General features: G+C 35.4%; 3 protein-coding genes across 3 annotated transcripts in view; 2 read left to right on the top strand and 1 right to left on the bottom strand.

Moving 5' to 3' along the window:
• Positions 1-679, bottom strand: part of LOC149528943 (ricin B-like lectin EULS3) — a 1,254-nt gene extending 575 nt beyond the window's left edge. The window contains exons 1-2 of the mRNA XM_089810803.1: positions 332-679; positions 1-77 (exon numbers count right to left, since the gene is read on the bottom strand). The exon at positions 1-77 is cut by the window's left edge and continues 46 nt beyond it. Of these exons, the coding sequence (XP_089666929.1) occupies positions 1-77; positions 332-589 (335 nt within the window). The 5' untranslated portion in view covers positions 590-679. The remainder of the gene's footprint in view (positions 78-331) is intronic.
• Positions 680-4,600: 3,921 nt separating this feature from the next.
• LOC149528942 (ricin B-like lectin R40G3) lies at positions 4,601-5,874 on the top strand. Its single transcript, XM_089810730.1, has 3 exons — positions 4,601-4,970; positions 5,208-5,330; positions 5,471-5,874. Exons 1-3 carry the CDS (start codon positions 4,680-4,682, stop codon positions 5,702-5,704), a joined length of 648 nt encoding a protein of 215 aa, XP_089666856.1. The 5' UTR covers positions 4,601-4,679; the 3' UTR covers positions 5,705-5,874.
• A 9,327-nt stretch (positions 5,875-15,201) lies between these two features.
• Positions 15,202-54,721, top strand: LOC149528941 (Tetratricopeptide repeat (TPR)-like superfamily protein). Its single transcript, XM_089809165.1, has 3 exons — positions 15,202-15,637; positions 53,617-53,805; positions 53,899-54,721. Exons 1-3 carry the CDS (start codon positions 15,473-15,475, stop codon positions 54,235-54,237), a joined length of 693 nt encoding a protein of 230 aa, XP_089665291.1. The 5' UTR covers positions 15,202-15,472; the 3' UTR covers positions 54,238-54,721.
• The last annotated feature ends 17,368 nt before the right edge of the window (positions 54,722-72,089 follow it).

Here is a 72,089-nt window from a genome sequence, read left to right as displayed (position 1 = left end):
TTGTTCACAAGTCCAAAGGCTGGGTGACCCACTGGATCCCTCACACGGTTGCTCCATGTCTCATCCTTCACCCATTGCTGCATACATATAAATATTAGAGGTAGCCCAAATACCATTAATACAATCACAATCTAGAGATCACCCAACTATCGGATATCACAGAATTAGGTTCTGAAACTTTAGAATACAGATCAATTATAGATTTGTTTTCCATGTGGATGAGACGAGGGTTTATCCTATAGAAAAGTAGAACTACAACAGATCGCTGGACTAAACTATTTTTCTCAATTAAAAAAGCAAACATGTTATAATTTTTGAGTTGTATGTGTACCTGAGTTGGGTCACTTGGATTATAGTAAACAAGCATTGCCCTTCCATCTCTAATTCCCAGAGCATAATCAGGGTTAGCCTTAGAGCAGACCTTCACAATCTGTCCCTGTGGAAGGCTGTGATGCCTCTGTTGCTCAGGCTGATTATAACCATAGTTTTGCTCCATATTTCTGTATGGAGGAGGGTACTGCTGCTGGCCGTACCCACCTTCAAGGTCATTTGGGTACCTTGGGCTCTCATTCTGCTGGTAGTATGCCATACTTGGCTTAAGAAATGTGATGATAGAAAGAGTAAATAGAAATGAGGGAAGAACAATAAGAGTTTATGTTGGCTTTGTGGTTTGGAGGCATGGGCTAATGGTTTCTATATAGGGCGAAGACGAGGAATATTAGGTCGTGGAGAACATACTGGAAAGTGAAGGAATAGAATATATAACTTTTCTGCAACTTCATATTGGAATCCATACCTCGGAAAGGATAAGAGAAGCATCCATGTCGGTGATGTATTATTGTATGCAGCCAATTGTTATGGTGTCCCCAAAAATCATTTCCGGCCGTTCTTTTTCTTCATTTTGGATGTGGAGAAACTGAAAAGATTCTTGTGAAACTTTAATGGGTTTGAGCTGATGCTTTGAGATGAAAAGTGATTATTGAGATTTTGTTTTCCATTAATTTAGTTTGTATTATATATAGATCTAGTTATTTAGATAATTTGTTTAACCATATTTAGTTTTTCAATGGTAGGCTTCGTGAGCTTTCTTAATGAGCTATGTATGATTGGGTGGGACAATCTTATATAAGGTGAAGCTCATAGTTATATATAGATTTAGTTAAATAGGTTATATAAGATGAAGCTCATCATTATTATTGAAATGGTATTGAAATAGTAGTTAAGGGTCTATTTGGCAATGGGAATACAAGCGGAATAGGCAAATGTATATTCTTAAAATTTTGAATTGTTTGTTTGGATGCACCAAATCGGAATTGGAATATGAAGTAAAATAGGAATACGTATTCCAATTTTGGCTCAAAAATGGAGTTTTGCAATTCCACCCAAATAGGTGTTATTGGAATATGTATTCCTATTCCACTTTTATTTATTTTAGAAAACATAAATTTTGGGGTCCATGAATTCCCCATCAAATATTGGCTGAACCAAATAGAGAATAGGAATACGTAGCCCCATTTTCTATTCCAGAATAGCTATTCCTATTCCCGCAGCCAAACGGGCCCTAATAGGTTATATTGAGGTTTATTATTCAAATAGTATTTAATAGGTTATATTGAAGTTTGATATATGCAATTTATAAATGTTAGATATTTGACAAGTTATAATAAATCATTTTCTAAAAGTATATTTCTAGTTAGTTAAGTAATTAAATATACTGATATTTGTATTTTCTATAATTAATAATTTAAAATATTGTTTGTCAAATAAAATTTTAATGAAGAGTAGACAAATAAAGTAATAGTATACCTGTGATAGAAGATGAAGGTACAAAAGCTATGAGTGTAGAAAAAGACAATCATTGAATAAATTAGAGAATGCCTACAATATGATGCTTTAATCAATATTTTGGATCTACTAGGATTGAAGTTAGAGGAGATTTTAGCATGAAGAGATGGCACCATACTAGCAATAAGAGGTATATTTATCCAACTAGCTTGAACGGGAAAAGACCACAAAAACACTATTGAAAGGGATAAGAAAATTATCAAAATTGATTCTAGAAAAAGAAGAAATAATCTATGTTCCTTCTTGAAAAGGAATTTTCATTATTTCTATGACAAAATATTTCTTTTATTTTTATATCTAAAAATGCTATATGTTAGGCTTAGAAATATTAATCCTTATTTTTGAAGTACTCCAACATGCATTGAGTTGTCATCCTCCTATCAAAACATCACCCTTCATGTTTATGCCAAATTTTAGTACAAATGTGATCAAATAAAATTGGTTTACTTAAGAAACTATCACTATCCTAAGAAAATTAAATATATATAAATACAAATTCAATATGTATTTATTAATGATTTTCTACATACAATATGTTTGAAGTCTTAGTTTGGTAGACTAGTTTAAAAAAACATCCATGACTTCCAACAATTTCAACTTTGGTAAATCTAAAAAAAATGTTAGTCTATATTTCATTGGTTGGGTTAAAAGAAATTGCATTTGTACTTTTTTTTTAATAACTTGGATTGGCAATTAAATTACCTTATAATATTTTTAAAAAATTCTTACTAAAAATTTATAATTAATGGTAGAATGAATAAAATTATTTGTATTAGATTTCCTAAAATCTTTCTCTTGCTGGTAATTTCTATATTATTTTAAAATGTAGCTTCCATGTGTATGTTACTATTCATAGTAAGTTCCTTCTCTGTCTTCATGTTGAAAAGATCCTCAAGTATTTTCTTTAGGCTAATAATATATGATTTTCATTGTGTGGCTTATTAGGACTTTGGTTGCCTACCTCGTGACTTTGGAGGCTTAGTCTTGTTCTCAATCAACAAACTAGGACTTATCGAGTTTGCTTAATAGATAATTAGATCCTTAAAAGGTAATAAGATTAACAAAAAAATGAATGAAACTTTTTTGTTAGAGTTCTATCTAATCATTTGATTGGAAAGAGTTATCACCATATGTAATAATATGAAGATTCACGTTTCTTTTCTTATCAAGAGTATTTGGAAAGCAATAAAAACTATCAAATCATGGTTTTTTTGGGTAGGAAATAACATTCAACCAAAAATCTAATAAGGGTTTGTATCCCTCTCTTTTCAAGTCTTTCCATTGGCTAATATTTCTTAGGTATGCATATTTGAAAATTTGAGTAATGTATTTTATACACAAGACCACCAAAAACCTTCTTTCATGTCCTAACTCAGATTGAATTTTGAATTAATTATCCAAGAGCATGAATTATTTTCATTTATTATTGATGCATAGATGCCTCCCCAAATTCTTGATAAAAAAGCCCTAGTGAGAAGATTGAAAATTATGCCCAAATACACTCTATCACAACTACCTACCTCATAAACTTTTGTCTTAGTTGTCTTACCATATTCCTTAGATGAATAGGCCAATCTTTTACTACTTTATTGGTAATTGGAACAACATATTTTAGTGCATTTAAATGCTAATTGTGACACCAAAATTAGCCACCCTTGCTTGGTACATTTTGTATTAGGGACAACTAGTCATAATCACCATTATATATTATAGAGTTATATGTATACATTCAAAGGTCTACTCTAATTTTGTCACAAATCTTAAGAATCTTAGAATAATCCACAACTTATTTAATTTTTTCATGTTTGCCCTTTTTTATATCATATATTTTTTTATCGAATTATCCTTATCTATCACCTAGATATATCCAAATTTGGCATGCATTTATAGTAAGAAATCTCTTCAACATCTAGAAATATAGAAATAGCACGCTCTTTTTTGAGCTTCATGGCAATTATTCTTTGCATACTAAAGCCATCATTTTTTTATGTGAGTTTAGGTGCAAACCTATAAAATCATACTTTCTTCTATTTAAGAGCTATTAAATAACTAGGTTAATGTCATTTGCAACATTGTTATACTTTCATCAGGTGCCCCTCCCTTCCATGAGGGTGCTAGGGTGGGTATAACTCATCTATGAGGCATGATAATGCACCTTACTTATATGGTCACTATGACTCTTATCTTTTACATTCCAAGAATATTGTTTCTCATTGGGGATAGAATTGACCCTCCTAGTTGCCCTCTACATCTTTTTGTAGGTGAGGAGTACTCATTCTTAGACTTATATATGCAAATTTTCTCACCTAGAGTTAGTCATCTCTAGAATCTATCAACAATAGCTTCTAAACAACCTTCTTAACATTAAAAAAGACTCATTAATTAGAAGTTCATTGCTAATGCAATAATAAAAAATATTTAAGACGATCTAAATTGAAATCATCTACCATTTAATTTTACTTTGGTCTAGTAGACTTTTTTAATATCGATTTTTTTTAGTTAATAAGAATATTTATCTACCAATTATTTTCTTATAATCCCTTTACAATAAAATTAAATAAATATGAATAACTAAGCTGGTAGCCCTTTTCCCACTAAGTTTTGAGTTGTCACAACATAAGCATCAATTCGAAATGAAGCTGCATAAAGTTTTATTCCATTCCCTTCTGTTCCAATCGTACACGTGTATGTCTGCCACGTCATATATTCCTTTGCCCTACCCTATATAAACATATCAACCCGTCTTCCACAAACCATAAAAACAAACGTATCTTTTTTCTCGTTGCCTTAGTTTCTCTATATTTATATTCCTGCATCATTTTCATTAGGCAAAAATGGCATACTACAGCCAATACGAGAGCCCAAGATACCCAAATGACTGTGATAGTGGTTATGGCCTGCAGCAGTACCCTCCTCCATGCAGAAATACAGAGCAAAGCTATGGTTATAATCAGTCTGGCAATTGTTTCCAATCTGAATACAATTGCAGTGAGAAACAGAGCTACCACAGCCTTCCAAGGGGACAGATTGTGAGGCTTTGCCCTAAATCTAACCCTGATTATGCTCTGGGTATTAGAGATGGTAGAGTTATGCTTGTTTACGATAATCCCAGTGACCCAACTCAGGTATATAGATAGAATACATCTGTGCTAGTATTGGAACATATTTCCATAAGATGATATGTCTTTGAATGTTCTAAATTTTGAGTATCCTTATATGTGTGATAGTTGGTTTCTAGGCTCAGCTTGGCTCGTATTGTTTCAGTCATAGTTTGTTGAGGGGTTTTTCTTTGGCTCTTGTTGTTTTAGTGATAGTTGTTTTCTGTCACTCTTGACATATATGTATTGTGTATACGTTCGCAGCAATGGGTGAAAGATGAGACATGGAGCAACCGCGTGAGGGACGATGTGGGTCATCCAGCCTTTGGGCTTGTGAATAAAGCCACTGGACAGGCCCTTCGCCATGCCCCTGCAGCATGTCAGGAGGTATATACACATTTTGTTTTTGAGTTATTCTTTTCTACTTGGGTATATGTAGACATTCTTCGTCTCAAGGTGTTCTTAAATTGACGTGCTGATTGTACATAAGGGTTTTGATGATAAAGTGTTGAGTTGTTTCGTGGCAGGTGTTATTAACCAAATATGAGGCTGATTCATTTGATGAGAGTGTGTTGTGGAGTGAGAGTGAGGACATGGGATATGGGTACAGGACCATAAGGATGGCAAATGACATTGGCCTCAATTTGGATGCATTCCAAGGTGACAGGAGGCATGGAGGCATTCAAGAGGGCACCAAAGCTGTGCTGTGGAAATGGAACAAACAGGAAAACCAGCTTTGGAAGATCTCTCCCTGCTACTAGATGGATCATTATGATAAATGCATTATATATGCTATCAGTATAATGATCTTAGTGTATTGGGTATGCATAGTCTCTTAGCTTATAAGTGGAGAGACAAGATTATATCTACTATTTGGCCAGTATGTTGGCTAGTTATCTTATAAATAAATTTGCTATCCAGTTTATTGTTATTGTTTGTCATGTTAGAATATGTGATTGAAATACTATATTAGGTTTAGTATCATGTTTTTGTGTGATATACTTAATTAGTTGTAAATATATGATTTTGGGGGATCAAGAGAAATATTTTGACATGGAATTCCACATCTAAGCAGAGAAGTTATATGTGTTTTAGAAAAAAAAATCACAAATTAGACAAGATTTGAACGGATGACTTAAACATCACACACTAAGGCTTGATTTCTAAACAAAAAGTATTAAATAGTCAAAGTTGACTTATTTTTTCAAGCTTAATTTCTTCCTTAGTGTGTGATGTTTAAGGGTGACTGGATTTGAAGGAGAAAATCCTTGAATATATATGTTCTAAATCTAGATTATCATGTACATCCTAAGTCACTGCAACTTATGATGTAAATATATGCATTCTAAATCTAGACTTGATGCAAACTTAGGAAGATGTAAATATATGCATTCTAAACCCAAACTCAATACAATCTTATGAAAATGCTTTTAATTAAAAGATCAAATAAAAAATTTGTTTCACGAAAGTGTTTGTGGCAACTACAAGGATTCAACACATTTGATTATCTTTAAAAAAAATTAAGAGGGTGGAAGTAATTTCATTGATCTATATGTTGGAATATATGAAGAAATTGTATAGATTAAATATGATTTTATATTTAAAATATGTTATACTAAAATTAATAAAGTTCATAAAAAATTTAGGATATCAATTATAATTATTAGGATTTTTTCAAAAAATAAATAATACAGTTAGAATTAAAGAAAAGAAATTGAGTATCATTAAATAGTAAAATGAAAACATGTGTTTAAGGAAGAGTGAACAAATTGTGTCATAAGTTAATCATTTAGAAATATATATTTTGGCACTCAAAGAGAACAATGTAATTTGAATATTTGAACAATATATTGAACACAAGTTCACAATCTTCCTAATTGATTACATAACTTATGTTTAAGCATTTATGGGAAAATAATAAATACTAAAAATTGCATTTCTTTCCTTGTTGTTGAGGGCAACTAAAACATTCCAATTCCTTATAATTTCTTACCTAACATAGAGATATGAAACGGAAATAAATATAAAGTAGTCATATATAACTAGTGTCATCAAAAGAAAAAATGCATGAACCATAATTATGCATATTACTATACATAAAAATGGATAAAGAAAGCACCAAAAACAAAAAACAAAAAATATGTCAAGCATTGGTTGGTTTGGATGAATGTAAAAAAACAAGGAATCGATGCAAAAAATATTTGATAATGACAGGGAACTAAGTGAAGAAATCCAAATGTTGTGTTGAATACAAAAACTAATAACCAAAATGGATGATTTAAAAACTATTTACTTAGTTCAAGTTGGTGAAAGATCATTGGCAATCCATAATCTAAGTGGTAAAATAAAAATTATTCTAATGTGAATACAATACTAGGATTATAAAACAAGATAAAATGCACCACATGTACATGTAGAGGGGACTTTGTGCTAAAACTTTCAAGGAAAAAAATTAGTAGCAAACTAGGAAAAGGTAATAAGAAATTGAGGTATTAGAACAACACAGGAGAAAAAAGCATGAAAAATAAACATGATGAAGCCAAGAGAAAAATTGTTTGAATGAAATAGTTCTAACAAAAATAAGTTTAAAACCTAGAATAAACTATATCTAGGCCACTGAAAATGGATATTTGAGAGTTTAAAATAATAAAACCTTAGGTACATATAATCTAAAAAGAATTCAATAAAGTAGATGAACCTATATATTGGTGTCTAAAGGAACCTTGATGTGATGAAATAGGCATTATTAAAGGTTTCAAACCAATCCACTTAGCTTTCTAGTGAAATGAAAGATTTTGAACCTTTAAATCTCACACAGGTATCTTAGATGGTCATTTAGAAATAAGGTATTTCTCAAAGTGGGTATCCTTATAGAAGAAGAATCTTTAATTATAAAGGGTCCTTGCAATTAAAAAGGCGTGAGGCCTTTTTGCAAAATAAAATAATAAAGATGATTCTCTAAATTGTGTGTAAAGGTTCCAAGGTATTCAAACTATAAGGGTAGCATAACTACCTTGTTGGACATCTATCAAAATACCAACTTATGTAGTATGGAGAAAATTCTTAGTTTGAGGAGACGATGACCTAAGATGTTAATAATAAAAAAGAGAGGTTTCTTGGTGAAGATCCTTACTAGATCTATTTTGAAGGTCCTTGTTGAGTGAACACTATAGTCTCTAGAGTATGTCTAGTATTGTTAACTAAAGAAGGAACATGGATTTCATATTGAAGAAAGCATTGCATGGATTGAAGCAAGCACCTAGAGCTTGGTATGCAAGTTTGGATAAACATTTACATAATTTTGGATCATAGAAAGGTAATGTAGATAGTAACATGTATTTGAGAAAGAGTGAATATGGCTTATTGATTATTATTGTATTTTTTGATGACATTTTTTTTGGAGGAAGTGATGATGCTAGTAAGAAATTTTTAGAAGAAATGAAAAATGAATTTGAGATGAGCATGATTGGTGAGATAAAATATTTCTTGGGATTTCAAATAAGTCAAAATGAGGATGACATTTTCATATCACAAACTAAATATATTAAGGATTTGTTGACAAATTTTGGTTTGGAGAATTATAAACTAGTTGGGGCACCTATGGTTGCATAATGCAAATTATCAAGCAAGGATGAATCCCCTAGTGTAGAACAAAAGATACCGATCTATGATTGGAGGATTGTAGTATTTTGAATCATACAAGACTTGATATATCTAATGTAGTTGGAATTGTGGCAAGATTTCAAGTAGATCCTAAAGAGACACATTTGGTAGTAGTAAAAAGAATTTTTAGATACTTGAAAGCTACACCTGATTATGGTTTATGGTATGAAAAATCACTTGAATTTACCTTATGTGCATATACAAATGCAAATTGGGTAGGAAATGTTGATGAAAAAAAAATCACTAGTGGTGGAGCATTCTTTTTGGTAGGAAGATTGGTTTCATGGCTGAGTATGAAATAGAATTGTATATCACAATGTATAACAAAATCAGAGTATGTAGCACTAGAAAATAATTATAATCAAATTATTTGGATGAAGCAGATGTTATAGGACATTGGTATTGAATTTTCAGAACCTATTATTATTCACTATCATAATACATGCACAATTAATATGTCGAAGAATCTAGTATTATATTCAAAGACTAACATTGCAATAACGTATCATTTCTTGAGAGAAAAGGTAGCAAAGAAAGAGATCATATTGGAGTATGTTAGTACAAGGATCATATATCAACCATTTTCAAAAATCATTTGGCTAAGGATACTTTTGACTGCTTGCAAGGTATACTTGGGGTTATGCTCGAACCTTCTTTAGAGTATTTGATGCAGGAATGCAATAGTCTAGTATATTCAGAGCCTATTCTTACATCTGGACTAAATAATGGTGATGCTTCCTTGGGGGAGTAGTTACTTTTGGGAAGAGTTATAGAGAACTTTTGAACATTTTTTGATAGTGTCTTTTGACACTTGGTGAGCTTTTTCAGATTGTATTAGAGATGATTGAACTTCAATAATTGGCATAATGACACCTTTTTCATTGATGTAAATGGGGGAGAGGTATACATGAAAGACATTGAAAAAATATATAGGGAAAGATATACATTGTTAATCAATGGGGGATATTAGAACATAATAAAATATTTACAACCTATCTATATCTATGAGAGAGAATTGTGTTTATACATTCATGGGGCAACATGCATGGGGGAGCAAAGGCAAATGAGGAAGAAATATATTTTGGCATTTTTGGAACTTTGATATTTTTCATCATATGTTTCCATCAATGCCAAAGGGGGAGATTGTTGGTGTGAATGCCTTGTGGAGATTCTCAGTATTCTTTGGGAGATTATTGAGTGCTTATATGTTGCATTCATGACATGGTTTGTCATTGATCTCAGTTCATATCACCTTTTTGGACAATTATAGCAGAGATAGTTTTGTTCAATGAAGCTTCTGGTTATTAAGTTACTTTTAGTGGGGTTATAAGTATGTTTGTGGATGCTTATAAATGTTATGGTTAAGAGAGTGGAAGGAATTATGAAGGTTTGTGTGAGTTACAATTTTTTTGCTGAAAGTTGGTTGTAGGAAATTGTATCTTATTATTTGTGTTGTATATTTTTGGTAAGGTTGAAGCTTGTTCAACAAGATTGAATTATGATAGAGACATGTTTATGATTTTATTTTTGAGATGGAGAAATTTGGTTTTCATTTTATGAAGACTTGTGAAGGATAACATGTAGGTTATTCCTTGGAGGTTGACTATGTTGTAATATTGATGTAACTTGTAATGTAATGTGTGGAACCTAAATGTATATTATGATGGTCCTATACTATTCATTGTACATTGGTAAAGCCTCAAGGTTGAATCAATTAGTTATTAACACTTGGTATATTTAAGGAAAGATGTTTCCTTGGTTGAGAGTATCATTTTTGGTCAGTAAGATCATATGCAGTCATAGGTTATTGATGTAATGTTATGCGAGCTTTGGATGCAAATTTGTGAAGGTCAAAGAAGTGATTGATGTCGAGGATATGTTGTGGACTTCAAAGGAACTATATTGGCGAAGATAAGTTGTTGTTTTATTAAATTAATTTCTCTTGGATAAGTTATCTTGAATTTTTTAGCAAAATTTTTTTTGAAGCAATTTGGACAATGGGTTCAGTTGTCTTCCTTCCAAATCTTAACAGGATTGGCACAACTCCTAATAGGGTTGGAATCTTTTAACAAAGATTCAAAGTCTCCTAACATGGACTCATATAACTGATTGTACTTATTTGGCTCCTAATAGGGTCACATCCTTTCACAAGAGACATTTATATTAGTACACCATCTTGTGGGTGTCATTCCCACTTGGGTTTTCCCTTTGATCAAGGGTTTCCCTAGTTAACATATCTTGTGTTGCATTGCATGGTTGTTATCTTGTGGTTGCTATATATATTTATTACATGTTTTAAATTTGTTAAAGTTGATAAAAGTTGTTTAAGACACATAACTGATTCACCCACTTCCGCATCTCAGTTATGTTGGTGGACATTACTTTGTAACAAAAAATATGTAATAATATGTTCTAATGTCTCATGGGCCAAATTATTTGTAATAATGACCCATCTTGCGAGGCTAGTGACCTGAGTAGAAAATGATAAGCCCTCATAATAAACTTGGTCAAAGGATCAAATTTAGCATAGGGTTTTATTTTTTAATGTTTCTAAGTCATTTTGAGTCAAATGGAACCAACTTGGAAGGTTTCCAAAACATTTGAACTCCATCGCAAAAACATTGCAAAATGTTGTCAAAATTTATAAAAAGTTGCTTGACAACTTTTTGTCATTTTTGCAACTTTTGGCCAAATTGATCAACTACCCACTAGGGATAGTTAGAAATTCCAAAAATTAGTTGGATGGAATGGGAGTGGTCTGTATAAAATGTTTTCAATCAAATAACATGATAGATTAGTGTGTGAACAAATGTTTTGGGCATTGAAATCAATAAAACTTCATTATTTTCCTATAATTTTTTGTCTTGCTTGTGTTGTAGCAATCATGTAATGGATTTAACAAATTTTGAAGCATTTGGCATTTGGTGAAACTGGTTTGAAACTCTTGACATAATTAGGCTTTGGTAAACAAATGTCTTTTTCTTGAAATTCCATCATTGGAATTTAATGACCCCTTGGAAATTTCAAGTAGATACCATGCATATTAAGAACCTAAATCCTTTTTTCAAGAAAACATTATTTTCTAATTTTTCCATCAAGCCCTAGCCAACCATGCCTATGTGACTGACTTGACTTGCATAATAAATTGTTGTGTAGAATGGAGGTTGGAGTGGATCAAGACTTGTAACCAAGGATTTGGAGTTTTGGCAATGAGACAACACTTTTCCAAGTGGCAGTTTTGAATAATCAATCCATTTAAAGGTACTTGTAGTTCAAAGGATCCCAATTAGGCATAATAGCCCTACTTTAGCCCAATTGTGGTTTGGGGGTCAAATAGAAGGTCCTAAACCTAAAACTTTAGAATCTTGTAAAAATCCCAAAAGGGTATTAGGATTCCTCATTTGTTTACTAGGTCTTTTGTAAGTTTGGAGAGATAAGGGACAAAAACCCATTAGGTCGACCTAATTGCAATTAGGTCTTCTATTAGGCAATTTTCAACAACTTTGATTAGAATTACCCAAAATTCTTTCCAAGGTTTGGATTATGCCCTTTGAATCTAAGAAGGATGTTTTGGTCCACTCCCATACAAAGACCAAAACTTTGAAGTCTTTTCCAAAAAGTGCAAGCCTAGATCTAAGAGTTGGGTGCTAGGAGTTTGTTCTGAATCTTGTCTCATAAATTTGTGAATTTGAAAAGGACCAAGGAATGTTGTGTGACTTAGAAAGTTAGTTGTTGAGATTAGGAACCTATTGAGTGAGTGTTTCCTCACACACCTTGCAAACTACTATGTTAAAGGCCTAGTGTTCACCATCCCTATTTTACTTTGACTTAGACATCTCTCAACCATGAAACACTCTATTCATTTTATATTTACCATCTTACGCAACCGCATGGATAGTGTGGAAGTGCCTTCTACATTTGAATAGAACACCTTCATTGTAAATTGGTTAAATTTAACATCCTTTTGAAGTTTTTATTGAGACTTCAACGACAAGCCCCTTAAAAACATCCATTTCTACCAAGATGTAAATATAAGTAGAGTGGCAGAGATTTGAAGATCCTTCATTCACCACTAACCTCTAAAAAGGAAACAAACTTGATATGTAAAAGTGTAGGTTAGGGAGCCTTACCCAAAGTAAGATCTTGTCAAAAACTTTAGTAGATAGGAAAAATTTAGGGTGTTGTGGTTTCCACATTAGAGGAAACTTCTCTTCCGAATTCCAAAAATACTTAGCTAGAAGCTTCTTTATGTCTTGACTAGTTTCAAAGACAATAATAAAGAACCCTTTTTCCATAGGGTAAATTTTCATACAAATGCCAGTAATGGGTTCCCAATTTTCAGAGATCCACTTATGCAGTCCATTCAGGCTTGGCCATAAACCTCTAAAGTGACCTATCAAAACCAAATTAGAGAAAAATACAACATTATGCTCAATCTCTTCCTCATCCTCTGTATTTGGGTCCATCATTACAATTATAGATGTAGGGATAACTTTAAGAAACCCCTCTTGAGAAAAATATGTAAAATGCTGGTGAATTCAACATTAAATATGCAAGAAAAATTTCTAATCGAGGGCAATTTTTTCATTCGAGCCAAGGGAGAAATCTATTTTCTATTGGCGAAAATTTCCTTTCCATATAAAAATTTAATAATAACTATGGTGAATTAATTTTTTTTTTGGTATGAAAATAAATGTAGGCAATTTTTTTGGTTGGTCAAACATTTTCGTAATGTAAGAGGAAAATTAATTATTTCATATAACTCAAAATATTAATATAGTTGGCTAATATGTCAATATCTAAAGAGATATTATTTTATTTTTTGGTAAATTTATAGAGTCACAAGTGGTCTATGGCCCACATGCCAAGTGTACACTATATAGTGTACTTGTAGTATGCCAATCCACTAAGATTCAATTAATAATGTGTCCTTTTTTATTGCCAACTTGGTCGTCATCACTTTTAATGTTATCATTTTCATGGTGAAAGGAATTACTTTGGATCGTCAATGTAATATAGATCAATGGCTTCAAATCTATTTTGGGCCTAATTTTAAACGTCATACCATAAAGTCTAAATGTTCCCGAAATTAGGACACCTATCCCAAAGACCAAAATAGTTGGCTAAATGAAGGTAGTTGGAGACACATGTCAGTAAAATCATAGGCGATGCTCAACCCAAGGGAAAATATTATTTTATTTTAAGGGCGAAATAACATTGTCCAATAAGAAAACATTAGGGAAAGGCTGGCAAAATTTTAAAAATAATTGTAGGCTAAATGTAGATTACATTGGTGATTGAATCGGGATTTGGGACCAATTATGTGCAAACTAATGAGCGATTAGCTTGGGATTTGGACCCAAATTATTTAATATCTTGGCGACGTGGTTGACCCCATATGTAGGTTTTATTAGCCAAATTACGATTTCCCAAAGATACAGAATAGCCAATTGGTGAAGATTTGCCACTAAAAAATCACCGTATAGATGGGGAATTTAAGGGAATCCCATTAGTGTTTTCCCGTTATTGGTACTTTCCAGTAAGTTGTAAGTTTGGCCAACCGCAACCCTTGCCTTTTTAGCATTCACATCCAACATTGATGCAACTCCTTGGGAAATAATGACATTCCTCTTCACCTTGTGCAATACCCTACCATTTGCGCCCAAAACCTCCCCAATGATTGCCACATTATTTCTTGCCTCACCCATCTTGTGTAGTGATGAATAGATTTTCTTTTTCCCACACTGGGTTTTTCTTGTTTTATGGGAGGAATAACCAGTTCAAAATCCTCAAATGCCCTATTGTTGCATGTAGAGTAGAGATTATCTTTGCCTCCACCATTGTGTCTAGAATATCAAATTTCTAACAAAACTGACAATGTTGGAGAGAAGGCTCAACATTCACCCTAGCACTAGAAGTGGGAACCAAAACCCTAATGCCATAGCTCAAAGATTTTAAAATGATTCTCAGTGCCATTCTTCTCTTGGAAAATACAAAGGGTTTGTCATAAGACACCAAAGGGTTTGTGAGGATGAGGTGAGAATTGAACCAAAGTTGATACAAAGCACCAAGATCATTAACCTAACACTACACCTAACTACTTGCCTTCACACCAACTTGACTGTTCATGAACCCTTTTCTAAGTTCATATATTAATAATATACAAACACTTAGAATTTTTTATTAAGAATATATAATTAAAAATTTATAAATGAGTAATATATGCAAAAATCTAGGCAAAAATATAGAACACAAAGGTAAATTGTGAGCCTCTCATCTAAAAAGCCTTAGGTTAGTATCCATCTAAACTTAATAAACAATAATAACTAATTTCAACAAATAATTATTGATCAGTCTTTGCCCATTCCCATAAAAATAATATACATACATAAATAATTAAATTTTTTTAAAACTTCACAAAATTATTTTTAAAAGAGTTCTAAATCAATACAAATATATAATAAATAAATAATATAAAAATACATATACATATACATAATAATTGCCAATTAGTAAAATAAATTTTCAGAATTCATTATTCAAACAAAAAATTTGTTAAAGATTTATTAATAAATTTATTCACAATGTTCTAAACGGCCTATACAACCGTGTTTGATCTTCCCTCCGGAGTAAAAGGGTTGTCCTCGTCCGCGATTTAATTCAAGTGGTCATTAACTACCGGCCGTGCAACCGCGGTTCGCGAAAGAGCGGGTTAAGAGATAAACATTGCATGGGCCGATCTCCGCTGCTAGCTAATGTGAAGGCAAACGGATTGCCAACAATGGATTGAAATCGTCGCTAATAAATGTATCCTCTATTTCAATCATTGGATTTTTGTTGGGTCCGTTTGATAGTGCAAATCCAGAATGAGCAAAATAGAGAGAGCCCATCAGAAATATAGGGAGGGAAATCACGAGGAAGCACTGCAGCTCTATTCAGAGGCCCTTGAGCTCGCCAAACTCAATGCTCACAAAATTGCATTGCACAGCAACAGAGCTGCCTGCCATTTGAAGCTTCGGAATTTTAAAAAGGTTAGTACTGTAGCGAATAAAGTTCTCAATCCCGCTTTCATAGCAATTAAAAATTGATCCATATGAATAACTTGGCATTGTTTCTGTGTCACAAAATGACCGTTGTTGATTCTTGGGGACAAGGATTTGGGTACCATGCCAAACAACGCGATTCTGATAGACTACGCCAATCCAAAGAAGTCCGTAATTAAAACTATGCAGTGTCTTTTTGCTATGTAATGTCTTTTGTTTTTACTTGTGAATAGGATTTTGGTTTTTTGTGACGTCTACTTCGTATTTTAGGGCAATTGGGACACAATTTCTTCAGCTGCTGGTATTTAGGTTAAAATAAGCAATGACCCATATGATTTGAATTGATCGTAAAGGTCTTGGAATTGTTTTTTAATGAAAGCCATATTTAGAAGCCAATCTGGAAATGGGCTTTGGAGTGCAAGCCTCTAGTCAATATGCTATCACCCTCCTCCTCTCTCTCCCCCCTAGTTAATGGACTGTGGATAATTCATAATTGATGTTAACTATTTCGGCCCTTCATGGGAGGGAACTGGTTTTCAAATCACAACGTTTTATGAAACTGAGGAGCAAGCTATCAAAGTGGACTCTTCCCGATGATGGACCACTGAGTGTGTTCTGAACGTCTAAAAAAGTTCTTCCACTGTTAAAACCAGAATTTTATGCATTCCATCTAATGGGCTGGTGAAAATTAATGTCAACTATTGCCGCCCTTCATGGGAGGGAAATGGTTTTCAAAGTAAATCTTTTTATGAAACTAAGGGTCAAGCTATCACAGTGGATCGTCTTCCTGATGATAGACGATTGAGTGTGTTTAAAAATTGTGAGCAAAAATTCGTACACAGTTTAAACCAGAAGCCCATGCCTGCTATAAGAGTCTGGAACATTATGCCTATTATGAGTATTTCGGTGTCATCAATGGGAGCTCTTTCTAGCCTCTGGATATATAATTACCAATTCAATGTAATGTCACCTGTTGGGACCGACCTTAATTTATCCTAAATTTCTGAATTGGGGTTTGGATTGTAATGTCCCGTGATAGGATAGACATAATTTTTACATATTTAATTCAAACTCTACATTGCATGAAATAAGTACAATAATTTAAGCTGGGGTACTTATAAATAATAATTATTAATTCATTTAATCATGTCAGTTTATCTATATGTAACATCAACACGTCTATATCCAATCTTATTACTATAATAGGTCTTTGCGTGTATATATATTATTATATATACTTGTATAATATAATTGATCTGTAACTCTCATATATATATATATATATATGCCTATTAATTCCTAACAGTATACTAATATAATATTTATCAATATCAATTTGAATTTATTGATTGCTGCTAGCAAATAGTATGATGCATCTCCTTTTATGAACACATTTATTAATAAGAACTCACAACCTTTCTTTCATGAGCATTATCCATCTGATTAGCACCAAGATCTTTTAATAATTTTTTATTTCCTCATGTCCTATTCCATGATTCTTGAATGAATGACTTCAATGTTCTTATACATGCAATCTTGATTGAAAAGCCATGTTGTAGAGGATGTGCCCTTATGTCCTTTGGTAATCCTTAATACTAATCACCGGTCTCTTAAACATCCTTTTTATCATAATCAAACACAGACTTCAATTAATGATCTCTCCCAAAATCCTTAGTTACTGATTTACGCTTCCTGTTTTGGATTCGGATCTAAATGTGTGCTGGAGCAGATCCGGAGGTGGGTGTCCTATGGGTGCTTGCCAGATGCGCCTCCTAGGTACCCAGATGCGCAGAGATGCCTCCACATGCCCAGGCCCAGAAAAACATATTTTTTATGACTTTTATATATGTGTGTGTGTGTGTATGTGCGCGCGCGCGTGTGTGAATGCATCCAAATGCTTCCGCATGCCCCCTAATTGTTATTGTACATCTGCGCATCTCGATTCTTGCATCCGCATCCGCACCTGAATCAGTAACTAAGCGTTAATCGAATACTTGGTAACTGATGATTATAATTCTGTTGCTGATTTATGTTTGTTGTCATTACTTATCGTAGATATGTAGTCTTCTTGTCACATTCAGCAGTTTGACTATTGTGCCGGCTATCACTTTTCTGATACTTGGTTCTCTATTAGATTGTGATATTCTTGAATACTTTGACCCTTTGTTGGTGATGGAGGACAACTGTTTTTACTGAAGACAGCAGAGGAATTGGTCTTAATTTGTCCGTGCTCATCCTAAGTTATGTCGTCATAGATTCAGTAGCTTCCCATTAAGTTAAATCCTTCATGCTGAGGGATAATCAACAATCCTCTTTTTGGTCTGTTAAGTCAGGCTCATTGATAATACTTTCCTGATTTGCCAGAAATTGAATTAACTGTTGGGTAATGTTTGACTATAGTTAGACATTAATAAATATTGGCATTGAACATATAAAGTTATAGAAAATAGATTCTGTCAATTTTGTCTCTAATCTAGAGTTCACAAAATTTTAATTATATTGTATTATTATTTATTTATTTTTATATTTTAATTTTATTATTATTTATTAGTAAATTTATGTCAGAATGGGTATAACACATTTTATGTTTTGAATGCTGTTTCTGTGCATAATATGAGCTTCGTCATGCACAAAACTTGAATAATTTATTTAGCAAGCATCTTTGTTCTCATTAGGAGGTTTTTTAGTTCAGGAGAAATTCTGCCAAGGCCAGGAACTAATAAAAAAAGTGTTTCTTATAAGGATGTATTCCGTTATCTGGATATATTTGCGAATTTCCAATGGTATTCTTAATCTCCCAAAGAAGTACCGGAGCACTTCATTGCTGTCTGAAAAGCTGAATTGCATTGTTTCGTGGAGCATTACATTATGACACCCAACGCACATCTGGACCTAACAAAGTTTGATTTTTTCAGCTTTTTGTATGAAGCTAAGCTTGAAAATCAGTAAATCTTTTTGAAAACCAATTTACATGTATCATTTTTTTTTGATCGGTAACATTGGGTATTTTTATTGATTGCATGTAATTGGGGTCACATTGGGGGGACCCCATCCTCATGGTGAAATTCACATACAACACATGATGCGTATCAATCCAGAGACTAAACCAACCAGCCAAACACAACGTGCAATACCTCCTTATCCCTCCAAGTGCAAAACCACCATATCTCTCCAGCGCAATACCTCCTTATCCCTCCAAGCACGAAACCTCCTTATCTCTCCTAGTGGACCAAGTGTTGGCAGAATTGAGCGGTAGCTGAGCAGACACATGGAAGAAGCTGTATGGAACTCTAGGTAAATAATCGATAGTGAGGACAGATGAACCAAGCACGAACATGGGGGTAGCGTAAGCAAAACAACTGGTGAGAGCAGAACACCACCAAACCAATAGTCAACGAGTGAAGGACCACTGTGAAAGATCCATGAACAACCAAGGTAGGGCGGAGATTTGAAGACAGGACCAAACCACATTAACGCGGCTTGCAATGCCATGTTATGCCGTTGCACTACGGGGTGACCCCCAATTTACATGTATCATTGATCTCTAAGATAATTGACTTTATAATTTACATAACCAGAAATATTGGGATTGGAGCTATCTAAGATACACTTCATAGTTTGAGCTAATTCCGATCTTAAGCTGGTAAGTGGTAAGGCTTAGGTTGAAATGCTAGCCTACACTTACTGAAGTGCTGAAGCTCAAAGTTCACTTGCAAAGATAGATACAAGAAAACTATATGTAGTGGGAATTACGCCTAATTGCAGAATTAATTATGTTACTCATGCAAATGGTAAAATCTTAATAATGTCTCATCTGTGTACTTGGGTAGAATGTTTGCGTTACCAAATCAGGTGTAGGATAGTGTTAGTTCATGTTTTTCAAAGTTGCCATTTTTACTCTATTTTTGGTTCACTCTTGTTTTCACGTTTTTAGTTTGAACCATTGGTTCTGTGAATTGTTATACTCGAAAATGAAGTTGTACTAAAATTTCCATATTTATTCAACTTTGTTTTTGACCCACCTTCTCCTCAAGCTAAATTGTTGACCAAGTCCTCCTTTGTAGCCAGCTCTAACCAAAAGCAAATTTATTTGAAAACATCATCTTGTTGCGGTTCGGAAGGTGTCTTGGTATAATAGATAAGTTTTCTTGTACTCCTTGAACCTTTTGTACCCCTTGTACCAACTTCAAAGAACACTAAGCTGTGTTGAACCTTTTGTACCAAAGGAACTAGTTCACGAGTTCAATGTTTCTTTCATTCCTCAAAACAACTTTCCTTGGAGGGCCTACTTGACATGCCGCACGTGCACGTGGCACATGAGACACGCAACAACTGGTTGCCTCATCATGATTAACATGGCTGTAGGTGACATCATGATCTGAAGAGTGAGTACAGGCAATTAATGGTCTAAGTAAAATTGTCATTAATGATTGTGCCAAAATTTTGATTTAAGGGTGCGAAAACAAAGATTTGGCCCGTGTACAGAAGGGTAATCATTTAAAGTACTGGCCTCCTAATTTAATGCCAATACCTATTCTGCCCTGTCATCTTTCCTTCACGACATGCCAAAAAATTACTTCCGTCCTCTACGCAATTAATGATCATGTCCTCCTTTTCAAAATGCATTTAAAGGAAAGTTTTCTAGTTTAAAAAGAAAGACTTTAAGTTTCTTTTTTTGCTCAAAACAAGCAGTCGCAGGAGAAAAACGAAGAAAACTAGCCTTCTTTTATAGTTGATACGGTTGTCGCCCTACAGGTAATCCTTCCATCTTTTGGCTATTTTTTCCTCTCGCTTGTGGGGTGAATCATATTTGTGGGTGTTTCCTTGCTTTTGCATTCAAAATAGAGCTCCTAAAATCATGAAGTCTACATTACATACCTTTGGAAACACTTGTAGTCTGCAATGTAGGCCCCCCATAATTGCTGATACAAACTTGTTAGGGGTTGATTTGGGAGGGGTTTCAGAAAGATTGTGTGAAAGGCTGGCCCAACCTTTTTCCAATAAAGTGTTAGACACAAACTTGCTCATGGCTTCCACTTTTCCTCCAGCTTATCCTTGCCCAGAGTTAATTCAGGAATGCATACATATGTACAATGTGTCTAAAGGAAATATATTGAAGAAAGATGGAAGTGTATTGTTAAATGTGAATAGAGAGACCATGTCTAGCTTGTTTCACTTGGAAGAGCAACAATTTGCTAATCTTACCTCGACTTTATTTGCAGCTAGATTTTCTAAGAAGGCAAGTGATTATAAGAATGTCATAACAAGAAGTTGGATAGAATCTTCTATAAGGGTGGTTCGATGTTGCCTAAAATTTTGAAGAAAAGCCTAATGACTGCTCAGGTCCAAGACATAAAGGTTCTTTTACACAGAATTTGTGGTTCCCCTGATGTCTCTATTTTTGAAAATTGGATGTACTTCTACATTCAAATTGTGTTAACAGGTTTGCAATTTCTAGATTGGGCAGAATTAATTGCTAGTTCTCTTAGAGATTAGTTGAAAGGTGCTTTAAATTTGAAGAAGGATTTCTTCATGTCCTCTTATTTAATGTACATGTTAGCTGCCACTTAGGATTTACAACATTTGCCACGTGAACCTTGGACTGAGGATATCACCATATACAGTTATTGCCCTTTGTTACATAAAGATAAAGTCTTAGATGATTTTAGAAAGGTTAATGATGTTCTTTGGGAAATTGTGTTTTGAGATGAAAAGTTCTTTGCAACATAGATTTTCACTTAAGTCTCAAAGACTCATCCAATCTTTCGGTAGCTTATATATCCAATTCCCAAGTTTCACTTATTTGAGAGTAGGAGGTTCTGATGAAGAACCTATGTGTCTTCCTAGATTTGCCTTTGATTGTTTCATCTTGGCGGAAGTAGCGCAACAATTAGTCCCTATCATAAATAAATTCTTAGCCGAAGAAGCCTGCGATATCATTTTCCCACTTAAGCTAGGCAAATTAACATGTGGAAGCATGGAAGATGCAAAATGTATAAGTTTTGACTTGGTTAAATTTGGTTTTGGTGCTTATCAAGCTAGGCCAAACTTTGACAACAAAGGGATCATTCATAGCTTGTTTGATACTTAGGTGAAAACTACACATGTACCCATTGTGGAAGATTTCCGGGAAGATTGTACAGACGAATTAGAAGTGAAAAGAAGAGGGCTATTCAGGTTTACCATTCCCCAAATTATTCTTTTTCAATTGAAGTTGGGTATAGATATTACAGACATAGAAGAAGATGGGACCGACATTTCAGCTTCCCAAGAAATTGAACTTGTAAACCTTGTTGTAGATTGGGATTCTAAGGAGGAAGATGATATCCTTGAAAAAACAACAAATGTGATTAAAAAGACGAAGTCTTGGTTGAAATTGAAAAAGGGCACCCATGCTAATGTCAAGGTTGATTTTGTTTCTAATGTTGGGCTCCTCATTGTAGGTAGTAGAAGGTCATCAAGAATTTCTGAGAAAAAGGTTCACAACCCTCCCCTTGTGCAGAAAACTCGTTCCAATAGGAAGGCTAAAATGTTGACGCCAGCAAGCCCTCACCAAGTTGTCCAAGTTGACAACGAACAAGACAAAGATCAAGGCAGAGAACTCATCAATAATAGCCAAAGAGTTCAAATGACCATGGGTTCATCTCCTCCAAGAATGCAGACAGTAGCCACTTCGGAAAGGGTTGCTGAATCACAATGGGATGCTGTCACTCCTAATTAGCTTGTGGCCTCGGTGAATAGAAAAAGGAGTCTGGTTCCAATTTCTTTCCTTGTTGATGATATTGTGCGTAAATACACTAATAAGACTCCCAAACCCAAAAGAACCAAAAGCACAGCTAGAATAACCTTTGTCAGTGCGACTGGGAGGAGCATAGCCAAAGTAGCCACCTATAACCAAAAAGGGGGAGTTGACAAACCGGACTTGAGTAACTTTGAAGTTACATGTACAGACTTAGGGGTAATCAACCGTGAGACAAAAGAGCACTAGGTAGAGGCATCCACAAAAAAAATTGTGCTGCAATCACAAAAAGATGGAATTGAGAAGAAAAGGCTAAAATCTGAAAATAATGCAATGGCTGAATACATAAATTCATTGAAGGGACAAAGCTTGGTTCTCGGGGATCGGTCACAAACTGCCTTTGATTCCAGTGCCCTTGAAAATCAGCAGCTGTTAGAAGATTTGAAAAAAGGAAAAATGATGTCGTTTGCAATATCCCATTATATTAGCCTAGTAACAAGTCAAGTTGCCAAACTCATGCGAAATTTGCATGAGATTGTTTCCTTGGCCAAGATTGCTCTTGACGAATCCCGTGTTCAATTCGGGACATGGAAAACAGAAGTTGAAAAACTATAAGCCATGGTGTCTTAGTTAGTGGAAGTAGAAGAGTTCGGACCAAAAAAATTTCTCCAGGAAGACCCGTTGCAACATGTAGACGCAGGTCTAATTCAGGTTCTGATGAAAAACATAGTCTGGAGGGTGTCCAAGTATACTTTCGCCATTTCAAGAATACAATCATGTGAAAGGGATTTCAAGGCATTATTGGAGTAGGTAGGCAGGGACTTCCAATCTATTGGTTCACCTTTGCCTAATCCCCTTAAAGAAGGAGGCTTTGATATAGAGACAATGGTCAAGCAACATGAAGAATGTATGAAGTCTGTAAAAGACAAAATTGATCTCACATCATTCGACTTCTCCAAAGTGGCCAAAAGTGAAGTGATGTCTGGAACATGCACCCTGTGACTACCGAGTTACCTAAACACTGTAAGCAAAATGAATCTGGATAGGGACATCTGGGAAAACCGTCTTCAAAGCATCAAGAATCGAAACACGACCGCCATGACTGAATTCATGAATGTGTTTAGGACGTGGAAGCTGGTGCATGGGCAAGGAGATGCTGAAGATGCTGAGGATGAGGAAGAGGAAGAAACCGCTTGACAAATCAGCTGATGTTTAATGCTTTCTGTTTAATTTCTAAAAAGACTTTATAGTTATGGTTTTTAAAAGTTAAACTCTGGGTCTGTGTACCCTATTTTAATGCTGGTTTTCATAACTACTTCTAAATATTTGAGAATCGGGTTCTTAGGGAGATTCTCCGATAGCTTGCTATTTAAGTTTGAAACTTAGTAGTCCCAAGGGTGGGCAGTTTTTGATGGATATCATGTTGTGACCATTTTATCTGAAATTTTACGATTATGCAAATTTTTCTAACTTTTTCCAGTATCATATCTGAACAGTATTGTTCTTTTAAAGGAAATGGTTGAATGTTCAAAGATGTATGCTTTCAATTCGCTCATTATTGATTTAGTATTGAATTGTGGAGATTCCTTGTGTGCTGGATATTTCTTTTCTTGTGGCGACTATCTATCAAGTTCATTTATTTTCTGGAATGTGATTGACAGAGAAACTGTGTGTTCTCTCTTTTGTATGCCTCTGTTTTTATTATATAGTTATTAATTAGATTGTTCCCCCTATCCAAGAATAGATGGGAAACCTAATTACTTTTGGGTTAAAAGTAATCTTCTTTTGAAAGGTGGTTTTGATTGAAAATCTAATAAGGAAGCTGAACCTTACCAAAATTCAAAGGGGAATTGTGAATGTGAAAATTCCTCAATTGTTGGAAAATTGTATTTGTCTTATGAGCTTGGGCATAGAATCTTTCATTCTTTTTCTTTAATTTAAAAGACAAATCCGTTCACCAACAGATAGTAATGGTTGTATCCTGAGTTGTTTAGTGAAGTAGAATTTGGCTATTGGTGTGTACTGATTGAAGATAGAATTTTTAAATTGTACATTTTAATAATCTATTTAGATTGCTTGTTGTATGCATCCCTCACAGATTATCTCATGTGGTTATACTAAGTAAAACTTCAATATAAGCATCCCTGCTCTTGATTTGGATGGTGATGCAAACTTTGAATATTTGGGTTGGTTTTTATATAAGACTTTCTTAAATTTTGGTGCAACCATTTGGGTTTCTTCATAATTTGCATTGGGTTTTTGCAACTGGCTTTTTCAAGTAAATTTTGGATATTATTGCATCCTTGTTCGTAGAAGAACAGTCTCCACCATTTGCAAAAAAGTCACTTCCATTTTTACCCAAATGTTGCTATCAGTTATAAAATCTTTATCATCTTGGCACAGCAGGGTTGGATACCCGTGCCTAGTTATATGAAATCATCTTTATTGACTTATAATTGTACATTCTCTCAGACTCATTTTGTTAAATTTCTCATATCTGTCACAGAGAATTGATTTTGTTAAAATTCTGCTCATCTGTGCCAGAGTCTCATATAGAGAAATCAATTAGGACAACGTATAATCTAATGCTCAGACTCCTTCGGGTAATTGAATCCAAGTTCTTAATTGCTCTATATACCTGATGACAATAAATTTATTTATGATTAATAATTCTGTGTCAGATATAGTTTTTTTGTCTGTGTGATATCATGGCATACCTTTGTTGCAGGAATGCCCATTTATTCATTTTCATAAAAACTAAACATGAAGTCAAAGGTACTTGAGAATTAAGCAATCCCATTATTGCATGCATTCACAAGCTTGAAATTTGGTTTTGCTTGTATTTCTCTGCAAACCCTATCAATGACTTTTTGGCTCTGTAATTGGTAACTTGCACTATTTGATTTTTCTGTAGATGTCTTTCCCTTTTTGGCTAACACTCGTCATTTCACATCTTGTGTTATTGCTGCTTCTGTCATGTGTGCATTTCATGTGCTATCTATTCTGCAGTTCAATATTTGACTACTGTTTTTCATTGTCAACTACTAACTGATCAATATACTTATTGTTCTCAAATATGATTGAGATATATAGATTCTTATTGTAAAGCATTGGAAAACATTTATGGTATGTTAAGTGAAACATGGAAGCTTTAGGATTTTCTAACACGTTTCTCAGAATCACTGGTTTTGTAAATAAGATAAGAATAGAAAACAATGAAATTCCAGTCAGAGCATAGGATCGCGAGATAAAAGTTGTTATAATTCCAGTCAGAGGGTAGGATGGATTATCACGTTGAATTAAACATAAGGGATTAACACCTCAAAAGTCAAAACTTTATTCAAGTAGAGATGAGTAATGTCAGCCAATGAATTGATTAGAGCGTTAGAAATATATATGTACAATTCAAAACATTCTTAAATATTGGGTAATCAGGTCTAGCTTAAAATTTTTGCCATCATATGTTTCAATACTAAGAAGAGCAGCAGGAGCTACAATGCAAAACTTTTTTTTACCTCTCTTTATTTCTAGAGTTTGTGATGATTGAGCTTTTGAATTAAACTTTCTTTTGTTCTTTTGGTAGCTAGCCCTGCAAAACGAGGGCTGCAAAACGAGAAATCCCAGTGGAAATGTTTGTTGAAGTATCCAGTGCATTTCTACGAAATTTCTATTTCTGAATTATTTCTGGGCAGAAAATGAAGGGGAGCTGGAGTTTTTCAGTGGCACATCATCTGTAGATACAAAATTTAGTTTTTGAATGTGCAAATTTAGATACTGTGACATGGGCAAACACCAAAAGCTGTCTATTCAATAAGGTTCCAAAATGGTGGTGTGGTATTCATATGTGATGATGGTCAAACCGTCAAAGTATATCCCTGTTAATGCACATTGTTAAAGCACTCAATGTTGAACTGAAGATGGACTTTCAACTCATTGTTAATCTAGAGTTGAAGATGTCACAATTTCATGTCCCTCAAACTGATTTACAGCTTCTGAAGTATTTTTAATACCAACACTCGAGTGAAACTAATAACAGGTTAAACACAGCTGACTCATGAAAAGACAAAAATATCCCAGTCAACATTCCTTTAGGGCTGACAAATTATTTGGGAAACTTAAATCAAATTTATTACATTTATATGCTGGGTGACATGTTCAAGAATATACTATATATACTTGGCTGACCAGCATAGAAATGATCAAAGGCAGTGGTCACTGGATATGACATCAATTCGAATGTGATTAGTAGGAAAACAAAGAAAAGATTATTATGGAGATTATGAAGGTTTGCAACTTATGAAGGGTTGTGTCTACTCCAAAAGGGACATTAATCTTCTAAAGAAGCCCTTCTCCATAAGATTAAATAGGAAAGACTGCGGTGGGAGAATGACAGGCAACCGGCACAAAAAAAGGATTATTCAGTTGTAAAGAATATAAAATCGATCAAACATAAGCACCTATAAGAGCAGAGTGACTTATGTATGTATAGATATGACACACGCACAAGCAATTAGATCAGTAAATCATTGTTGTACCATCTTAAAATGGAAGCACCCATCATTTGAGACCTTTTAGCGCCCTTCCTTTAGTGACTTTATGGACCATGGATAGATTTGTGTTCAATCAACTCTTTCTCCCTTTAAATTTCCTCTTTTCCAGTTCCGCTAGCACAATTTCAAAGACCTTGGGGCTCTCCTCCTTCGAGATAACTCTGGAATAGGTCAGCACAAGTTGACCTATTCCCCAAGCATAAGCACCTATAAGAGCAGAGCGACCTATGTATGTATGTATAGATATTTCACACACACACATAAGCAATTAGATCAATAAATCATTGTTGTACCATCTTAAAATCGAAGCACCCATCATTTAAGACCTTTAGCTCCTTCCTTTAGTGATCTTATGGACCATCATGGATTTGTGCTCAATCAACTATTTCACCCATTTAATTTTGTCTTTTCTAGTTCTGTTAGTGCAATTTCCAAGACCTCAGGGCTCTCCTCCTTCGGGAAAACTTTGGAATAGGTTGGCCATAGTCGACCTATTCCCAAAAAGTCTATCTAGTTTGGAATAGGGCTGACCTATTCCCCAAGGAGTTTGTGTCTTGAGGCTAGTTTTGTCTTGGGGAGTTAATTTTCAAAATTGGGTGACCTTGTTGGCTTGCTTTGTTTTCAAGCCCGAAAACTAGTATAAATGGAAGCCTAAGCACCTCATTTTCACATCACAAGGCATCATTACATGCGCGAGGACACTCAAACTAGCATATTTCCTAAGACATTTCAAGCATTCAAGGTGTTTTCAAGGATTCAAGGATCCTTTGTAAGCATTTCTTTTTCAAGATTTAGCATTTTGTTGACTATTAAGGGAGGAGATCTACATTGTGGCATTCATCTTTTTTCATTGATGCACACTTACATCCATGACTCCTTGATGTGGTTTTGATAGATCCATTGCTATTGTTGAGATTTCCAACATCCTTCATTATAAATTCAACATTGACAACACACAAGCATTGCAAAATCCTTGTTGACAAGGGCATCAAGCAAGGTGAATATTCACACTTGCCTTGCTTCCTTTCATGTTTGACATCTCAATTTCAAGGTTGATTCCTCAATCTAGGGCTTGACCAAGGCAAGCCCTCATCAACCAAAAACAAAAATGAAATTTTATTATGTGCAAGAGCAGGTTATCCAAACTTTTGTTATAGATCCAAAAACTTCTCATGGAGACCTGTTGATGTGAGTTCTGTTCCATTACAACATGCAGAATTAAATACTTCATGTTTCGAGGAGAAACACCAAACACTCAATCCTCTCTTGATATAAGGTCATCTCTCATGTTAAGCTTGCAAAGTAAGATCATGAAATGACTTCAAGGTTCCTTCTTAATTGTGGACTTCACTCAGTTTTATAATGTGATATGTTGGTAATCACAAAGGGACTTACGCTATTCATTCAATGGATATCAACTCTTGCACTTCTAGAGATTTGGCTTTACAACATGTAATGAAAATGTAGTTTGATTTCCAACCCTTCCGCTTTAAATTAAACTTAAACTTCTACTACCAATTCTACCTATAACTAGGAATGAGAAGAATCATGGATGACTTGGACTTTACTAGATGTAATGAATCGCAAATGAGAAGGCCTTGGCATTTTATAGTAGTTCAATTACAATGAAAGGCCAAGATGGCTGAGATTTCTTCCTACAAACCCTAATTAGGGTTGCCAAATTTACAACCAATTACATGAAGGTACCAACTCATGGGACAATAAGAAAATTACAATGATTTTGATAGCCAATGAGAAAATAGGACACTTGGCATTTTGTAATTGACTATGCTTGCAATTGACATTTTCTAATTGGAGGAGGCAAATAATTGCCACCTCATCATCCTTTGGAATTTCCTCATGGAATTAACTTGAGTCACTTGCATCTTCGTGAACTTGTGAACTTGATCTCCCTTGATTTTCCTTGAATATGTCCTCATGTAGCTGGATCTTCTGTGCTTTCTTGAATTTTCTCGACTTCAATCTGACTTTGTGGGCTGATAGCTTGACCATGAATTTTTCGCTATTACTTGAGTCCTCGGGCTTGAGCCATCTCCTTGTAGTATCCTCTTGAAGTCTTGTGGCCTTGATCATCATCTTGCCCTCAGGCTTCTACTTCTCGTTGGCATGACGATGGAGGGCATGTGCACCAACAACGCTATGATATTCCAAGATTTTCCTAGAATGAATTTAAATTCAGCCCTTCCCCTTCTGGATTTCACCTTGCAGAGTAAAGGAGAAAAGCATTAAGCTTGCAAATCTTTTTTTTTTGAAAAAAAATCACGTCAATAGACAAGATTCATCCCACTTCAAAACCAGCCATTTCGCAAAGTCAAGGAAAATATTAATCTCATCACAATCCAAAACCATTAATTATAATATTAATTTTATATTTCTAACTTTTGTCACTCCCTCTTGATATTTTTTTAATTGGTTAGGAGAGGTGTAGGATGGTTTTGGCAATTAACACAAAATGATGGTTGGGAAAATTTCTGAAGATGCAAAATTTCCCTAGTTGTTGCTATCCTTAAAATTTCCATATTTGAGCGTTCCTTGGTGATTCCTGTTGGAGAATGTAGCTGTGATAAAGATCTTTATATCTAGGTGTTAATACTGTTATAGTCACCTTCAACTGAAAAGGACATTTATGATAAATTGTAATATTAAATATTAAGACATGTCATTCAACATGCGCTAAGGCATGAAAATTCAAAGACTCATGTTTTGGGAAATTTAAGAGACCTTCGGTTGTAATGTGAAGAGTCTCTCTATATGTTATATGTATCACATCAAGCAAAAGACATTGTACATTTGAATTTTTATTATCAATAAAATGATCGTTTGTGGTGTGACTTGGTTTTTCCCTTCATTCTAGAAGGGTTTTCCTAGGGTTTTTATGTGTCTGTGTTGTATCCTTTGTGGTTTTCTTTCTTATTGCTGTTTACCATCTATTTTGTGAGCAAATATCCAACAATTCCTTGCTCTTTTCTTGATTATGGTGTTGGCCTCATGCCATAAATCGATCTTCTAATGCCTTAGGGGCAGCAAACTTGGGAGACTCAATGTGAGGAAATTTCCGAAGATGCAGATTTTCCCTAGGAGGGAAATTCTTTGGAAAATTATCAACTTCCCCTTATCACATTAATATTTCAATGCTCTATTTGCCACTGAATAAAAGCCTCATAAAGCGTTTTCACTTAATTTTGCCCAAAGGGGGAGTCTTGAGATCTCTGGGAGAAATGGGGAGGTACAAAAATTTCCAAAGATGTGAAATTTCCCCAAGAGGGACATCTTTCACAAACTTTGTCAAACACGCAAACCCTTCTCTCTCAGTCTCTCTCAGACAAAAATCTCACTCTTCACTTGGACTCAGGTTACAAAAATTCCTCTAAGTGGCATCAAAATGCTCACATAAACCCTAGGCAAAATTTGCTCAAACTCACCACAGACTTGGAGACCTTAAAATGTTGCCAGCCAAAACCGCCTAAGACAATGACTCCTACTTGCTAAAACGAAAAGAGGGGGTCCCCATTTGCAATGGGGCAATGGTGTGAAAACCACACAACAAAACCTTTCTTAGGAAGTTGGGTTGAGTTTGTTACAATGTTACGGGAACATGCCCATCTTCCTATAAAGTGTTCGAACACTTTACCACCAAGCTGACCTGTTTGTTCCTGGAGGTCTGAGAAAAACAAGGTTTTTGGGTTTTTTTGTTGTGATCGCAGATCTGTAATTAGAAATTTAGTCGCAATTTCAGATCTGTGATTTTCAGAGCAAAAGGGCATCTTTTCTAACACATTTCAAGGTAAGTCCATAATTCATTTCACCTTTTAGCATAGACCTATTTCCATATATTAATTAGGTTGATTGCATATATTTAATGCCTATATCAATCTTATACTTGTAATCAAATCAATTAGGTAATTTTATATTCATGTTGCAAATCTTAAGTTAATCAACATAGCATGAAAGAGGACTTGCTTGTGTACTTCCTTGATATAATTTGGGTTTAGTACTGACATTCCTTCATCCCTTTGGGTTTTGTTAATCTAACTTAGGTTATATTGAGAGTTGTGTTTAGAGGCCCTTTTTTCTCTTGTATTGAATTAGTGTGTGAATGGTTGGTTAATGGATTCATCTCACATAGCTTTTATTATTAAGTTCATTGGCCTCCATTCCCCCCCCCCCTAAACAATTATTTGTGGCAGGTTGTAGCATTATTGTTCAATTGGATATCTATAAATATGTATGTGTTATGTATTCTTTGATATATGGGCTATAATGTATTCTATAATAATATATTTGATGGATAATCCTTAATAATTCTACATTGACAATTATGTGGAATTATTTGATTTCCAATCTGCCTGCCAATTTAGTGCAACCAACCATAAGGTTTAGAAAGGAGTACAAGGAAGAAATTTCTATGAGGTTCTCTTTTAAGTACGCCACCTTTTAAGTACGCCACCTCATGATGGTGACAAATAGTTCCATGTCATCAAGAAGGTGTACTAAGTGCCTTGACCATGGGCTTAGAAGGTAAGGAGGACTTAGACACCTTATTGTGATCCCCACTTACCTCAACGAAGGTTGACTATTGGAATGGATTTAGTGGGATCTCAATAATAGATGGTGAATAAGGTGGCACAAGTGGGGAGAGTCGATACAAATGTCTTTGCTAGGCTCATCGCCTTATGAAAGATGGATGGTAAAAGGCTACATGAAGTTAGGAGGATTGGTATAACCATCTTGAGCCTAGGGTAGAGAGTTGCTTTGGGCATCCTATCACTTTCCCTTATCTAGGCTGTTATGATTGAACCCAAATAAGAAATTGTATATTTTACACGATTAAGATGATTATGAATATATGTTCTCTAACCCTAGTAGTAATAATTGGTTTTATGTGTTGAATATTTTAATGATTGCCTAATGTGATCATAGGATCTCAACCGAGATATCTTGTTCAACAATTAAATTGGTAAAATGATATCTCTAATTCTATTTTATTCCTTACTTGGCTTGGGATTGTGTTTTTTTGGCAAAAGCTGGGGCATTCACAAAAGGGGATATTGTACACAAGGGCAAGTATATTTGATATTCTATACCCTTGGTAAATCTTTAGAAGGGAAAATACACAATTTTGATCTTTATGGCTTAAACTATATAAAATGGCCTAAGATTTGATGTTGATGCAACCACGAATGAAGAGACCTCAGTGAGATCAATTCAAGTGTGCAACAAGAGTAAACACAAAGAAAACAACAAGAAGGAATAGGGAGAAATAGGCTAGATCCACCTATATTCAATAGGAAATCTAATTGCATTCAATTGGTAACACACATGCCCTCATACATGCTAGGCTACAACATACCTTCTTGATTACAATCTTTGATCAAAGACCTTAGACCCAATTCTAATGATACCTATCCTTGATCTAATGAACTTCTTATTGGGTACGACTCTAGGGAACTATTACATTACATATATAGGCATTGTGACATGCAGGGCGGCTTCAAGATAGATCCATAACATTCCACAAGAAGGAGGAACATATTGCAACAAATAGGTCCAATCCCAAATCATAAGGAACTCAAGACATAAACTATTTGAAAGCTTGCAATTCTAGATTTAGGTCCTTGGACGATCCAAGAACATAGCTAGATGTGCCACCAAAGATCTGAAGTCGTAGATCTCCCTTGCAAATCCAAATTCCACAATTAGGTCCAAGAACATATAAGAACACACCACTCGAGAGAGAAAAATTCATAACTCGAGCAATTCACTGATTTATATAAGTGTTAAGCTTCCTCCAAAGTGTTTTCTAGAAGTATCCTACAAAATTTCTATCCATGTTTGAAAGTATACTATTCAGTTGTCTATATAATCTTACAATCTCCTTAAAGAAAAAGTCAGCTACAGGTATTGCATTTTATGACTTCTTACAAGGAATAAAATGTGACATTTTAGAAAATCTATCCACCACTACAGTTATAGAATTATTATCTCTTTGTGTCTTTAGTAATCTCAAACCAAAATCCATGCTAATATCCTCCCAATGTCTACTAGGTATAGGCAATGGTGTAATAAAGACCCACATCCTGACTACTACCCTTAGCAACTTGACAAATTCTACAACTTTGAACAAATTTCTTGACATCCTCAGAAATTGGTGAACAATAATACTTCCAACTCACCAAACTTATTGTCTTGTCAATGCCAAAGTGTCCTACAACTCCTCCACTATGTTTCCCCTTTATCAGATTATCCTTCATTGATCCTCTAAGTATCACAACTGAACTCCTTTGAACAACATATCATCTTGAATGGAATAATCCAACCACTTGCCTCAGTCAGCTATACTAGGTTCCTTGCAAGCCTTCCATGCTTCTGCAAAGTCAGGATTTGTCTCATACAAGGTCTTCTATTCATCAAACCCATGCACTTCAGCGAATTCCTTCTTATACTCAATGCAGAAACAACTCTATTTTGTTGATTTTGGAGGATTGCTGCAAATGTACTAAGCACTACTGCTTTTGGTATGTGCTTTCCAAATGACAGCGATCTCTTATTTATAATGAAAATAAGCCATGAAGAGACAATGTCTATTCATTAATTAGATAACTAATATAACAAATTTAATCATATGTACATATTATTATTATTATTATTATATTGATTTCTCTCATATAATAATAAACTTATGTCTCATGAACACACACACACAAATTATATCTCATATAATTATATATTTTGTAAGTTTATCCGATTGTAGCTACCAAACATAAACACTTCCTCTTAGCTAGGGAGGATAAATGCAAGACCACATATTGTCTCAATGTAATATAAGAATATCTTTGAGCAGAAGATATCTAACATTTTGATATCACATTTGATATCATGAGTATTGATCTTCTAAAATAGCAACACATGATATTCGCCAAATACTCTGAATAATGGCCTGCAAAACATCAACAAATGATATTCACCATGTTCTTGATTAAGATAATGGTTTGCAAAATATCAGCATATGATATTCGCCATTTTGACATCACATTTAATATCATGAGTATTGGTCTTCCAAAATATCAACACATGATATTCACCAAGTACTCAAAATGTTTATAAGGTATGTGCACACTCATTCTCATAATGCGTACCATATAAACATCCACCATGCAAATTACAATCTATCATGATTTGCATAGACATCGTAAGATATCCATCATAATAGAAAATTAAGTTATTGTAAGATCATCACTTTTCAATAACTTCTACTAATACAAGTGATAATCATTTGGAAGTCGTCACTTCCTCATGATCTACATAGGGGGTAGACCCATTAAATTATGCAATCATACACATGATACCAAAAGTTTACAAGAAGTCAAAACTCCCTCTGATTTTGATATGATCAAGATCTTCAAGGATCAAATGAGACATATCCTTTATTCACTCCTTTAGACAGATGTGTCAAACTCCCTCTGAACATGAATCTTTTGAGCTCTTTTACCTTTGAAGAAGTGCTAGACTCCCTCTTTTTCCTGCAAGAACATTCTTGGAGGGAAAGATCAAGGCAAATAGATCTTATAAAAAAAGAATTTTAACATTATTTAGGATGTTAGTAATTTAACTCATGCTTATTACTAACAATAACATAAATAATTTTAACATAACTCTTTATTTTTATATTTCCAATAAAAATATAAGATAACATAATACTCAATCTTTACCTTTCATACTCCCATAGTGTATCTCTTTTTATTTATTAAACATTATAAATTATTAAATATCGTTTTGAATTAATATGTCATCATTTCCTTACACTATCAAATATCTACCATAATATGTTAATGATGCAAGGAATTAAAAAATACATATAATTACCTTGGACTATTTAGCACATCATAATTATGTTCAAGTTAAATAAGAAAACATTTATGAACATACCTCTTGAATATGTGTTGTTACCTGCATCGATGATCATGTGCATGCACTTCGTGGGACATTTGTACTTTTAAATGGTTTTGCCCATCCTATTAAATCACAAACATACCATTGGTTTTAATACTCCATTTGTAGTTCCTGTACCCACTTTCTAATCAGTCTGATCAACTAGTAGCCTTGCGCCCTGATCGGGCCGAAAAATCTTTATCCAATTTCTCGCAGATATAACTACCCCTTTATATTATCATTGTTACCCATTAACTCAATTCTACAAGAAATTGAATTGAAAAGAAATCACCCCATCATGGAAACTATTTTGGTGCACCAGTAGGGTAACCTGAGCTGGACCGTGCCCACAGAAAAAGAAATGCTTAACTCGGTGGCCAAAATGGATCTCTAGACGTATCTAATGGTGGGTCCCATCTTATCGATGTGGCACCCAAACATTTGAGCATGCTGGTTTCTTTTTGATGCTCCTTCCTTTCTTTCATTGTCTTAATTTACTTTCAGTGGACCCCAACATGTTGATGTTGGAGAGTTTGACGTTTAATTTAAATGGTCAACATTGTACCTTTTGCAGACCTTCCTTAGTCGATAGTAAGTCTTCTCTATTGACATGGGACCCACGATGCTACTATGGGCCTTTTTTCAACCACGTACCTCTTGTGGATGGGTGGTAAGGGTTGTCGTCCTTTGTTTATAGTGAGCCAATGTACAGTCAGCACAAAGTCCAACTTATATATTTTGTGGCAGTTGGGCACTGAGTTCTTGTAAATAGAGTAAGGTAAAACTGATGTCCAATCCTTCCCCCCGATCCTGATCCACATGTTTGACAACACCCTTGTCTTATCAACAATGTGGGATCTTGATGATACTATTGTCGGAACACTAACTTCTAATATAGCTATCCCTGTGTTGATGTCTTTCTCTGCGAATAATTGCCATTTGGAATAACCTGATTCTGCATCAATAAAGGTTTTAACATCCTTGACTACTTCATTCAATGAAAATATTAATGCCCAATGCATAACAAAGGAAACATTGTAAGGTTTATCAACCTCTTTATTTTTCTTTGTTACATTTGCAGTTGGCTTTGATACCATGTTGATTTTGGAGGATCGTTACAAATGTACTAAGCACTGCCGGTTTTGGTATGTGTTCTAAATAACAACGATCTCTAATTTTTAATGAAAATAAGCCATGAAGAGACATGTCCCTTCATGGGACATGTCTATTCGTTATTAGATAACTAATATAACAAATTTAATCATATATATATCATTATTATATTAATTTCTCTCATATAATAATAAATTCATATCTCATGAACACACATAAATTATATCTCATATATAATTATACATATTTGTAAGTTTATCCGATTGAAGCTACCAAGCATCAACATATTTGACTACCCACTTTTATGTTTTAACACAAAAGTATAACTCTGCAAGAACTCAACCCATCTCATCTGTATTTGATTCAATTTCCCTTGACTATTCAAATATTGTAACAACACAAACTCCACTTCTTCAAGGCTTGAACTATGAAAAAGAACTCTTGATCATAGACCGAATATTTCCTCTTGCATCATTCCACTTTTCACTTTATAAAGCAACAAGTCTACCTTCTTGATTTAACACAACTCCAATTGTAGTCCCACTTGCATCACAATCCACTTGAAGTACCTTGTTGATGTCTGATAAAACCAATACTGAGCATTCAGAAACTTTCTTCAATAAAATCAAAACTCTAGTTTGCTCCATGTGTCCATCTGAAATACTTTCAATCACCTCTAATAGTCTTTGTCATAAGATTACTAACTGAACTAAAATTTCTGATAAGCTTTCAATAAAAAATAGATAATCATGAAATGATCTGACTTCTCCAACACTTTTTGGAGTAGACCTTTCCAAAATTGCGTTTACCTTTTTAGAATCCATCTTTAAACCTTCAACTGAATTCATGAATCCAATATTTACTATCTCTTCCTTCATGAAATAACATTTCTTAATATTAATCAACAACTTTTCTTTCAATTTCTGCAATAGTTGCCTCAGATGCAACAAGTGTTCTTCCTTACTGTTATTGAGAATCAAGATACCATCCTTGTACAAAATCACAAACTTACGCAAATACTTCATTCATTAACCTCATGAAAGTGTGAGGTGCATTAATTAAACCAAAAGGCATAACCAACCATTCTACAAACCCTCTTTAGTCTTAAAAACAGTCTTCCATTCCTCACCTTCTCTAATTGATATGATGATAACCACTCTTTAAAGCAGTCTTAGAAAACTACTTTTCGACACTCAAACAATCCAATATGTCATCCATTCTAAGAAAAGGAAATATGTACCTTATTGTGATATTGTTGATTGTTCTGGAATTGGTACGCATTCTCCATTCTCCATTCTTCTTAGGTGCCAATATTGTAGGTACTGCACAATGACTCAAACTTTCTTTCAATATGCCTTTTCTTAACAATTCTTGTACTTGACTATTTAATTTTAATTCTCGTTAGTGTCATTTAGTGCGGTGCTTTGTTTGGTAAACTTGTTCCCAGAACAAAATCCATACAATGATTGATAGTTCTAACAGGGGGTAATCCATCAAGTACATTATCTGAATTGATGTCTTCAACTTATGTCACTAACTCTTCTACTTCTTTTCTGCTTCTTTAGGGTGTTCATCAATCATTTTTAAATCAGGTTTCTTTGGAATCAAAACATAACATATAGTCTCTCTCTTTTTATCTTCCAAGAATTTCCCTCCTTCAACTGTGCAAGCCCTTACTGTGGTATAATTCTCATTCTTAGGATCTTCTACCAAAGGTAATAATACTTGCTTCATCTCATTTGCTACTATGGTATATCTATACAATCTACCATCATGTGTTGCTTATCTATCATACTGCCAAGGTCTACTCGACAAGATATGACAACAATCCATCAAAATAATATCACAATGAACTGAAGATCCAATTTTCAATTTTAGTACACATTGTTCCCTTTGCTATACCTTATGTTCATCTTTTATCCATGCAATCTGATATGGTTTTGGATGTTTCATCCTTCGTAATTGCAACTTGGCAACAACTTCTTTGATGCTAAGTTGTCTGAACTCCCACTATCAATAATGACTTTGCAATACTTTCCAGAAACTTTACATCGGGTCTTGAACAAACTTTTCCTCAATAGCGGTTATTGATCAAATTGCTCATTACACAGTGCTCTCATAACCATCGAGGCTTCTTCATATTTCGGTTGATTCAAAGATCCAGGTGACTCTTTTTCTGTAAATGCAACTAGTACCAGTATTCTTGCTTGAATTTGCTTGGGTTCTCGATGCAGGAGCACCCAATGGTGTAAGGGCAATCCTGTATCACCCAAAAATATGCTAGTGTTAGTTTTTGTTTAAAGCGTTTTCATTTCTGGATACCCATTTGGGCCAAATAAAGATTACAACTCTCATAGCTCCATTATTGGTTTTCTAGGTTAGAGTTTTTGAGCACCTTGGGATATGTGCCAATGCAAAAAATAGGTTATTTTGTAATTGAGCCATAATTATAATGAGTTAGAGGGTGTATGTTGGAGGGATGATTATACTTGTAATTTAAAGCACTCCAAAAAAAGAATCAGGTCAAAAAGCTTTACGGTTTGAAAGTTATTGCAGTTTTAAGTTGCCTGGAGACCTCCTAAGAGCACTTCAAAGTCAGATTTGAAACACTAAACAGCCTCGTACGGGCCCGAAAAATGGGGGACGAGCAAAGCTGGTCCATAGGGCTATAGAGCGCTTGGAGAGCTTTCCGGAAATGTAAACGGTTCGTCAATCGGAGTCCCAGATCAAAGGTTATGCCTCCCGAAAGTTGGACTACTATTTCTGGATTTTTCTAATTTTGCACCGACTTCTAACATGTTTTCTAGAACCTTCTATTTTGGAGATGGATGCCAAATGGCATATTCTAAAATGTATTCCTAACCCTAAACCTAATTTGGTTTACTTAAGGACATTTCTGGCATTGTAAAGGCAGTTTTTGGTGGAGTTCAGGAGAAGGTACTAGAGGAGGGTTTTTCTCCAAGATCATACAACATTGTAAGCCTATAGGGCATGTCTTTGGGTCTATTTTCATTGTACTGAATGTAGTCGCAGATCACTTCTGATAATAATATTCCCTTTTTCTTGTTGCGTTCATTTTTGTCTTGGGTTGTGTCTTCATCAGTTTCTCTCCTATAAATATTACCTCTAGGGTAATCTCCTCTTCATTAGTATGCACTTTCTTCTTTCCATTTTGATTTGCCTTTGCTCAGATCTGAATAAGATCTTCCTCCTTTGATTAATGTCCTACCTCTTGTTCAATTTCTCCTTAGCCTTCAAGGCAAATTGATAAGCTTCATCAGTGCTTTCCATCTTAACTAAATTAACCTCATCTTGAATAGATGCGTCAAACCATCAAGGTGTCTTGCAATTCTTTCAACCTCATCATTCGTATTTTCAGATATGATATCTAACTTATAAAGTTCTTCGATATGCTCTTTTACAGTAGATTCCTTCTGCTTTTAATTCTGCATCTTCCTCAACAAACTGACTTGGTAATCAACAGGTAAGAATTTACCTTTCATTTTATTTACCATCTTTTCCCATGACTTGATCTTTTCTTTATCTTTTGTCTATTTGTTTGCAAATTATTCCACTTTAATGATGCATGTCCTTTTAACTTAGTGCTAGCAATTTTCACCTTCTTATTTGCATTTGTACTTTCATACTTGAAATATTTTTGAATCTCAGTAATCCAATAAAGAAATTCATCCGAATCTAGCTTACCATCATGGTTAGGTAAATTGAAATGTGGTCTTGCATTAATCTGAGTCAAGGGTTTCAGGAAATTTTCATCCCCTTGTTCAAGGGTTCAACATCTCCTGCAATTCCTTCCTCAGTTACTTCATCACTCATATCTTCAATAAGTCGTCCTCTCCATTGGGCATTTTCTACTAATTGAAGTACAGCTGCAATTTGTTTCCACATATCCATTACTGGAGGATCTGCATCTCTCCTTCCACAAACCGTTTTGCTATCCTCTGCAATTATAGATCAGATCTCAAATTCAGCCACCCCACAAGAACTCGACTAGGGCTCCACAACTTCTAGTTCAACAACTCAGTCCTCGAGAACACAACCTTGCTTTGATACCACTTGAGGCAACTACGAATGGACCTCAATGACATCAATCCAAGCCCACACAAGAATAAACACAGCAAAAAGAACAATGGATAGGGAGAAATATGCCAGATCCTCCTTTATTCAATAGGAAATTGAATTACATTTAGTTGACAACACACATGCCCTCATACGTGATAGGCTACAACAAGCCTGCTTGATTACAATCTTTGATCAGAGACCTTAGATCCAATTCTAATGATACTTATTCTTGATCCAATGAGCCTCTTACTTGATACTACTCTAGGGAACCATTCCATTACATATATTGGCATCGCGACACGCAGCTCGGCTTCAAGATCCATAACATTCCCCAAGAATAGGAAACATATTACAACAAATAGTTCCAGGCCCAAATCATAAGAAACTCAAGACATAAAATGTTTGAAAGCTTGCAGTTCCAGATTTAGATCCTCACACGATCCAAGAACATGGCTAGATACACCATTGGAGATCGCAAGACGTAGATCAATTAAAGTAATTAGGTTTCCACAATCCATTAGAAATGCAAATAGTTTTCTGGAAATTGATTGTGTAGAATTTTTTTATTGCCAACATTCCGGATCACACATAGTGATCCATCATCAGGACGAAGGAGAGTGCAAGAGAGTACAAAAATAATAAGATCTCCACAATCAATTTCCAGGAAACTGTTTGCAAGCTGTAGATCTCCATCGCAAATCCAAATTCCACGATCAGGTCCAAGAACAGATAAGAACATGTGACCCGAGAGAGAACAATTCATAACTGGAGCAACACCAACCCAAATAAGCTGTGAACCTGGGAAAATGATCCAATGTAGGTCCCAAATATACTCTGATCATTGTAATACAATATGAAGAACCACTGGATTGATCTTCCAGACTGTACTAACTGGCATAAACTGGAAACAAAATGTTTCTGGTTGGTGCAAGATTGCTCCGAACCTAAGATGCTCCTGCATCGGATGTAGAGATATCATGATGGTTTCTACTTAAATGTTTGAACTGGAGAAGAACATGGCTCGTGGCATGTCCATATAAGTTTGCTGAAGAGTCTAGTGATAGCGTATACTGCCTTGAAGGACTAACCAAAAACCTCAGAATTGTGTTTTTTTAGGACACTAAAACTTTGAAAAGTTATCCATAAAAGAAGTTATAGCCCATATGAACCTATTTTATGGCAATAAAGATATAGAAACATTCTTAAGTGTGTACATTCTTTGAAACTTCACTCTCAAAGAAAGTCAACCTATTTATCGAATTAGCTTGCTTATCTTTTTTTAAAAGTTGCAAACATCACCAAAATGCTAGATCTTTATACAAGATTTCAACACCTAGTGGCTTTGGTTGATGAAGATTTCACCTTTAGATGCTGGGATCATTACATTACCTTGTACAGGAACCTTTTTTAATTTTTCTGTGTATGTGTTACTATCTGTTTTTATATGTCATGATTAAATAGAGTTCTTAATTTGATATGTGTTGCATGATGTTTTTCTGTTCACTTGTACGAATATTTTTCCATCTTCCCTCTCATGTTTTCTATTTTATTTTGTGTGCTAAAAATTGTTTGGGGATGATGCTAAGCACCAAGGAAAACCAGATCTTTGATCATGCTCTGACTGAAAATATGCTTTCCCATTTCCTTGAAAATACTTTCTTTAGCCTTCTTTCAAGAATATGCCTCTCTTTCGAAATCAAGAGTGGGTCTTGGTCAAGCTTTGGTTCTTCAAAGAAAACATTAGTCTTTAGTTTAAGAGCTTCTGGAAAGAACTGCATTAGATTAGTTTTCATCAATGTTTTGGATCACACTTCACGATCTGTCAAAAGGATGAGAAAGAAATATGGATCACAGAGTTGTGTTTTGAAACATCGATGCGAAATAAATTGGCAAGATTTTCCTCACACATTTATGTTATGTACTGTGAAAACCTGATGTCTGCAAGTATTAGTGATGCTAAAACATCTGAGTCTTGGCATTTAGTCTAATGCTCAATTGAAATTTTTTAACATGCAGCCCGAAAATTAACAATCTACATCATTTAAGTGATTGTAGTCTAATCCTATTTTTAATTTTTGTAGAGCCCATGCAGTTGATTCAAATTGAAATAGTATTGCTAAATTTATAGTGGTTTTCATATAAATAGGTTTTTTATCGTGTCAGATTTTGGATCTCTTCTTATAAGCTATATAATAACACTTTGAATGACATAGATAAAATAATTATATCATGCCCTGTTAAACTATGGTTAGCAGTCCTAATTCTAATTAAGTCGCAACCTTGTAATTTTATTTAGAAAAGATACAAGTTTTTTGAATACTATATGTATTATTTTACCCCATCTCATTAACAATCACAGCCTTGGGGAAGTTTTTAATCACAGTTTCTCTTAATGCTAAATTTGGGAGATAGGAATAATAGGAGGCTGACACTAAATTAAGAGAATAATAATCTATTTTAAGCAGGCTGACCTAGGTTAATGTAATTAATAAAGGCTGTGATTTCCTACAAATGTAATTAAGGTTCAAAGGAAGAGCTGTGGCTCTTTAGATGGGACAGCAATTGCAAATAGGCACGTGTCCTTTCAAGACAAAAGGTATGACCCTCCCATTATGGAGGGCTAAGTTAATTCGTATGTGGATGTAGATGAGGGTAAGAGAATTGAGTGTGCAGATGTGTGAAATTTTTTTCGGGGACTTTGGATGCATTTATACACAAAAAAAGAAAAAAATGAAAAAAATGTGCTGAATTAAGTCATTATATACTTGCTTGTTATTAACAGAGACCGAGAGGTCAATATATACAAAAGAATGAAACGATGTTTCCTTAGGAAACGATTGTAAAGAATAGAAACTTTCTATTCTAGCTAAAAGAAAACTAAAAGTTATCTACAGACTAACTAATAATATAAGCTTATCCATTATCTTTATAAAACTAGGTGTTAATGCAGGTCTTATTTAGGATTTCTAGGGAAAATTAAGTCCAGTCCTAATAGGGTACATTACAATAAACTTGTCTGTACCTTTTTAGATTGTTGTTTGTAGTTGCAACCAAGATTCTTTGAGTGCATCTGACACCTGAGTGATGATGCTCTCTTATCACTCACCATTTTTTACTTTTACGGTTTACTACTAATTTTGATTTGTATTTTTGTTATATAAATAAGGGGCCCTGTACTTTTGTTTGTGTCTGCATAAATAATTTCAAATGTTCAGTATGCTCTGATGTCTAAACAAAACACCCCTGTTTGAAACAACAATATAATGTGCAGATATAATTAGCTAAATGAATTTATTGTTATGCATGAATGTCTGTTGTGCAGCTGTAGTTATGCTTCTTTCAACTATGTAGGAATAAATTAATGTGTCAGTCACTTGTCAGATATGCTGGCAGCAGTTATTCTGTCAGTATTGCAGAAATAAATCAGTAATTTACTATTTGATAGCCAAAGGCCATCTTCCAGCAAGACAGGAGTAGGCTATGAAATAGGCTCGAAGAATCATGATTGTACATTCAAAGGTTTGATCAAAGAAGGAAGTAGTATGGAAGATTCATCTAAGAAAGAGGAAGAACTTGAAAAATAGGTTGAAGTTTTGATAAACCCTATCAGAGACAGAGATAGGAAAAAAGATTAAAAGTCAAGCACAACTTCAAAAGGAAAGAAGGACAAAATCAGAAAAAGCTTTTACATCCGAACTCCGAAATAATCTCTATGGATATTGCCACTCATGCAATTGTTTTGTTAACAGAGCAAGAGAATGCAGAGCAGGAAATGAAAGCATTCATGGATGGAGAAGGCAAAATCATTATGGACACTTAGAACACATTGGAGATATGGGTTCATGGAATCGCACAAAGAATATAAGATAAATTATACAAAGAATAGGCAAAAATGACTTAGATTTGTATGGAGAAAGAAACTTGGCAAAGACAATGAATACTTAATGGACTTCAAGGCAAAACAATCATAAGGAAAGAAGTAGAAAATTTTGAAGAAAGAAGATAACTAAAAGAGAAGAAGAAACTAGTGGAAGTGCAACTTGTTCATACTTCATACACCTCTTAGTTGTAAAAAGAAGCATAAACTTAGGGGGAGATACATATGAGAGCATTCATTAAACCCTTGGAGAAAAGAGTAAGATAGTTAATTATAAGTAGATGTCCAGAAGCTAACATTAAGAAGACTGAAAGATGATTGTATTGATGCCAATGTTTGCAAGAGGAACCTTCAGAGAGGAAGATGTATTAATAGCAACACCAGAGCATGTACCTTTCTTAGGTGGAGTACGAGAGAATTTTCACAGGGGGAGCATTTGATGACTAGTTTGTAGTTTGCACATGGAAGCTGGATGTTTATCCCTTTGCCATTGATATCAAAGGGGGAGAGATATAGAAAGAGGAGAGCTAGAAGAAATGAGAAGGTATTGCTATCAATGACAAATGGGGAGGTTGATAGAATTATTGTCATTGATATCAAAGGGTTTCATGAATATAAACAAAACTATAAATCTTATCAATGTAAAGGCACCAAGAAGTTCTTATTAAAGTCAAATTTAAGTGATGGATAACATAAGCATTACTATATGAATAAGTCAAAATGAGTGACTAATGTAAGAAAGATGCAACCTGACATAAAATAAGAAAAGTTTAAATTGATGATAAGAAAGCAACAGTTGCAATAAAGAATGAACAGAGATATGAATAGAATACACTGAAGTTTAAGTTGAAGATTTGAACTTTAGTTGCCCAACCAGCAGCTAAGATAGTTATCATGTGAACAAGAAGATTTGTATTTTGTAAAGAAGCCATTTTAAATATTAAGGAATATGTCAGCCTGGCTTATTCACAATATGAAAACACAAGGGAGGAGTATTGACTTCTAAGAAAAAATCAACGACTCATCATAATATATTACAGAGGTGGTAAACTTAAATAAAGTTGATATAGAAGGGCAAGAACACCATTCGTACTGAGTCATCATGGATTCCAGTCAGCACATGCATATCAAGAGTGTATATATATTAAGATTTTTTATATCTGATATGCATGTTTATCTAAGTGAGGAGTTGAAATGCAAGAAAGAAAAATATATATAATTAGATCCTTTAATCTAATTTATATATTTATCAGAGAGAGAGATAGAAAGTATGAAAGGAAGTCAGATATAAGTGAAGGGTAAAAAGAGTAAAACGGAAATATATAATCAGATTGAAAATCTGATGTGTGTGTGTGGGTGTGATGAGAATAAAAGAAAATATATCTTTAATAAAAGCTGACTTCATGAAGAGAGAAAAAGTGTATATGCGCTGAAAGTAAAGAATCCAAATGGGTATAAGAATCAGATTGAAGAAAGAGAAAAGGTGCAATAAAACTATCCATCATCAGTTGAGTGAGCAACATTGATGAGGTGGAAAGCCAATTTGTGCTCACAAAGACAAGCAGTGGGAGTTGGTGCTTCCAGAAGGTTGGTGCTTGCGAAGTGTGGGATTGGTGCTTCCAGTGAGTTGGAACACGCAAAACATATAGGTTGCAGCCTCTAGTAGGTTGGTGCCTATGAAACATTGTAAAAGAACAAGTTTATATATAAATAAATTATTTTGCTGTGGTTTATATTGTGTCATTGTGTTCATGTGCATAATTGTTTATTTGAGTTATTGATTCTATTGTGGTGATTAAACTTTTAATTAGCAAAAGTTGTTATTATACTGATTCATCCCCCTCCTCCCCTCGCCCAGTATAATCGTGTACTCTTCACCTGGCTGAGAGGAATGCTCATGTAATTCTGGAGTGCATTTTGGTAATAAGGGAGAAGTTGAGGACCACATTGTCATTACAACATCTCATTCAGTGGAATGGTCTATCTGTGGAGAATGCTACATGAGGAGTCTGAGGTTCTTCACCAACTCCCACTCAGTTAGAACTAAACTGATGCTATTGGTAGGAAAACGAATCTGAAGTCAATTAGACAATGCTTTAGAGTTGAAAAAGCCTTTCTTTGGTTTTAAAATGTTGTGCAGTACCCAGGGTACAGCTTATGGCCAAGTGCAGCACTCTTTTCTTTGAGTGGAACTGCCTAGGAATCTGTATCTTCTCAAAAACGTACGTGTAACTGATAGGCTAGAGTTGTTACTTGTATGTCATATTTAGTGCCATCCTTGTTGCCCAAGAATCCTAATGTTGCAATTCATTTCTGAATTTTTAGGAAAATGAGAAATCATGAGAAATAAAATCTCAGCTATCAGCAATTTGTCATGTAGTTGTTTATAACTTGATTGTTATTTTTGTGTCAGATCTGGCTCGTAGCACTATTATAATCCTTTAACCATTTAAGATTTTCCTTTTTATGAGAACAAAATAGTGTAATTTGGTGAGAAACATGTTTAAAATATGATTAGCAAATAACATGGCTATTGCATCTAAACTTAAAAAAAAAAATCCAAAGTCAGGTCATTGATGCAAGCATGAAGGGTGACCAATTTTTTAAACATTTTGAACAGTACATTCCAAGTCATTCTCGTGGTATTAAAAGTTAAAGGAGATAAATGTACTCAAAATGAGTAAATAATCTGACAGGAAAATGGATATAGATTTTGAATTACAAAGTATTCATACAAATATCATAGTTAAAAAATTGTATTTATGCTGTACGGTAAAGAACAAAAGAAAATATTTGCTGATTAAAGAATATCATTGTAGAGTCCAGCAGTCATGAAACATGCTTGTAAACTACCACTAGCAGCTATTGTAAATTGTAGCTATACATACCTGTTTTAAAATAAACAAATATCAGGAAAATTGAAAAAGAGAAGTAACCTTAATACATCAAACATATTTAAAAAATGGTGGAAGACAATAACCGTACACTCTCTTTATAACAAGTTAAAAACTAAATTTTTTAACACTCTGGAAAACAACTATAAAAGCTTTTAAAAAAATTTAGAGAGTAAAATTTAGAATAATAAGTGCGACTGTTCCATGTTTGTATTCCACTTTAGGTTTTGTTTGAATTAGTCAGGTCTTATTTTCAATTTTAGAGTATTTTTTCCAAAGTCTTTATTATTTTTTAATTTGTGTTTCTAAGTGAAAATAACTTTTCTCTTTTTGTTGGTGGGCAAGAATTCTTGGATAATGTTGGAAATTAATGTTTTCCCAACCTTGCAAAATTTCTAGATTTATTATTATAATCATTTAGCTTTTTTTTTCCCCCATTTTATTATATTTTATATTATTTAAATTAGCCTCACTTGGAACTGGGGTGTGGGATTTGAGGTGGCATTATTTGGTCAAGTCTTAACACTATTTAGATGTAGTTAGAGGATAATTGAAGTAGAGTTTGAGCAGATCTGGGATGTCCTATATGAGTGGGATCTTATGATATCAATATGACAGATTGTTTCGACGTGTAAGAGCTTTAAAGAGGGGAGGTACTTCTGGAATCTTGACTAGCATTATGATAGGTATTTACACTTGTAATGCAAATATATTTTTGGCAGTTGGAGTTTAAATTTTGGTGCCATGTTGGGTGAATGATTATGATGCATTATGATAGGAGTAAGAGGCATTATTGATCTACTATTTTTAGTCAAAATGTGGAATGTTCTTAGTTGCACGGTGAAATTGGGGTTCTTGTTGGGTGGCATACCACCATGTGGATTTAGCATATTGTTTGTAAAAGTATTGATGGTTTCTGGGTGGTTTGTTGATTGTAAATTGAGAGTTGTAGTATATATGTACAAATTTGTAGGTGCAGGAATGTTGCCAAAACACTCCAGAATTTGTTGTTGGCAAAACTCCTATAAAAGTTTTGTCTACAAGTGTGTTGTAATCTCCTCTTTGACTTGATAATATATAAACTTTTTTCTTTAAACATTGTTTGGGTCTATAACTCCAAATGAGAATCAAAACAATGTATTCAAATTTCAAATGTATGAGAGTCAAAACAGCTATCTAATTTGAAATGTATGAGCATCAAAGATTTTCAATGAAATACACATTAGAAGTAACAGTTGTTAATTTTTTAAGGCATGCCAAGTTTGAGTCTCAATACTATGCTTGAAAAGTTTTTTTCTTAAGCTTTGAAATTAAAAAAATACATTATTTTATTTCTTTGTATGATTGTACTTTATTTGCTCTGAAAATGTTTACCATTTGGCACTGACCATTGTGAGTACCATTGGATGACCCATTTCTGCTAGAGAGTGATAGTGACTAAGATGACTATGAATCTCTGGATATTGTAGCCCGAATAAGGCTTAGTTTCATAGGCTATTGTATTGGGTTGTTTGAGGTTGCTGATATAATGCTTTATTGAAATTTATTATGCTGTTATACTACTGCTCTCATGTTTTGTCAGTCATTGACATGTTTCTCACTCTTTCCCTACACACACATTGCTGTCCCCTACTTTTGGCCCTCTAGGAACAGTCTCGGCAATACATCCCCTTGTCCCCCCCTCTTTAAAACACCCAGTCCAAAAACCACTGATATAGAAGCAAACATGATTTAATTTAATTTCTTCTAAGGCAGGAGCTGTCCCCAAAATATCCCATAGCTGTTTTGGGGATGGCCACCCATCTCCAAATGGTAGGGGATATTTGCTCCCGTTTCAGCCAACCTGTAAACGCTGAGGGGACAGGGATGGGGGTTTGGGGATGTGTCCCTGTGAAACCTTGGTTTTCTTCACATAATAGTATAATACTAGTGCTATGTGTTTCTACATGTTTTTTTATAATAGTCTAGATTTGATCTTAACTTTTTCGGACACTAATACTCTGAAGATTATTGTAGGAAACTGATTCACTACCTTTTCTTCCTTACAGGTTAGGGTAGGGCATCCTAATTCCTAAGAACCCCTCAGGAAATCCTTGGGTGTGTTGTGATGCCATGACTATGTGCGCTGGGTCCATCATAACCGATATCATGGCTTCCAACTTATCAAATCTTCTTTTGCAAGCCCATTGATCACCAACTTGGAATCTCTTGTAGCAATAAGCTTCTTACAGCCTACAAGGATCACTAGGTGGAATGCTTCCATTGAAACCTCCTTGTCCACCTTGTTATTTGATTTGTGGCCCAAAAGGAAAGCAATACCTTTGTAAAAATGTATCTAAAGAATTTATGTCAAGATATCCGGTACCTGCATGAGCTAGATTTCTTGTGCAGGCTCCATCAAAATTTGGCTTCAGAAATCTATTGCAAGGTCTATTTCAGACATTACCAATTCTCTGCTTTTGAAACTAGAGTACTGGGGATTTGAAATAACATGTTACAAGGTTTAGGAGTAACTAGTAGGAAATAGGGGCTGAAAATCTCTCAGCAACTTGACATGAGATCTATAGGTTAGATGTAAACCTTCTCGGTACAGTAGAATTTTGTTCAATATTGATATGGATTTTATATCACCTTTTTGATTACAAGAAAGCAGGTTTTGAAGGGACCCTGAAACCCTTCTTCAAAATATTGCTAAAGATAGATAGAATTAAAGTACTGACTGAATAACATAAACAGAAACAAAAAAGGCCAGCAAACAACAAAATGCCAGCCAAAGAAAACAACAGAAAAAAAGGCCAAGCCCCCCACCATAAAAATCTGAGACAACAACACACACAGAAGAGGTATACATACAAACAGCTACCCAAGATTTTTGAGCAGCTCAGCCACTTCCAGTTCCAACTTGTTCATATTCTCAGCCACAATCTTCAGCTCTTTAACCTCAGAGGACGCAAAAGACTCTTTCCTCTTGTAGCTCGCTCTGGTCCTTCTACCAGGCCCAGCAGGATCCGCAGGAGCATTGTCATCAGTGAACTGGATAATGGATCCATCCTCATTAGATTTCTCCAATTTACAAAGAAGGATCCTGACATGCTCTTTAGAAGCCTTCAAAATTTGAACTGGATAGATTTCTCCAATTTACAAAGAAGGATCTTGACATACTCATTAGAAGCCTTCAAAATTTATCAGCAATGCCCATCAAGGCGAAGTCCAAACTAGAAAACTTGTTTTCTAGAATTTTAACCCTATCCTTCATCTTGTTAAAATCCGGTCTGTCCTTAACCACACCCATCATATGAGTGTCATTATCAGCCATATCATCAGCAACACCCTGATCTCTGGCCTTAGCAGTCTCCCTGAACATTCATCCTACTCTCAAGGGCCCTAACCTTCAGATTGACCTCTTTGAGTTCATGGAAGGAACCTTTGATGGCCCTATAGAAATCCGACATACCATTCCTAACTGCTAGAAGAATATCTAGGTTGCTCTCTCTGCTGGAATCACTCAAAATAAGCATGGAGGGATCAATTGAGCAAATCTGGTTGTTGTCACCCTTCTCCGCTCTAACCACCAAGTCCGTCGTAGGTCTTAGAACTCCAAGCTTAATCTTCTCCAGATTAACCTTCTGCCAACTAGCATTGTCCTAATGGATAGGGGACTGCACATCAGGAGAAGCCTGAGCATGAATAAAAGGGGTCAGGTGTAATGTTGGGAGCAGGGGAGTCCCTCTTGGCCACAACATTCAGATCCTCAGGGTCTTTACAAATGGAGGGCTTCTGCTTTTTACTTTTTGTACTAGACACAGGAGTAGGCTTGTTCTGCTTTTGCTCTGAATGCCACTATCCTCTATGTCAGTATCCATGTCATCCTCATCCTCATTATAGCCTTCATCAGAAGGAACAACCCCCTTGGGAGTTTTGTGCTTCTTGTTCCCTGTCTTACTATTCTTGGGTGGTTTCATAGATGAGGATCCCTTGCCTTTATCCTTAGGGTTTTTTGAAACAATATCCTCAGACTTCGAATCATCACTTCCCTTTTTGTCAGAAAGGTTCTCTCCATTATGGCACTCCGAAACCTCCGTGTCTTCCTCGGAATTAACCTTCTCAGCTATGGAAATCCCCTCAAAATTAGCTTTGATGTGCTCATAAATGAGGATCATAAGCCCATCGTGAAGAGGGGGATTAATAACCTTGTGAGAACGCATACCATTAATACCCATGTTAAAGAGGTGTACAGATATAAAGGAATGGAAATTTTCATATTATATCAAAAATTATTTAGACAAAGTGATGGGTGCATATCCTAGAAAATCTTCCATCCAGAGTAAAATAATACTTGATAGCCCCGAGCACAAATCTCCATATTTTCTTGAGGGATCCCAAAGAATAATAGGTCTTACCAGACAACCAGTTCCACATGTTCTTCATCATCTTTAGGGAAAGCTTTTACCGCTGTCTCAGAGTGCTTCCTATCCCAGTAGAATTTATTGCTGACAAAAGAATGCCCATGACTTCGGGTATCATGTCCTCTGTAACAGTAATTTTCCTACCCTGAAACTGCAACACCCCTTCATCCCAGTTCTTCTGGAAGAATTTAGTAATCTCTGAGTTGCCTCCATGGAGGTGCTCCGTGAAGGGGTAAGACCACCAGCGCTCAAAATATTTGCACACCTTTGTTCTTTTCTTCCATTTCTTGCAGGTGGAAGGCTCTCTGCATCTCCTTTGCCCACCCAGTTCCACTCATGACCTTCTAACCTCCAAACACTTTGCCGAAAACAACCAAAATCAGCCTGTTTTGCAGAGTTGAGAAGGCCAAATGCAGAGAACTAGCTAGGAATTGTGAATGTGGAAAGAAACAGTGACCAAATAGACCCACAGAATGTGCAGATGAGAAAGGTAATTATTGCCACCTTTGTCCTTAAGGCAAATAACATGCCTAGCAATCGTAGATTTTTCACCTTGAGGTACCATCATATTCATTTCGTACCAACCCTTCTTTTCCATTTATTTAATCATAACTGATACATGACACCACCTCGCATGGGATAGTCTCATCACCCTGCCACCTCAAATACTGGTTGGACCTGACAGCCACATTGGCTAAAGAGTCAGCAACTGTATTGGATTCCCTATATATATGAGTAATATGGTATTTATTCATGGAAATAAGGATATCTTTAGCCTCTTCAATGATATTAGAGACTGTCCAAGAGGGTATAGACAACCCTTTAAGGCAATTGACAATATTGTTTGAGTCACCCTCCAACCAAAGATTAGTAGCCCCCATATCCTTAGCCAATCTGATAGCTTGAAGAGCTGCCATCGCCTCAGCATAGTGGTAGTCTGTTTTCCCAAGGGGAGTGCCACAGCGGCAAGGGGTTGGCAAAAATGTAGATTTGTATCACATTATTCAAGTTCCCTGTTCAAATTTTTTTGATTTCACCACCTCACAGTCAGTGAGATCATGATCTGTGACAAGTTGAAATTGAATGACCCATGTCATTAGAATGGCTTTCCAAAAGACATTATCGTAACAATATTAAGCTAAAAATAGGTTTCAAATAAATTCAAGAAACTTAGATGAGATGAGCTGGTTGGGTTACAATGTCTTAGAATAGTTTTTTTTCATTATAATATAAATCTATGTTACAGGGGGATGCATTTTTGGAACAGCAAGCTTTTTTGCCAATATTTGGGATGTCTATAAGACATCCATATGTACATTATATTCATATGAAAACATGGATAAAGCATGTATATATACATGCTAGAATTGTAACATTTAATATTTGTGTTCAATTGATGCCCTTGTTTAAATACTAATATTGATGGTCGTGATTGGTAAACACTAGCCGTTCCAGATGATGGTAATTTCCTAGTGTGACTCTTGTAGACCTAGTGTGATCTCCATTTTGTGGTTTCTTTGTTGCTGTTTGGTGGCGCTGGTGGTGTATGTTGCTTCTGGGTAATGTTGGGAGGTGTTCTCTGATGTTTTGGGAAGGAATTTAATGGATTTCATAGCTGTTTTGACCTGCAGACAGTTGAATATCAGACCTGCAATTGAGTTTGAGCTTTGCACAGTGGTTTCTAGACCATCATTCCAGCACTTGTTTGTAAGCAATTTGTTATTTCTCTCTAATTAGGGGATATTTTGATAGTATTCTATTACTTTTATGTCTGTCAACCACATCTTTCCGCACTACTAGGTTTTGGGTGTTTGTGAAATTGATTACAAAGTTGTACCTATTAATTTGTGCTTTTGGCTATGATTCAAAGCTGTTTATCCTGAACAATTGTAGAAATTCCACTGTTGCATACCTGCATCCACTTGTTAGAACTAATATATGTAGTTTAATGCATATGAAATTTATTAGTGACTTATTCACTATTGCCATGTCATTTTTAAAGTGTGCTGGGAAAAGGGGGACAGCTGGTCATCCCTGGGAGTGGGGGACATCTCTAAGAATTGCTGTCATCCCCAATTTTCCTAGATGTTTCCTACAGATTTTCAGATTTTGGGGATGGCTGGGGGATGTCCCTAACTCATACCCCTATCCCCGGGATGTCTTGGAAATGGGGACATGTAAAAAAGGACCAGGGATGCGTCCCCGGGTTTCCTTGATATTAATTTGTTGTTATTTTAAGGATTTTATGACAGGCCTACCTGTGTTGTGGTTTACATTTATTATACTTTTTGTGTAATTTCTACAAATTTAGTGCTTTGGGATTCATTTCCTGGTTTTACTGATGACTGAAACTTCTAGGCAGCTGAAGAGTGCAGTGCGGTGCTGGAGCTAGATGGGAAACATTCGGGGGCATTGATGCTTAGGGCACAAACATTGGTTGCCATGAAGGACTATCATTCAGCACTGTTTGATGTCCACAGACTTATTGAGCTCAACCCGTCATCTGATGCTTATCGAAATCTACAAGCTAGGTTGAGAACACAGCTAGTGAGTTACTTTAGTTCTTCTCTAAGTATCTAGTTCTTGCTTACAGTTCAAGCTTATCCTGTACTGAGATCTAGTGGGCCTTCCCTTTTGCAGTCATTAGCACCCATACCTGAAGCAGATGAAGAGATGGTTCTGTCTGATGGAGAAGAAATTGAGACTCCCATTCCTGTAACTCGGATCACTTCAGTTGAAGTTTCTTCATCTGAGGAGTCTCAAAATTTACCTTCTTCATCTTCATTAACCCAAGAGATGTCTACATCACACCCAAAAGGTTGGGAAGCAATTCCAAAGCCAAAAGGTCACTCTGGGTTGGATTATTCTCGATGGGACAAAGTTGAAATTGACTCAAGTGACGAAGAAGAAGATGATGACCCCGATGAACCCCAGTATCGTTTTCGCTTACAGACAGTTGGAGTTCGATCTGTAAGGTAGTTGGAGAATAGAGAATCTGAACAGTTTAAGGGACATTTGTACAGGGTTATATTGAATAGCACCGCTGGTATGAGCGAGCTGGAAAACAGAGGATTCATTTGCTATCAATGAGTTCCTGCTTAGAATGCTGGCATTGATATCTCCCTCAGGACACAACTGGCATTTTGGAGTGAACTCCATGCAATTTGCCACTATAATCTGAAATGGAATTTAATTGGATCTACTTTCCCCTTCCCAGGGATGTATTCTAGGAATATTCATTCGTTTTGATTGAAGCTGGTAATATGTGGAAATCTTGCTCAAGAGAGTCCAGTGTAGAGAGCAGCAAAACTTCATAGTATTTATGAGCCAACCTTGTATATTATACCTTTTTGTATGTGTATATAAATGTAAAAGCTTTAATTAAGTCCATTCTTTAATATGTAATGTGATTTTGACAAATTGTAAGTTGACTATTTTGGTCAAGATTTATTTTTGACATCAATATTTTTATCATTTGGAAGAGTTTGTATTTGAACTGCATTCCGTTGGGCGGCGTTTCAATCCAATCTCAATTGCCTGAAATTTGGGTTGTGTTTAAACTGGGTACTGGAAAATGGTGTATTTTGACATGTCAAAACAGAAAACAACTGCATTGAATCTACCAATTGCATTTGTGAGTTTATTTTATAGAGCAAAGCTTGATTAAACAAGTTGCAATGTTGTGTTGTAAATTTTAATTATTGTGGAGTGGGATATACCGTTCAGAATGAAATTATCATTACAATCACCTAGGCTTATGCTATATTTGAGTCTTTCTGCAATTGCTGCTATTTAATATTTTTGTACGACAATCATAATCAAATTCCTAAACATAATTTAAACTGAATGCACCTATAGTAATTTTATAGCCCATCTTGTGATGATATAGAATAATGTGAGCTGTACAACTCGACAAGATATAGTTTGGTATATACAGTACATCACATCAAAACTACATACACCATCACACTCTTACTTTGTTATATAGTTGCAACTTTTGGTGGTGCATTGGTTTGCCTTAGATCAAATGGGTACATGTTATCCGAAAAAGTTCAAGTAGGAGTTTAATATCTCATACGGTTATTTGCCTGAATTTTTTGCTTGTTCAATTTTGACCTCGTGCCATTCTCCATATGCTGAGGTCTTCATAACAATATACTCTTGGTATCCGTTCCCTGTACTGCCTTTTTCTGGGATTGGCTAGTTAGGGCGGCATGATTAGCTAACCTGAGTTGATTAAGTTATCCATAATGCCAGCATTTTAGAAGACGGACAATGAAGGTGCCCAGGATGAGATACACAATATTACAATGTTTATTTAACTATTATTTGGGGTTATTGACAAAATATCCTAAACTGAAGTTGTTTAAGAGTACTTGTATTGAAGGCTTTAGTCAAGGGAAAAAGATTATCTTTCAACGCATTCCTCATGCAACTTAAATTTAAACCAAACTTATTTGAGACCATTTTTTCCAATATTAAAGTGCAACAGCACTACCTTTGATCATGGTTATCTATGTCATACCATCACCTAGCTACTAATTTGGTACATATATGCCTTATCACCCATCTACAATGTATTCACCACGAGAACAAATTGTGAAGGCATCTATTATTAGATGATCACGAGCCCAATAATATTGAGCTGCCAATTGGTAACTTAGGGTGCAGTCTCACGAGGGGGGCTTCAGGATTTTTTTTAATGGAGTGGAAGGTCCCATGAAGTGAAACAAAAAATGTTTCAGGATTAAATAGAATCTTCTCCTAAAAAATAGTTGCCTCTACTTTTTAGGGTGCAAATTTGAGTGGGTGGAAAAGGTGGGGGGTTAGAAATTGCCCCACAAGCTTAGGATTTTTGTCTGCCACTTGTCAATCAAATATGTTTTTAAATTTTTGTCAATATTATTTTTAAATGATTTAGTCATGTAAATTAACAATGCAATTAATGAGACCATTAGCTTCCATAAATTGTGGAGGCTAAACTTCTAAGCATAAACTCCACTTCAAGATTCATGGGACATCCCACTTTATCCTAAAAAGTCTCAATAGCACCCGCTGAATGTTTTTAGGAAGCCCCCCTCCATGGGACCACACCCTTAGTCAGTGATACCCCCGCTCTTGCAGTTTGCTCCCCACTTGCCATATCTCCCCTTCTAAAAAAAGAAAAAGAAAAAGAAAGCTGATGTGTACTTACAAAACTATACAAAAATTAATTAAAATAAATCAAAAACGACAATTTCTATAATGAAGTTGCAAGCATGTCCAAACAAGTTATGGCCGGGTGGCAGAATCATTGACTTCAAGCTTTATTCGTTATGCATATTTAATACTTAATATAACTTATCTGTTGTGTAGATTACTTTTTTTGGGTGGAGATAGGACAGTCTCCTTGTGCTGCCATCGCTGTTGAACTATGGGTTGACAAGTTCCTTGTTTACAAGCTTAATTATTGGATGCTCTTGCTGACAGCATGGGTACTGACAGGGATGTGGATGTGGAGTCTGATGCGTGGGGAAGCTCACAAAGTGCGTTATAGCTGCTTGTGAGATAACACGTCATTTAATATTAAATGGATCTTGATTCAACAATAATTTAAAAGTATTAGACCCTCATTACCTATTGCTATGTCACAAACTGTGCGGGGCTTTCAACTTCAAGAAATGTACAAAGATATTTCAAGAAAGGTTGTGTTGACCTTTGAATGAACAACTATAATTAGCATGTGTTTAAGCCCATGAGCTGTTTGCAGTGTGGTAGCTACGAAGATAAAAGAAATTAGGGTGATGTAGGAATGATAGCTTGGTATATATGATAAAATTCTTGAATGAAAATTGATTTCATGTAACAAATAAGATTTTAAAGTGAAAATATATCGACATATATCACGACGTACAACTTTCTCCAATTTTACATAAAATTTTTCAAAGAAATGAGCAAGCTTTGTAAGAAAGTGTTCAACAACCTCTCACAAATCATAACTTGACTAGAAATGCCACTAGGAATCTTAATTGTATATAAATATCTATATCAACAACCTCTCAAAAATTGGGCTTGTCCCTTTGGTGAAATGGTGGGGCTTCTTGCCTGTAGGGCCTACAATCAAGGTTCAAGTCCCCACAGGGCTATTCTCTATTGTGGATCTTAATTGAGAATGTTTTTCATCAACCCTTGGTGAAATAGTGGGTCTTCTTGCCTGTAGTGCTTACAACTAAAGGTTAGTTTTTTTAATCTATTATACAATCTGGCTTCGGTAACTGCTATTGCGCTTGGCTTCGACTTCGGCTCCAGCTCTTGTGCCTGGCTTCAGCTTCGACTTCTGCATCCAAGTCTGGGTCTCGCGTCCAACTTTGGATCTTGTGGTCGCTTCGGCTTTTGCTCTTGCGTCTAGCTTTATGGCGGTTGCTTTGGCTTCTGCTTTTCAGGCTAGGGCTTCTCTTGATTCCGGTGTTGCTTCCCCTCAAGGTAAGGCAGCCTCCTATGCTGATGTTGTTGCCTTTGAGGCCGGTTTGCATGGTGCCACCCCTTCTGCTGGTCTCTCTTTTGGGCCTTTTTGTCCTTGGGAGGCTTCACTTGTGAGTGTTTCTAACCCTGTAAGGGTTGTTTTAGATCAAGAAATTGCTGATGAAATCTTCAATACGGTAGAGGAGTTCTCTTCCTTAGCTGCTATCTTTCGTTTTCAAGGGTTGTGGCCCTCCCTTTTTGACCTTCATGCTTGGATCTCCAAGCATTGGAAACCAATTTTAGATCACGATGTTCGGATTTTCTCGGTTGCTAAAGGGTTCTTAATTGTTAAGTTTGCAACTGCTGAAGATAGGAAGTCTATCTTGTGTGATAACAACTTCTCTTGGCATGATCGTTACCCTCTTATGGCCAAACCATGGCATATGGATTTTGATCCGTTTATGGAGTCCTTCAATAAAATCCCTATTTGTTAGATTGTGGTGACTGATCAGGAAAGGACTGTACATACTTCATAAACAGTGGGGTTCGGGGCATCGCCCCGAAAAAAATTTGTTTGGAAGTAGCCGACATGGTAGCCGACATATTATGGCCGACATATGGCTGACATGTTATAACCCTAAAGCGGTTTAATACTTGTATAAAAAGGGCTTAGGGTTGGGTATTTTTTATGTGTGGTGATACGAAATTGGTTCTTGCGGCGGTATTGAGCTGTAAGGGATTACGGATTGTAATCAGGTTGTAATCACTGGATTGTAATAAGATCAGAATTGCTATTTGGTGGACGTAGCCCAGGAATTGGGTGAACCACGTTAAATCTTGGTGCCTTGTGTTCATTTCTGTGTGTTCTATTATTTTCTGTTATTGGTTATATTTGCATGTAGTTTTTATTTCTGTCCGTGGTTTATCCTAACAAGTGGTATCAGAGCCTAGTTGTTTCTTAGTTATCCTCTGCAGGAAAGTCTCACGGTTAAGTGGGAGTCTCACAGTTGAGTGGGAGCAATGGCAGATGATGGTAAGCTGAGGGTTGATAGGTTTAATGGGCAGAACTTCCAGTTATGGAAGATGCAAATGGAAGACTATTTATATCAGAAGGATTTATGGAAGCCGTTGGAAGGAAAAGCCAAGAATCAGGGAACTATGTCAGAGGCTGAATGGGATCTTTTGGACAGAAAGGCACTCGGAAGCATTCGGTTATGCTTGGCACCATCGGTGGCATTTAATATTACAAAAGCAAAGACGACAGAAGATTTGATGAAAACCCTAGCGACACTGTATGAAAAACCCTCCGCTTCAAATAAGGTATTTCTCATGAAGCGTTTATTTAATATGAAAATGGCAGAAGGTGGATCTGTTGCAGATCATTTAAATGAGTTTAATACTATTACTAGTCAATTATCTTCTGTGGGTATCAATTTTGATGAAGAAATTGGGGCTCTCTTGATTTTGTGTTCTTTGCCTGAAAGTTGGAATGGCTTGGTAATGGCGGTGAGTAATTCTGTTCCTGGATCAAGTACCCTAAAATATGATGATGTGATCAGTGTTATTTTAAGTGAGGAAACTCGTAGAAAATTCTCAGGTGGATCTACATCAGGAAGTGCTTTAAATGCACAAAGTAGGGGCAGAACGACTGAAAGAGGAAGTAACTCTGAAAATCGTGGGAAATCAAGAGGAAAGTCAAAGGGGAGGAGGTCTCAATCGAGAGGACCAAATGATTGCTGGTACTGTGGGAAACCAGGGCACAAAAAGAAAGATTGCTGGACTCGAAAGAAAAATGAAGGAGATAAATCAGATGGAGACAAAGAGGCAAATGTGGTAAGTAACAAATCCGAAGAGGATGCTTTGCTTCTGTCTTTAGAGAGTGTTGATGATTCATGGGTTTTAGATTCTGGTGCTTCTTTTCATGCTACACCTCATAGAGGTTATTTCATTGATTATGTCCAAGGGGATTTTGGGCTTGTTTATTTGGGGGATAATGAACCCTGTCAGATTGTTGGAAAGGGAAAAATTAAGATTAAGTTGCAGAATGGGAATCATTGGCTACTACATGAGGTAAGACATGTTCCAAAACTAAGTAGAAATTTAATTTCAGCAGGGCAACTCGGTGATGAGGGTTGTGTAGTTACTTTTAATGATAAAAATTGGAAGGTTTCAAAAGGTTCCCTTGTAGTAGCAAAAGGTGTGAAAGTAGGCACTTTATATCTTTGTACAGGTCATATTGTTCCTTTTACTTTGATTGTTTCAGAGAAAAATGAATATTCAGGAACAATTACTGCAGTTGAGCAGGGAGAACAAATAGCTGCTGTAGATTCTGATACAGCGCTGTGGCACAATAGACTTGGGCACATGAGTGAGAAAGGTATGAAAGTACTTCATTCAAGGAAAGTTTTACCAGGTCTAAAATGTGTGAATATGGATTTCTGTGAAAGTTGTGTGTATGGAAAACAAAAGAGAGCGAGTTTTGTAAAGACAGGGAAGGAAAACAAAAAGGAGAAATTAGAGCTTGTGCATACAGATGTATGGGGACCGGCTCAGGTATCTTCCCTTGGTGGCTCTCATTATTATGTTACATTTATTGATGACGCAACTAGAAAAGTATGGGTTTATTTCCTTAGACAGAAATCTGATGTATTTCAAACTTTTAAGAAATGGAAATGCTTGGTTGAAAATGAGACTGGTAAAAAATTAAAATGTCTTAGATCTGATAATGGTGGTGAGTATTGCAGTCATGAATTTGAAGATTATTGCTCCACTAATGGTATTCGTAGACAAAAAACTGTTCCAAGGACTCCACAGGAAAATGGAGTGGCTGAACGCATGAACAGAACTATAATGGAGCGCGCAAGGAGCATGAGGTTGCATGCTGGGTTGCCCTTACACATGTGGGCGGAGGCTGTCAATACTGCAGTATATTTGATTAATAGAGGTCCCTCTACTCCTTTGGGCTGTGGTATTCCAGAGGAAGCATGGACTGGTAAGAAGGTGAGTTATTCTTTTCTCAAAACCTTCGGTTGTGAAGCTTTTGCTCATATAGACTCTGAAAATAGAACCAAGCTAGAAGCTAAATCAAAGAAATGTGTCTTTGTTGGATATGGCATTAATGAATTTGGCTATAGGCTTTGGGATTTTGAAAATCATAAAATTATAAGAAGCCGGGATGTCATATTCAATGAAAAAGTGTTGTACAAAGATCTGTTGCAGCAACATGAGAAGAAAGAAGATGATTATGTAGTGCTGGATGATACTCCAAAAGCTGATGTTCCAGCCATTCCTCATGATGTGCAACAACTGCAACAAAAAATACCACACACACCAATGAATGTTAGACGGTCAACAAGGCCAATTAGACCTCCACAAAGGTTTTCTCCCTCTTTGTATTCTATTTTACTTACTGATGCTGGTGAACCTGAAAGTTATGATGAAGCTGTGCAGGTGGATACTAAGATTCAGTGGGAGTCTGCAATGAAAGATGAAATGGACTCTTTGCTGAAAAATAAGACATGGGATTTGTGCAAGTTGCCTGCAGGTAAAAAGGCTTTACAAAATAAATGGGTTTACAGGTTGAAAGAAGAGGAAAGAGGTAAGAAAAGATTTAAGGCCAGGTTAGTTGTAAAAGGATTTGCACAGAAAAAGGGAATTGATTTTGATGAGATATTTTCTCCTGTTGTTAAAATGACTTCTATTCGTACTATTTTAAGTCTTGTGGCTACTGAAGATTTGCATTTAGAGCAAATGGATGTTAAAACAGCCTTTCTTCATGGTGATTTGAATGAAGAAATATATATGGCTCAGCCACAGGGTTTTGAGGTCAAAGGTAAGGAGAACTTAGTGTGCAAATTGAAAAAAAGTTTATATGGCCTGAAGCAAGCACCTCGGCAATGGTATCTGAAATTTGACAATTTTATGCATGAGCATGGATATAACAGGTGTCATTCAGATTACTGTGTTTATTTTAAGAGGTTGGATGATGATAGCTACATTATTTTATGTCTATATGTTGATGATATGCTTATAGCTGGGTCTAACATGCATCATATTAAGGGGCTAAAATGCCAATTAGCACATGCATTTGCTATGAAGGATTTGGGGGCAGCAAAACAAATCCTTGGTATGAAGATTTGCAGAGATAGGAAGAACAGAACATTGACGCTATCTCAAGCTGATTATGTTGAGAAGGTGTTGCAACGTTTCTCTATGGAGAATGCTAAAGCTGTCAGCACACCTTTACCTGGTCATTTGAAATTGACTAAGGAGATGTGTCCCAAGACACAGGAAGAGGAGGATAAGATGTCCCAGGTACCCTATGCTTCAGCTGTAGGAAGTTTGATGTATGCTATGGTATGCACTAGGCCAGATATTGCACATGCAGTGGGAGTCGTTAGCAGGTATATGAGTCATCCAGGTTTTGAGCATTGGAATGCTGTCAAGTGGATTCTCAGATATTTGAGAGGAACATCCAATAAGTGTTTACACTTTGGGGGCTCTACTACTGATTTACAGGGCTATGTTGACTCAGATTTGGCTGGGGATATTGATACCAGGTGGAGTACTACAGGTTATGTCTTTACTGTTGGTGGGGCAGCCGTGAGCTGGGTTTCTAGGCTATAGAAGATTAATGCTCTCTCCACTACAGAGGCAGAGTATGTTGCTGCTACAGAGGCAGCCAAAGAGATGATATGGCTTCAGTTCTTCTTGGAAGAATTGGGACATCCTCAGAAGGATAATTATTTGTTCACAGATAGTCAGAGTGCCATTCATCTTGCTAAGAATTCAGCTCTACATTCTAAGACCAAACACATACAGTTGCGGTACCATTTCATTCGGTCAGTTTTGGAGGATGGACAGTTAAAGCTGGAGAAGATACATACCAATGAAAATCCAGCAGATATGTTGACAAAGGTTGTCACAAGGGAGAAGCTGAACTCCTCTTCAGCTTCAGTTGGTCTTTTAGACTAAATGTGAATAAAAGAACAACAGAGTCCAGGGTGGTTTGATCCAGTGGGAGCCCCATGTGGTAGTTGTATTGCTACCGGATCAGTCTCCAAGTGGGAGATTGTTGTTTAGTGTGGAGCCTGATCAGTCCCCAAGTGGGAGATTGTTAGATTGTGGTGACTGATCAGGAAATGACTGTAAAAATTTGTTTGGAAGTAGCCGACATGGTAGCCGACATATTATGGCCGACATATGGCCGACATGTTATAACCCTAAAGCGGTTTAATACTTGTATAAAAAGGGCTTAGGGTTGGGTATTTTTTATGTGTGGTGATACGAAATTGGTTCTTGCGGCGGTATTGAGCTGTAAGGGATTACGGATTGTAATCAGGTTGTAATCACTGGATTGTAATAAGATCAGAATTGCTATTTGGTGGACGTAGCCCAGGAATTGGGTGAACCACGTTAAATCTTGGTGCCTTGTGTTCATTTCTGTGTGTTCTATTATTTTCTGTTATTGGTTATATTTGCATGTAGTTTTTATTTCTGTCCGTGGTTTATCCTAACACTATTTGGGTTCGGCTTCCGTATCTCCCTATGCATCTCTGGTTGGATTCTATTTTGGAATCTGTGGGGGACGTTTTTGGAGATTTTCTGTTTGTGGACTCGGCTACTTTTGATATTCTCCATTCGACTTATGCATAGATCCTTATGGAGTTGGATGTCTTAAAGGGTCTTCCTAAGAAGATTTGCTTGTCTTCTTCGTAGGGCTCTTGGACACAAATTTTGGATTATGAAAGAATCCCCTTTCATTGTTGGAAATGTCACATGTCAGGTCACTTGGCAACTCTATGCTCTATTAAGAATGTTTCGAAGCAATCACCTTCCTGGTGGTTAGGGGCCTCTTTCGAGCACTACATGGTGTATAAGTCTTAGGATGTGGTTCAGGGGCCAGTGGGGGGCTCTTCTCTTGCGGCCACTTCTGTGGCTGCTGAGGATGTCTGGCCTTTTGGTCAGGATAATGTCCTTTCTGCTTGCCAGGATTTTGTCCTTTCCGCTACTTTTTTGCCTAGGGCTGCTATGGATGTCTAGCCTGCTGGTATGGATCCTGTCCTCACTGTCGGTCAGGATCCTGTCCTTTCTCCTGTTCCTGACTTTGCTGTTCCTTCTGCTCTTGTTGTGGGCCTACTTAATTCGATTTCTCTTCTCCAAATGAGAAAGCTGTGATGGTTGCTTCTGCTCCACCTGTCTCTTTAGTGTCTTCAGGGCTTTGGGTACTATACGCCACAAAGGTGGAGGACGGAGGGACCGCTGTAAAAGGAAAGAAATCTAAGTCCTCTGTTCCTCATCTAGATATGAATCTTAGGTCCTCAAATCAAAGAGCAAATCATATGTTCCTTTGTTGTGATAGGCCTTTTTAAGTTTTGAGTTGGTTGGTGATTGCCTTTTCTGTCACTAGGGTTGCCCCTCTGTTGGTTTGGTGACCGGTTTCGCCTAGGTGCATTGTTTCTTTTAAGATAGTGCTTGTTGAATATCTTTAGCTTTGTAGAGGGTTTCAGGTACCCTTCAAAACATGTTTTCCTTAATAAAAAATAACCTCTCACAAATCATAATTTGATTAGAAATGCCACTAGAAATTCTAATTGTATATACATATCTATATCAATAATCCCGTACCCTGTTTTGATCTCGGACCAATCAAAGGTTTACAAATTACAAAAGGTGGTTGATGTTAATTCTTTATAGTCCATTTGGTTCGTGGAATTATAGAAATCAAGATTTCTAATTTAGCTAAATCAAGGTTTTGCAAATCTTCATTCCTATTTTTGGGATTTTACTTGAATCGTTTGTTTCACTCGAAAGATGAGTGTGAAGACACATTTTTATGCGTAAGCTTGGAGTTGAAGGCATACTCCAAAAAGTAGTCCAATCTATTGTTTTTACACTCCTCAAAAAATATAACCAGGTTTTGATTTTCAATTCCTATTTGCTAGTAGGAAGTTGAAAAACCTAGTTTTGAGACAAAATTAAATGTTTGGTATTCTAATTCTATTTTGCCAATTTTGAAACAAAGACAAAATTTTTTAAACCTGGATTTTAAAAAAGCCAATTCTTGTCATCTTCCACAAACCAAACAAACCTTTAGTGTATTAAAAGCTAAGCTAGCGATTCCTCAAAATTTGTAGTAACTAAAGAAATGAAGGTTTGAAGGTTGTGATTTCTTCAAGATTCAACATATGATTTTCTTACACCCACATGCAACATGTGAAATTATTAGCATTTAATATCTATCTTGATCAATAATGAAGTATCATACTATCAAAAAAAAAAATATAACACACACACACACACGAACACGCGCACACACACACACACACACACACACACACACACACACACACACACACACACACACACACCCACACACCCACACCCACGTTACCCTTCAAAAAAATTCTATGCATTCATGTGATTAATAGTGAAGTATCGTACTATCAAAAAAAAAAGAACACACACACACCCACACACCCACATTACCCTTCAAAAAAATTCTATGCATTCGTGTACTAGATTCTTATACTTGCACCTGCACTTAAATTGTTAACATCGTGCACAAGTGAAGTAAATAAATTGTTACTATAATTTTTGAGAAGCAATGATAATGCAATGTTTGCATCAAACATTGTTGCAAACATTGATATGATAGCTTTTGAAATTTTTATTAATGATTAGTTCTTTATTCTTTGCTTTCATCTTTTCCACAAAATGTTTCCTTTTCCCAAAATCTAAGACTTTTTACCTTGTACAAAATTTTGGGAGTCTGACAGTCTTTTATTAAACCAGTTGTTTCTGGCTTAATGGATTGATTGTTTGTGTTTGGGGTTCAATAAGAGACATTAAAGTGAGAAATCACTCTTTATAGAAACCTTCACCCCACTTTTCTAGTTTTTCCTTTGGAGAGAATAATTGGATGCCTAAAAAATTTGGCAGCTTGAGCTTCTCTTAATATCTTCTTTAGATCTCTTGTATGTTTTTCCACTACTGTAAACTATTTTCAATTTTTTTAGTGCAGAGTTAATTATTATTGGATCTCTCTCTAATGGAAGAACTTAAAAAGTTAGTAAATGTCGTTTCAAATTTTGGCAGGTGAAAATAAGGTGTTATAAATTATTTTGAATATGTTGAGGCAGTTAGTTGGCAAGTTATAGGTTTTGAAATGTTGTGGTCCTTGGTTTAGATCATAGTAGCGCTTCTATAGATATAAGGTAGGGAAATGTGCATGTGGAATAGTTTTGACAAGATCCAGTTATGGGAGGGAATGAATGAGGATAGTTTAGCAATAAAATACATACCAAGCTATTTATACGAGGTAATGAGAAACCATATGAAAATTATATTAGTATGAATGGGGTATTGAGATGATATATGTCAAAGGGGGTTGTTGGCACTTGGGTTGGTTGCATTTATATTAGGGTTGTCATTGATGTCAACATATACATGTTTGAGATCATGACATACATGATTTCTCTACTTTGTAGAGGTTGGTTTGATCAGCAAGGATGGAGTATGAAGACTAAAGATAGGAACACTTAGATTTAGATTGAGGGATATGTCTAGATGCTACATCTATGTTTGCAGAAAGTTATTTGAAGAATTTATCAAGTTATAGCTAGATACATGAAGAGTGGTTACGTGCTAGTGTATAGGAAACAATTTACAGGTAAATCCATTGTATTTGTTAAGTGAGAAAGAATTCGATTGAGCGAGCTTGGATAGTGATTGAAGATATGTTCGTGGTGATATGTTCGAGGTAGAAAATTCTAGAGATTATTCTGTGAAGGCCATTGATGAGTAACATGTTATATTCACTGTTAGTTGACTTTTTGGTTGAAATCATTTGGGATGTGTAAACATAATGTAACATCTATTGTAATATCTCAATGAGGTCCTATACTATTCATTGTATATTGGGAAAGTCCTCAAGGTCGACTCAATTAGTTTTAAGGACAAGTATAAAGGAAATATTGATTCCTTGGTTGTAAGTGTCATATAATGTTGCAATTGTGTAATTGAGGTTGAGGATGCAAATTTGACTAGAGTAGAGCAATAGCTGACGATGAGATTGTGTTGAGAACTTCAAAGGAACTGTATTGGAAAAAAGGTGGTTGTATTGGCCAGTTCATACTTGGGATATGTTATCTTAGAGATCCATTTTGTGTAACAGTTCTAAAGCAATTTGGATAGTGGGTTTAGTTGTCTTCCTATCAACTCCTAATCGGTATTCAATGTCTCCTAACAAGGACTCATATGTTCTAATTGTATGTAGTTGGCTCTTAATAGAGTCACATCCTCTTGTAAGGAACTCTTATATTAGTACATCTTGTGGGTATCATTCCCACTGGGGTTTTCCCTTTGATCAAGGGTTTCCCTAGTTAACAAATCTCTATATCCTTGTGCATGTTTCTTATCTCATGGTTGCTTCATTTGTTGGTTATTGGAGTTGGATTTAATAAAATTAGTTTAAGTTATATTTGGGTGTACAACTGATTTACCCCCCACCCTAGTTGCATTGGTGGACTTTACTTATTCTTCTCTTGATTGTTTGAGATGCTACCAAGGTAGTTGTTATAACTAATAAAAATATTGGTCACTTACAATCATATTCTACCAAGCCTTTCCCTAATTTCTTCTATCCTTATCCCATTTTTTATAAATTTTATAAGAGTCCCTAGATCCATGCAAGAATCCACTGTAACTATGAGAAGAGCTTGCAAGGATTTTGGTCGAGCAAATACAAATTTTGTCACAATGGAAGAAAATAGATGTATATGAGAATATTATTGGTGTATTTTTAATCATTAGACAAAAGTTAATTAGAGTAATTTTACTTTTAATGGTCAACTTTGATAATCACCTTAGTTTTAGTTGGTTTTTAATCAGACAGTTGCTAAGTTAAATTTTTCTTTTTTTTATGCAAGTCTTTTAGTTTATTGTTCTTGGTTCATGCTTTTTAAGTTATTGTAAATCCTACAAGTGTATGTTTTGCTTCTTATTTGATTTATCAAATATCTTGGTAATCATTTTGGGGTTGTTTGCTATTATATGGTGCTAAAGGCAAATGCATGTGTTTTGGTGAAAAATGTTAATGGTGGGAGGTTAAAAATATAAACTATGGGGTAGATTCATTGACCAAACATTTTTCACCAATTAAACATTCAATACAAGAGAGAAATAGGTTTCCAAACATAACTCTCAATATAAACCATCTGGATGAGGGGATGGCTATAGTAAACCCAAATTATATCAACAAAGTACGCAAGCAAGTGCTCTTTCATGCAATGCAAATTGATTAAAGATATGCAATGTAAATGTGCAACTGAACCAATTGATTAAATGAGAATTGTAAGATAGATCTAAGTGCTAAATATGTGTAATCAACCTAATTAAGATACAAAAATAGGTCTAGACTAAAAGATTAAATAAATGATAAAGTGCTTATCTCAAAATAAATTATATGCCTTTTATCTTCAAAAATTGTGAGCTTGAACATGCAATTGAATTTTTTTATTGCAAATTTGTGATTACCAAAAAAAACCTAGAAAATGTTGTTTTCCTAAGGCTTCTACGAATAGGTCAACTTGGTGGTAGAGTGTCTAGACACTTTATGGGGAGATGGACATATTCTTGGGACACATTAGCAAAGTCGATCCAAATTCTTCAAAAATGTTTTGGCTAGTAAGGATTTTGTAATGCTTGTGTTGCCAATGTTGAATTTGCAATGAAGGATGTAGAAAATCTCCATATATGCAATGGATCTACCAAAAAAACATCATGGAATATGTGCATCAATGAAGAAGATGATGAATGCCTTAATGTAGATCTCCTCCCTTAGTGACCAACAAAATGCTAGATCTTAAAGAGAAAATGCTCACAAAGGATCCTTGAATCTTTAAGTGCTTGATAAAAATTCGTTTGCTTGAATGCTTGAGAATGTCTTGAAATGCCCGGATGTCCTTGGATATCTAATTATGTCTTTTTTTTTGGACATGAGATGTCTAAGCCTCCTTTTATACTAATTTTTGGATGCAAAAACAAAGCAAGTTGATCGGGTCACACAATTTTTGAATTTGCAACTTTGAGACTAACCTGTCGTAAGACTTAAAGCCCTAGGGGAATAGGTCAACTTGATTTGCCATATTATAGAATAGGTTGATCTAGATTGACCTGTTCTATAACAAGTCAACTTATTACAGGTTTGGCTCACAAGGAGCTAACCTTGAGGCCTCAAAAACTTCACAAATAAAAATGCAAGAAGTGGGACAAAATATGAGAAGTAGATGATTGAGTACAAAAAACATCCATGGTCCATAATGTCACTAAAGGATGAGACGTAAAAGGTCTTAAATGATGGGTGCTTCCATTTTAAGATGATACATTTTTAATCCCCACTTTAGCAAGAGTATGAGTTGCTTCAAACTCACTTTAAAGTAGATCGTAAACAAAAGTTGATCTCATCATGACTAAGGAGATGAAGAAACTATCAAGCCCCCAAAAAACATGAGTCTTTATCATATCCACAATAAAAATAAAGGAGATGCTACTGACAAGAAAAAGTGTAGTCAACTTGCCCAATAAGGTTTGTGTTCCTTATTGTGAACTACATGAAAAAGAAAGGTGTGCTGCAACAAAGGATGTTGAATGGTCTAGCAAGTGTGTGGGGGCATGCTAGTCAACTCTTCAAAGACAAATTGAATGGTCTAGCAAGTGTGTGTGGCATGCTAGTTAATCCATTGAAAAATTTAATTATCAAGGGAACTCTGTGTCTTTAGAGAAGAATCTAAAATGACCCGTGCATAAGGATGTGTGTGCCCTTAAGGGGTCAAAAACAAGATAAGACTTTCCAGACTATCAATAGTTCAAAGAAGGATAAAAAACAATGATCTTGCTTCCTAGACTATTAGTAATTAAAAGATGGATCAAAAGACAAGATCAAGTCTTTGAGACTGCTAGTAGTCCAAAGAGAGATCCCAAAAAAAAGAACAAAGATCAAGCCCCCATGAATTGTCAATAGTTCTATAGAGGAATCTATATCATCAAAGTGTGTTTGTGCACAAATGAGCAATGTGTATGCCCCCTCATTAAATTTGGCATAACTGATGCAATAATGTTAAGTATCGCATTGATGAAGATGGGTACAAATGACAGGTGAATCAATTATTAGATTGTCATTGATGTCAACTAACTGATTTAGTGTTTTTAGTATGTTACTAGATATTATGTGAATAAAGGAGTTGTAGTATGTTTCTATAGTTGCTATTCTAAAATAACACTATGTTATGTGTCATGATGTTATGTTTGTGTTAACAACCTTGATATGAAAAATTGAGTTAGTTTTGGTTGATGAGATCAAACTAGGTAAGTGTTAAAACAATCAATGATAGACATTAAGTTATTTTTATATCAACACAATATTTATTGGAGCAGTCATAAGATATGATCTATTACAATGTTCAAACATTGTGTTCATGACCACAACTTATATTGTAGATAGGTGAAGTAGTTTATTGGATTGGAAACATTGTTAATAGAATGAATAGGTAAACGAAAACAAGTTCTTAAACACGTGACGAAGATTTGTAGATCAGTAAAGAGATTCAAAGTGACAGTGGGATCAATGATATTTTTTGTGAAGTAGAAAGGTATATCCATGATTTGTAAAAAGGGCTTGATATCTATGTGAATGAAAATCCCTTAATTGGATAGCACCTAACAATTCTTTTGTAACCCTTAAATGGGCAAGCTTCTCACACAGTGTATTCCTGAAGAGTATGTGAAACTTAATCACTCTCAAGATGAGATTATTGAAGATAAAAATACTAGAGTGATGACAAGGAGTAAGGTAAGGGAAAACACTTGTTTACTATCTAAATTTGAACCCAAAATTGCTAAAGATTCTTTGAAAGCTGATGAATGGGTTAAGGCTATGAATCATGAATTTGATTAGATTGAGAAGAATAATACATGAACTTTGGTACATTGACCTGCTTGCAAGAATGTCTTAGCATGTGGGGAAATATACAGAAAGTACTGTACACTCACCATGTATCCTCATTGTGGTTCAAAGCTGGACCAGGCCTTGAGTAGGGGTTTGGGTGCAACGACCACCAATACAGTCGGGGGCAACAACCCACAACTGTTGGGGGTCTGGGGCATAGCCCATGAGGAATTTTTTTGGGGGCTATTTTATTGGCTATTTTTTCAAGGGTTGACATGATATAATTATTCTAGCCCTAATTTTGTAAGTGACAAAAATCTTGCATAAAATGGCTTAGGGTTAGGGATTTCATTATGTGATGAGATAATAGCTTCTTGTGGTGGTATTGAACTGTAAGGGATTGCAAATTGTAATCAAGTCATAATCATAGGATATTAAGAATATTGGACTCATTGTTGGTGGATGTAGCCTAGGGAATGGGTGCACTGCATCAAACCTTTGTGTCTTGTGTTCTCTTTTGTGTGCTTTATTATTTTATGACACTGGATATATTTGCATGTAATTGTTATTTTTCATCTCTCTAATCCTAACATAATGTTATAGTTAGAAAATGGATTTTCAGGAACAAGTTGGATGAGAAAGGAGAATTGATTAGAAACAAGGGAATGATAGTTTGCAAGTATATGCACAAGAAAGAATGGACTATGGTGAGACCTTTGCACTTGTTGCTAGACTTAAAGGTGTAAGGACAATTCCGACATACACTCCTTATAAAGGTTTTAAGGTCTACCAAATGGATGTAAAATTTTAATATTTGAACGATGTGTTAGAAGAAGTATACACTGAACAACTTGAAGGATTTGCTATTGAAAAAGATAAATACATGGTATGTAAACCGCACAAAGCATTGTACGAACTGAAATAAGCACTGACAAGATGGTATGAAAGACTACTTACTTATCTTATCCAAATAGGTTTCATAAGAATTAGTGACAATAACAATGTATATCTAAAATCTGAAAGTGAAGACATGATATTGATTGCTGAAATTTTTGTTGATGACATAATATTTTGTGGAAATGAAGCATAGAGAAAATCAGTTGCAGATGATATGAGAACAAAACTTGAAATGTCAATGATATGAAAACCAAATTTTTATTAGTCTTCAAGTACAACAAATGAAGAAAGGGATATACACTAGTTAATTTAGGTATGTAAAGGAGATTCTATAAACTTTTGGAATGAATGATTTATACTAGTGAGAACGCCTAGGGTAACAAGCTACAAATTTTCTAAGGAGGATGAATCAAAGAGGTAAATGAAACTCTACATAAATCCATGATCAGTAAATTGCAATATGTTTTTCATAGTAGACCAAACATTGCATATGTTGGTACTTTTGCAATGTTTTCTTCAAATCCAAAGGAATCACATATGGTTACAG

Source organism: Cupressus sempervirens, chromosome 11 (genome assembly GCF_028749045.1).
Source record: "Cupressus sempervirens isolate cs-2001-9-10 chromosome 11, ASM2874904v1, whole genome shotgun sequence".
Lineage (NCBI taxonomy): Eukaryota > Viridiplantae > Streptophyta > Pinopsida > Cupressales > Cupressaceae > Cupressus > Cupressus sempervirens.
This window is presented reverse-complemented; position numbering and strand designations above follow the sequence as displayed.

Bases quoted from the DNA above. Each gene is read 5' to 3' on its own strand.
- LOC149528941 (XM_089809165.1), top strand. From the start codon at position 15,473: ATGAGCAAAATAGAGAGAGCCCATCAGAAATATAGGGAGGGAAATCAC. The intron at 15,638-53,616 runs GTTAGTACTGTA...TGAAACTTCTAG, and splicing joins AGCTTCGGAATTTTAAAAAG to GCAGCTGAAGAGTGCAGTGC. The intron at 53,806-53,898 runs GTGAGTTACTTT...TCCCTTTTGCAG, and splicing joins CTAGGTTGAGAACACAGCTA to TCATTAGCACCCATACCTGA.
- LOC149528942 (XM_089810730.1), top strand. From the start codon at position 4,680: ATGGCATACTACAGCCAATACGAGAGCCCAAGATACCCAAATGACTGT. The intron at 4,971-5,207 runs GTATATAGATAG...ATACGTTCGCAG, and splicing joins ATCCCAGTGACCCAACTCAG to CAATGGGTGAAAGATGAGAC. The intron at 5,331-5,470 runs GTATATACACAT...GTTTCGTGGCAG, and splicing joins CCCCTGCAGCATGTCAGGAG to GTGTTATTAACCAAATATGA.